Genomic DNA, 72,089 nt, shown 5'->3' on the forward strand with positions numbered 1-72,089 from the left:
CTCAGGACCAATGGAATAGAATTGAAAACCCAGAAATGAACCTACAGACCTATAGCCATCTAATCTTCGATAAGGGAGCTAAAACAGTAGAATGGAAGAAAGACAGCCTCTTCAGTAAATGGTGCTGGCAAAATTGGTTAACTACATGTAGAAAACTAAAGCTAGATCCTTATATATCACCCTGCTCAGAATCAACTCCAAATGGATCAAAGACCTTGAACTCAAAGCAGACACTCTGAAAACATTACAGGATGGAATAGGAGAAACCTAGGTCTCCTTGGCTCAGGCCGAAATTTTCTGAATAGAGACCCGGAAGCACAACAAATCAAAGAAAGGTTGGACAAAAGGGATTGCATAAGATTGCAGTGCTTCTGCAGGGCAAATGACATAGCTGGCAAGATCAATAGATAGCCCACCGATTGGGAGAAGATCTTTACTAGCCATACAACGGACAAGGGTCTCATATATAAAATATACTTGGAACTCAAAAAATTAAACCCCCCAACAACAAATCCTCAAAGAAACAACTGCCCAATAAATAAGTGGGCGAAAGACTTAAAGAGAAACTTCTCTGAAGAAGAAAGAAGGATGGCCAATAGACACATGAAGAAATGTTCAACATCCCTAGCCATAAAAGAAATGCAAATCAAAACAACATTGAGATATCACCTCACTCCAGTTAGAACAGCAAAAATCAAGAACTCTAACAACAACAGATGCTGGAGGGGATGTGGACAGAAAGGAACCTTACTTCATTGTTGGTGGGAATGTAAACTTGTTCAATCACTTTGGAAAGCACTATGGAGGTTCCTCAAAAGTCTTCACATAGAAATCCCTTATGACCCAGCAATCCCACTTTTGGGCCTTTACCCAAATGTTTACTAACAAGACCATACTAAAGCTATCAGCACAACTATGTTTATTGCAGCATTATTTACCATGGCTAAGATATGGAACCCACCCAGATGCCCCTCAGTAGATGAATGGATCAAGAAAATGTGGTATATATACACAATGGAACTCTATGCCTCCATCAGAAAAAATGACATTTCCCCATTTGTTAGGAAATGGAAAAAATTGGAAAAAATTATATTAAGTGTTCATCTATCTTTATATGAATTCTTAAGTTAAAAATCTGGGCTACAAGTTAAACTTTACACTCACAAAACTGTTTCAAGTTTAAAAGTTGATACTCCTGGAAAGATAAAACCTAAGAATGTAAAGGATTCTGGGAAATTCCATTTGCATCCAGCCTGGTGGAAAAAAAGTATTTGTGACAATTTCTATAATTAAACAGCCTAAACCTCCATTGTAAGAATGCTGAAGTGATGGAATACTAGGTATGAGCAAGACTGCTGAATAAGAGCTTGAGGTTTTGGCATACATACATGCAAGCATGCACATACACAGAGGCATTTATATGTGTAAACACACATATGAAACAACACTCAGAATGTGTAGAAAAAGTTAGAAAATAATAGAAAATATGTCCTAAGACTAGAAAAACTGATAATTTTTAATATTATACAGTCCTCAAGTGAACTTTCCCAAAAAAGCTTGAGAAAATTACAAATACCAGAGATATTAAGAAAGTCAAGAAATCATTATTAAAGTGATCAGATCCATGGACGAATGAATCAGAGAACCCTGCAGGTGCATCTGAAAATGTTCATATCCTGTAACAAATGTTAGAACGTCTTTGAAAATTGTACATAAACAGTCAGAGCAGTCAGTCTAGTGGATAAGATCATCGGAGAAGTTCAGAATTGCTAGCCTGTTTCTAGATTAAATAAACCAACAAACTATGGTAGGGCAATGTGATACAAGCCAGGAATTCTCGCACTCTGACTAAGATAGGAGATTAGATAGTAGAATTACATAGTGATACCTTCCCTGGACCAGGTAGTATAATTTTGTCTCAATAAAACAAGCCAAACAACAAGAAAGGAATACACAGGTGGAAGTTTGGGCTAATTTTATCACTATGTTTTGATAAGTCAAGTTTCTTATTGAAATGCACTCATATATAATCCTCACTTGTGTTTTACATGCTCTCTTCATTACAGAACATTGCTAGATACAAAATAGCTCATGATTCCCAATCAAAAATTTGAAAAAGTAAGCATCCTTCTGTTGGATTCCAAAGAAATGATGAAGGATTACAAAAGCTTAAGCCTGGAGAAATAGCAAAGTGCATCTTATGTAGGACTTTGGAGACCTGCCTAAATTAGAATTTAGATTTGAAATAAATGTTTTTTGTTTGTAATTTCATATTCTCTAGGATACTACAAAATTGTTTTCAACTAAAAGATATGATTTAGAAATTCACAAATGATTCTGGCATTCTATTTGCCTAGAATATTCTTTCAAGTGAGGTATAATTAGAAATTAGTTAAATGATCATTCCAACAGTTCATGTATTACATGATAATCTGAATAATATAGACAAAGTTGCCAAAAAATGGATGCTATTAATTTATAAATTTAGAAAAGGAGAATTTTTTGAGACTTTGGTGTAACATGGTATAAAGAAAGTAATTGTATGACATCTTTTTTCTTCTACCTATATATAGCACAGGAAGAAATTTCCTTATGTACCACTTAATTACTCATACAATGAGGAGGAAAAAAACCTAGTTTTAATATTTGTTTTTATTTTGTTTTTGTTGTTTAGTTTATGCTAGGGCTGGACCTCTGGGTTTGGGCACTGTCCCTGAGCCTGTTTTTGCTCAAGGCTACTGCTCTACAACCTGAACCTCAGTGCCACTTGTATCTGGTTATTCCTTATGAGTTTATTGGAAATAAGAATCTAAGGAACCTTGCTACCTGGGTGGGTTTGAACCATAATCTTCAAATCTCAGTATTCAGATCTCCTGAATATCTATGATAGATAAAAATAATATATAATAACATCAATATACAATAATAATATAAATACTATTTGCAAGTGTTCCTATCTCAAGAATACCACTGGAGGGAAAATGATGCAGAAAAGTTTAGTGTAGTGCTGTTTGCACAATTGGGAGGGCATCACAGCAGAAGTGTAGTATTTTTTTCACAATAGTGATAAGCTAGTCATGATGTGAATTCAGGCAATTTTCAGGTGCACCTTATAAGTTGCAAACTGTTGGGCTAGGATGACTATACAGCATAAAACCTTGGGAATGATGGTCATAGAAATAATAGCTTACTCTGATGAACAAAGGTTTACTCTTCAGGAATTATTATAGATAGGTCACAGTTTTATCTTCTACCAGAATGTGGGTATTTTTATTGACTTTTAAAAATGTAACATCTCAAAAAATGGCAAAACCTCCCATGCTCCTGGATTGGCAAGATTAACATCGTGAAAATGGCAATACTTCCCAAGGCTATCTACAAATTCAACGCGATACCTATCAAAATTTCACCCTCATTCTTCAAGGAAATAGAAGAGGCAATCCAAAAATTCATATGGAACAATAAAAGACCCCGAATAGCAAAAACGCTCCTCAACGGAAAGAACACTGCTGGAGGAATATCAATACCAAATTTCAAACTCTAGTATAAAGCCATAGTAATCAAAACAGCTTGGTATTGGCATAAGAACAGACCTCAGGACCAATGGAATAGAATTGAAAACCCAGAAATGAACCTACAGACCTATAGCCATCTAATCTTCGATAAGGAAGCTAAAACAATAGAATGGAAGAAAGACAGCCTCTTGAGTAAATGGTGCTGGCAAAATTGGTTAACTACATGTAGAAAACTAAAGCTAGATCCTTATATATCACCCTGCTCCAGAATCAACTCCAAATGGATCAAAGACCTTGAACTCAAAGCAGACACTCTGAAAACATTACAGGATGGAATAGGAGAAACCTAGGTCTCCTTGGCTCAGGCCGAAATTTTCTGAATAGAGACCCGGAAGCACAACAAATCAAAGAAAGGTTGGACAAAAGGGATTGCATAAGATTGCAGAGCTTCTGCAGGGCAAATGACATAGCTGGCAAGATCAATAGAAAGCCCACCGATTGGGAGAAGATCTTTACTAGCCATACAACGGACAAGGGTCTCATATATAAAATATACTTGGAACTCAAAAAATTAAACCCCCCAACAACAAATCCTCAAAGAAACAACTGCCCAATAAATAAGTGGGCGAAAGACTTAAAGAGAAACTTCTCTGAAGAAGAAAGAAGGATGGCCAATAGACACATGAAGAAATGTTCAACATCCCTAGCCATAAAAGAAATGCAAATCAAAACAACATTGAGATATCACCTCACTCCAGTTAGAACAGCAAAAATCAAGAACTCTAACAACAACAGATGCTGGAGGGGATGTGGACAGAAAGGAACCTTACTTCATTGTTGGTGGGAATGTAAACTTGTTCAACCACTTTGGAAAGCAGTATGGAGGTTCCTCAAAAGACTTCACATAGATCTCCCCTATGATCCAGCAATCCCACTTTTGGGCATTTACCCAAATGTTTACAAACAAGACCACACTAAAGCTACCAGCACAACTATGTTCATTGCAGCATTATTTACCATAGCTAAGATATGGAACCAACCCAGATGCCCCTCAGTAGATGAATGGATCAAGAAAATCTGGTATATATACACATTGGAATTCTATGCCTCCATCAGAAAGAATGACATTTCCCCATTTGTTAGGAAATGGAAAGGTTTGGAAAAAATTATATTAAGTGAAGTAAGCCAGGCCCAAAGAAGCATAGGTCCCATGGTTTCCCTTATTTTCAATATCTAGTATAGGTATGAGTCAAGCGGAAAAGGTCAGATAATGTGATGTTAGGAAAATGAACCCTTAAATATTTATTTTAATGTTTTCGTTTCTTTCATGCATGTGTTTCTAACGCATTTATAAGATTATTTCTTTGTTGCTTTGTATGTCCCTCCCCCACAGTGTAACCCCCGCTTTCACTATATTTGATGTCAGTATAACATGTGGAGGAGATGGGGACAAACAAGTCGTTTAAGGATTCAGGTGGACCTGTTGCAACAATGAGAAGTACAAAATGTCATGTCAAAACCAGCTTTACAATGTCGGTGTGGGGGGGAGGGGGGTATGATTGGGTGCGGTGAGGAGGGAGGCAGGGAAGGGAGGTGAAGGGTAAACAAAGGAGGAGGCTGCAATGCTTGGTAAGAAATGTATGCATTATCCTGCCCATGTAATTGTAGCCCCTCTGTACAGTATGTATTCAACTAAAATAAAATAAAATTTAAAAAAAAATATGTAACATAGCATTGGAAATTTCATCTATTGCAGAATTAATTAAAATGCAAACAGATACTGTTTTAAAGGTCTCTGATATGGTATGATCTAAAAATGATTAGTTAGTAGTCATCTGAATTTTGAAGAATACATAAATTCTGTCCTCTTAACAATTATTCAGTTTTAAAAGTTAGGAGTTTCCGTAGAATTGAACTGTTTTGTGTTTTCGTATGAGATAATGGGGTTTTTTCAACATAAAGGCAAGTATATTGTGAAGATATTGTATAGTTTGATAACATTCAATTTGATGACCGTCTGATAAACAAAGGGGGAATAGAATGGTATTTACTATATCAATACAGTGAAATTATATTTTATGTAAGTTATTTTTAATTGAATTTTATTGTCAAGGTGATATATAGAAGGGGTTGCCATAATTGTAAGATGGTGAATATATAACATGTCGAAATTTTTACCCAATACCTCACTTTTCTCACAGTTTTCCTTCACCCCAATATCTTTCACAAGTTGTAATGTAAATTTCCATCATGTTGTCTTGTGAACATTGCTATTACATTGGTTTGTCCTTTGTCCGTTGTCGCGCCATGTTGTTGCTCTTCTTCCCTTCCCTAATTAAGATAAATACATATACAATGACACATGATACTGAAATCAAATACAGCAGGGGACAAACCGTAGGGGAAAACACAAAAGAAAAAAGAATCACAGAGTACATTAAAAACAACAATCACAAAGTAAACCTTTGTTTCCATATGTAGGAGTTCATTTTGCTCATCGTCATCTTATACATAGCTACTGAGCCATTCTGCTCATCTGCTAGGAATATCCTAGATATTTCCTACTTGTTACAATTAGGGAAAACATGGAATCTCTTTGTTTGTGTCTTGTTTATTTTACTTAGTAGGATTTTTCCATTTCCGTATGAATTGAAAGCATAGAATTCCACAGTGGATATAAATATATATCACATTTTGTCACTTCATTCATCTACTGAGAGGCATGTTGATTTAAAACATGATTGCATGTATGATGCCACCTCTCCAGATATTATAAAATCATGATTTTTATGAAGATAGGATTTCATGGTGGTACAAGTGTTGAGATATCTGGTTAAGTCTAATGTATATCTTGCACTGAATTAAGCAGGAAGATATCAAATATCATGTGGGTTAAAATGGTAGTGACAAAATATTCCCTTGAGAAAGATATAGGAGGCTGCCAGAAGTAAAAAGTAGTTCAGATAATTTTGAAGGATTTAGAAATGCAAGGTCAAGAATGTCTCTTTAAATAAAAATTATGTATTTGGAAGGGCAAAAGATGGGGAGGAGGAAGAAAATGACTGACAGCAGATCATTGTCCCAAGTTAGAGTATAAAAAGACATAAACTACAACTTCCCAGTTAAAAGGAGAGTAATATACTATGTCCCACTTAATTTAGATACATGCAAAATATTTACTTGAGTTTTTCCTACTTTAACCCTCCAAAATAAGTGAAGTCATAAGAAAAATTATGTTATTTCCATTACTTCAACCTGAACACTAACTGTGATGAGCCCTCTTTTTCTCTTTGCACTTGGAAAATAGTCCCTAAGTTGATGATGATGTGGCTGATTAGTCAGAGTTAGTGGCTTCTACTTGTACAATTATCCCAGAAGAGTTTAAAGCAGTTTTCCCCAAGATATCCAACTACATTTTCTTAAGCTGTACTTTGATCACACTCTCACACCTGAGCACATAATTTGAAATTATACTTCAGCATTTCCTTGGCACATTCTACGTTGTGCCTTTCGCTTTTTTGCACATTCTTTCTGAGTTCATAGTTGCTCTATTTCCATTTCATCTATACAAACTGCTAAGAACATTGTTCAACTACTACTTCTTGTTTGCACAAGATCAGTCTATGTATGAAAGTACTTTGTCCATATTAAGCAATAAGGTAGTACTCACTCTTTGAGGAGAAAAGTTCCACAGTGTAACTCTATGCCCACATTAGAGGATGTAGAATTTAAAGCATTTTGAGACAAACTGATATTAGAATTGAAAGTACCCTTAGGTCAATTTACTTGGAGCTCTTTAGTTTTCCCATGAGAAATATAAATATCCACAAAATCTAGAGCTAATTAGTAAGTATCCGAATTAACACTAGATCCTAGATGTTGTGTTAGTACAAGTCACCATTGTATTATTTTTACATCAGAATCCTTCCCTACTTGCCAATGGGTATGAAAAAATGAAAGAAAGACATTAAAGCAAAATGTCTTATCTTTTTAGGCATTCCATAAAAGCTTGAAGTTTATAAAAGAATTCCCTACATATAAGAATTTGTTGCAGGTTGATTGACAGGGTTATTTCACCACGGAGATATCACTAACAAGAACTAGAGTTAAATAGAATATATGACAGTTATGATGTGTCAATCGCTATTGAGGCATTTTCTATTCTAAAGAAGAATCAATTCGAGGAGTCTTCAGTCACATCAGTAATGCTGTATGCTCAACCTAATACTTGATGTTACATGTCCTACATTTATAATGAACAGACAGGTAAGACATCCAAAGATATCTAAAGATATTTCAATAAAATCCCAAACTAATGTGGATGGATGGCCACACATTGGAAATGTAGGACAAATTAGGCTTGTCTGTGCTGTAGCTCAATTTATAAACTACTGAATAAACAAAGTCTTCAAAAATATTCACACAATACCTATGAGTAATGTTCATGACAGTTATATCTGTACAATTATTCTAAGGTCAGGATAAAAGCATTGGTTCCCAACATTTAAAATCAACAGGATCTGTTGAATTTATGGATTCAGAATTTTATGACTTCACACTCATAAACCAAAATTTTTCAATATGACTTTCACCAAAACAATGTTTTTATTGAACTTGTCTATGTCCTTTTACTTTTCAAATCCAAATAGCATATTTTTTTCAATATCTTCTTGCAAATTCCTTCCTTTACTACTGTCAATCTGTGTTTATTACTTTTTCCATTTCCTTATTTATCTCTTCCAATCTTGTTTATAGTGTTGCCCACATTGCTCACACCTGTGTCAGAACTTTCCTTTTCCTTTTCCCTTCAATAATGCCCCCAATTTTATTACTCTTTTTCATATTCATGGTAGTGGATATTTTGATGATGTTTAAACAGACCTATTTTGCATCTAAACTTTAGAACTATCAGAATTTTCCCCCTAAATCCATCATTTCCACCTGTGGTCCTCATAACTAAGATTAGCACTAACACAGTTGCCAGCCAAACGTGTGTAAGCACATTAGATTTCTTCTTACCCTTCTACTCGCTCCCATTAGATAAGATGAATGATCAAGATTTTCTCAGTTTTTTATCACTCAAATGATTTCTGATTTTTGGGTGATTCTGGTCGTGGGGCCTGAACTCTGGGCCTGGGCGTTGTCCCTCAGTTCTTCAGCTCAAGACTAGCACTCTACCACTTGAGCCACAGCACCACTTCCGGCTTCTTTTTCTCTGCTTATGTGGTGCTGAGAAATTGAACGTAGTGCCTCATGCATGCAAGGCAAGCGCTCTACCACTGAACCACCTTCCGAGCCTCCACTCAAATGATTTCTATATACTCCTTTTTTATGCCCCTGACACCAGCCTGTTTCATTTACTCAACACTGTCACCTCGTCCTAAAACAACCATTTCCAAATTATGCTTTTTCCCCATAGTCTTTTCATATTAGTCCTCTCCATCACCAAATTACTCTCTTTGTAAGCACACAGAGTGAAGAGTTAAGACACAAATTCTAGTATCATTATTTACTCACTACATTGACAGTTGGCCTTACATTTCTCATCTATAAACGGATGTAATCTACCAGAAATAATGAAGAATATATGTGTTGACTTCTAGAGCAAGAAAAAGAAAAAGTGAAGAGTCCTTACATTTTCCACCTTACCTTACAAATAAGGAAAGAGTCAAATTAAATTTATTGGTATAAATTTACAAATTGTTTCCTGGAGAAATAAAAATAAATTTCACCTCCTGGCTCTAAGATCTATGTCCTTTTAAGGTAACTACAGATATGTAAGTGGTACTATGTAAATAGTGTCATGTTTTTTCAGATGTATTGAAGAACATACTCTTAATATATCATTGGAAACACTGGTTATTGAATAGTATCTATATGATACTATATCTATATGAACTAGATCTATATGATACTATATCTATATGAACTAATCACACTAAGCTGAAAACTACATCTTAGTCCATCAAAATGTGAAAATAATTAAGTTTATTCATAAGAAAATAATACCAACAAGAAAAGTGTGTACACCTTAGAGAGACTGCAGGAATAACATTAAGGTTTTTACTGTCTCTCCCTGTTTATGTGATAGTATTTCTTGATATTGAAACTCTCCTCTTGTTATTCTTATTGTATGTAATCCAACGCTATTTATTACTATATATTCAATATGGGAAATATAGCTTCAAAAATGTGTAATGTTTTTTCCTTTTCAATCACAATATTGTCATTATCAGGGTACACTGTGGTCATCATCATCCTCATCAAAATTATTATTAGCATCATAAGTGCTAACTATTGAAACTCTGATATGTATCTCTGATTTTGTGAATATTTGTCTTTTGATTAATAATTTTAATGTTACCACTGTGCATGCATCCATATAAAAATTTTGAACAAAGAAAAAAAAACTAAACCATAACAGGTAGCTTGACTCTGTGCTTATAACAAATTATAGGATAGATTTTTGAAGTATTGCAATTTCCTAACCAGTATGACTTAACTTCCTCTCTCCCCACCACTACACACAAATATTTAAGAGTTTGAACTGAATTATTTCAAGTAATATACTATAAATATTACTAGAATATCATGTGTGTCTCTAAAATTCCCTTAAAAGTAATAAATGCTACATTCTATTGAAATATTAGTTATTTTATTCTAGGAAACTCTTGGAAAAATAGACTGTATATCTTTGAAACAAAAAGGTAAAAAACAGTAGCATAAAAAGTTTTAGAGAGAGTCTGTTTTCAGAAATATATTTGTATATATATTATGTGTAGAAAGACATACATTTTAGAGATTATTCATTATCAGAAATATATACATATCTCTAAATTTATGTGTAGAACGATGAACATTTTAGTGAAACAAAAATCTTGCAGTATAATTAAAATTAAAAAAAATACATTGAACCAAGTGCCAGTGACTCACACTTATAATTGCAGCTATTCTGGGTAATGAGGTCTTAGAATTGTATTTGAAACTAGCCCAGACAGAAAAGTACTTGTTTAGATTCTTATCTCCAATTAAACACTAAAAACAGGAATTAGCTCTATGTCTCAAGTTGTGGAGTGCTGGCTTTGAGCAAAAATGGCTTAGGGACAATGCCTAACCTTGCAAACAACATCAAGAACAACAACAAAATATATCACAATAATTTCACAGAAGCATCTTTCACCTCCTGTGAACATTTCTTAGACACATGAATACACGCCCATGGAAAATGTTAGGTTAAAAGTATAGAATATTTACGTCTATGTTAAAGACATGACTATTTAGATTGTTTAAGATATTTAGGTTATGATTCGAAATTAAGAATAATGATAATATATTGGGAATGGTCTTTTATTCTATTTTACGATAGTAATAAAATGATATTTGTAATTATTCTGAAAAATTGCTCTTGCTTGGTTTTTAAATTATAATAAGTGATAAACATTTTTAAATTATTTTCTTAGGAAAGGATAATTTTAATGGTATTAATTCTTTGGTAATTTCAAAACAATTAAGAAAATTATTCCAAGGCTGGTTTGCTCTAAGACTATATTTGTTTTCTTGTTCTAGTTTTCATATGTTCTTACAAATTAAAATTCAAAAAATTCAATGGATGTTGGCATTCAGGATCATCTTCATAGATACTAATAATGGAGTCGCTTAAGTGGAATTATTTTAATTCATTCGTTTTTGTCACAAATAAATCAAGAAGATTGTGTATTTTGTTTCTTTTCACGTTATTGGCTCTTATCCTGAGAATATTTTTTCTAGTAAAGTAGAGAAAAGCAATTGGATTGAGCAAGTAACATATGGGTATCATAAAATGCAGATGCATAGATTTGTGTTTTCTATCATTTGCTAAAAGTTTCTTTCAGAAAAGGTTATCAATTTCGTATAAGTGATGTGTAATTCCTAGATCTTCCAGTTATCACATTCATTTTTGATTGGGTTATCTCTGCATAAACTCAAAAAACAGACAAAAAAACTCAAAATGAACAGAAATCACATCTTTGTTTTAGAAGCTGTAGTTTACAAAGAACTTTTAGCCAACACCAAAAACATCTTTTTAGGTATTTTGCATTTTGTGTGAAGAATTTTTAACTATAGTTTTATTTTTTTGCTGACATGAAATTCACATGCAATATATTATCTCCTTTCATTGTATACATTTTAGTGCTTTGTAAGTGAATTGTACAATCATAGGTTTTCCAAGCCGAATTTTCACAAACTTGCATTTCTTCAAATAGAAATGCTATACATTTTATAACAGATATTAAAATAGATATAAAATTCAGTTACAGGAATTTGTCCTGCATACATCTTGTATAGGGTGTCTTTTCAAAATTTGTTTTGGGGAATTATTTCCACATTCTCACTCATACTGTCCAAGTGCACTGTCAGTGAACTACATTCCCGATCCATATAAGTTTTTTACTTCTCTTTAATAGTAAGTGGAAGTGTAATGGCTAGAACATATACAATTCTCTTTGCCCTTTTGGAAGACTTGAAAACTTGCTTGCTAAAATGACTGCAGTATTACACAAATCATTCTGCTATGCGGAGTATATAAATTTCTCCACAAATGCATTAATATTTTGTGTCATTTTTTATATTATGGTCATACTAGTGAACTTTCTTTTTCTTTTTTCTTACATACTAAAGAGGAGCTTAATTCATATACTCCTCCTATTGACTATTAATTTACATATGTTCTTTATAGAAATATCCTGTTCAGGAAAAATTTATACAGAATTAGAAGATATAAAACTACTTAAGATTCAGGATCATTGTAGCATTAATATTGTAGCATTAACAAATATGTGCCCTCTATCTGTTGGATATGTTTTCACTACTTTCATAGAATTAAGAAAGGTTTTCAGTTGATATTAGTTTATTCTTGCTTTTCTTTAGCCACTAATGCTTTCCATGTCAAATTTTTGGAAACCTTTACTGATCCATTGTCATGAATTTTTACATTTATGTTTTGTAAGTTTTTACAACTCACTTTATTTTTTTATTTTTTTTATTTTTAAATTTTTTTAATAATTTTATTTTAATTTTTGTATAAGGTTTGAAGTAGTAGCCTAAGATCATCCTTTATAACTAGAGAGGCAATAATGCCTCTAAAATTCTATTTTTATTTCATTAAGTCATGGAATCCTTTTCAAAATCGATTGACAATAAAACTAAGAATTTATTTTTGATAAATCTGTTATATTCTTCTATGTGTCAGTTTTTTCACTAATAAACATGATAATAAGATTCAAATCTAGTATGAGGGCTCAAGCTACACCATTTTACAAGATTGTTCTGACTGACCTGAATTCCTTGAATTTACATGTTTTATTGAGCATACATGTTTTATTGAGCATACATGTTTTATTGAGCAGGTGGACCAATATTCTACAGATATCTAGATGTTTGATAGTCACCCATATTTTGCACCTTGTGAAAACACAAGACTCCATATATAGGGAAAAATGTCTTTAGAGAATGCTTAAAATAACTAAAATTAATTTAGGAATAGTTAAGATTTAGATAACACTATAGCATTATAAAGTTGAATGATTACGACTTGAGCTGTACTACAGAGAAGAGTGAGAATATAGAATGATGTAACACCTAGGAGCTGTATGTCATTGTTATTGGGTTTCAAAAACAGAAAAACTTCAGACAAGAGAAGGAGGAAAATAATCAAAGTGTCCTTAATCAAGTTTCTTTTTAATCCACCTAAGAGTGTGGACTGAGAGTCAGAGAAGATGGGAAAAATAAAATAGAAAATAAAGCATTGTATAGACCTGTTACAATGTAAAGAAATTGTAATAGGAATATGATAATTAATTTCCAAAGAAATAAAGGAAACAATAGGTAAACTCTAAAGGCAAAAAGAATGAAGAGAGAAAAGAAGCAAAGTAAAACCTTTATCAATAACAAATACAAGAATTTGGAAGTGAAAAAGAAGTGGAAATATTCTAAATAACAATAAAATAACAATAAAAATTGCTAACATGGATAGAAAATGGATCACATTTTATCATATAATTTTGAAAAAACATACTAGGAATGAAAATTTAAAAGTCGTCATTTAAAACACTATTTACATTATAACTACACAGTATAGTTCAGTGGTAAAATCTTGTTATAGCATATGTGAAATAATGGTGTGATCTCCCAAGCATTACAAAGTACACACAAAGCACACACACACAAAAACCACATAAACACACACACACACTCACACACACACACACACATACACACACATACACACACATCACATACACATATTTAGAATATTGATATTATAATAGTAAATAGAGGAAATTATCACAAATAATAAAAATAGGTTAAGGTATGAAATCATAATATTGCTCATACTATTTAAACGTTTAGTAGAAATCAAATAGTCATGATATACTTGGATTCTTATAGATTAAGTAAATTGAAAATTAAGAAATAGAAGAGATGAGAAACTTTGCAAATAACTTTTAAATAATGAAAATTTTGAAACATGTATCTTTTTATTTTGACAAAAGTTTAATGTTACTGGTGCTTTAACCTCAACAATTAGAATATGATAACCAGGTGCTCTCTATCTCGCTATGGGTGGCTAGATCGCTAATCATTTCACTCTAGATATTTTTATGATAAGGTCTCAGAGTTTCTCAGGCTCTCCCGAATTACAAACCCTATTTGCAGTTCCTACCATAGGTAGAAAATGGAAGCCACAAATCACCATGCCCAGCTCAAATTTTTTTTTTTAATTCTAGTACAAATATTTACAAAAAAGTGACCAGGAAATGAAACCTTTCTTTATATAGTATGTGCTTCTTGAAAATACAGTAATTATTTGTTACCTGGAAAAATATGTTTAGAACTATAAGAAAATCAATTTATTTATATTCACTAACCATATAAAAATTAAGAAAATAATTTTAAATATTCACATGTTAAATATTTTAAAAGCAACATATATGTGTCTGAATAATTTACATGTGTAAAAATCATGCAAAATTAAATTAACTAATCCTACAACTCTGAAAAAAGAATTATCCTAAAGAAAAAAGAAAATAAGTAATTAAGATCAAAATTTGAAATATAGAAAATAAAATGAAGTGTACTCTTTAGTTGACTTAAGTAACTCTAAACCCTTTTTATATCAATTTTATAATAAAAATGCATGAACAAAGAAAGCAAAAGTACATTTGATCAATAGCAACAGCAAAAGCATCAGAAATTGAGTGTACAAAAAAAAAATCGATGGAGGGGATATCAATGTTCCTTCCGAAAGAAATGTACTCATTACCTTATTTATGTAACTGTAACCTCTCTGTACATTACCTTTACAATAAAATTATATTGAAATTAAAAATAAAACAAATAATATAGCAATTAAGAATTCTTAGAAGCCATTAGTTAAAAACTTTATAAAAAACTGCCCCAAGTACCCAAGGATTATACTTTGATGATACCATTTAAATACTTAAACTTCAGCAGAAAAGCAAAATGTTTAAAAACTGTTACAAATAAAGTAATAAATCAGAATATATTACTATAATAATCATTGGATGGATTTTTAGTGGCAGTCAAATATGTAAGAAATGAGGTAATATGCCATTCGTTTGCACTTAATAAGTGAGAAAGAATTTTCTAGGTCTTTTAAAATATATCATAAATTTAATGAAGAAACTATTCTGTCACACCATATAATAATCAGATAAAGATGATATTAGAGCAAAGAACAGATTGTACAAAGATTTGGGATGTTAATGTATGTACTTATTTTGGTTTTGGAAAATTGTGGGGATTTCAACTTGGGGTATTGTTATTACTAGGCTGGCATTATATCAGTGGTCAATTTTAGGATAGGGGTTCCCTTTCTACAAGAACATGCACCTAATCTGTCCTTTTGTCCTTCCCATCATCAATGGCATCAGAGTTGCACACCAACTTGTCTAGCTTCCTGGGTCCTGCAGTCCTTCCAATCTTAGTCTCTAGATAGTGCAGGATGGTGGAAATGATCCAATGCACCCAGCTATAAATTGCGAAGGAACTCCCCTAAAATTTGTCCTAGTTTCTGTTCTCAAGCCTCCTAAGTAGTTAAGAGTACAGATTGGAGCCCCTGGTGCCAAGCAGTAACAGTATTTTTAAAGCAATTAGACATATATAAATGACAGGCTTGTGATAACCTCAGGAAAAGAATAAAAAGAGCAGTGAAGCATAGAGGACAGATAAAATTTTAACTAGCTACTCAGAGGGTGAATCAGCTTAGCTAACTACTCAGGAGGCCGAGATCTGAAGACCACTGTTCAAAGCCAGTCCAATCGTGAAAAAAACATATGATTATCTCCAAATAACCAGAAGTGCAGCAGTGGCTCAAGTGGTAGACCACCATCCTTGGGCAAGATACTTAGAGCAGGAATGATGAATGCATGCATGAGCACATGAACATGCATGTGTGTGTACAGGCAGGTGTGCACACACACACAAATGAGTATTTCAATGCACAGTTCCTTATTTTTTAACTTGCTGTACTTTATTTCCCTGTATTAGTTCACAAATTAACAAAAATCAGCTAAGCACCTATTTACATACAACTCATCATGTTTATCTAAAGTCTAATCTCCTTTGGCAACCTGCTTTTATTTGACCCAAAAGTAAATTATTTAGTAGATCAATTCATCTCCCTAAACTCTGTAATGTTAGATGATTGTTTAAGTTCTTCCTAGAAATATAATTTTGTGAAATCCTTCATCAAGAAGCATATTTCTTTAATGAAAAGGGAAGCCTATGGGAAAAAAAATTAAACTATAGGTTTTACTCCTCCTGCCAAGCATCTGGAAATTTATTATCTTCATACAATCCATGAGATGTCTGTGTATGCCATAGATGGCTGTGAATATAAAAAGACCCTTCTAAGCACAAAGAATTCGTATACCATTAATAGGTATGAAGGATTTTTTTTTATTATCCTGAAAATACCATACAAAGGAGTTACAATTACATGGGCAAGATAATGAGTACATTTCTTATCAAGCATTGTTGCCTCCTCCTGTGTTTCCCCTTCCTATTCCCTTCCATCTCAACTCTCCTGCCCCCCCATTATACCCTGCCTTGCAAAAGTTTTAAAGTTCGTTTTTCGACATAACATCTTGTACATCTCATTGTTACAATGGATCCAACTCTCCCTTTTTAAACGATTTGTTTTTTTCCCTTCCCCTCCACAATTTATACCAACATAAAATAAGTGATAATAGGGGTTATATCGTGGGGGAGGAATAAGCAAAGCAACAAAAATTCATATTATAAATGTGTTAAAAACAATTGCATGAAAAAAATATTTGAATACTTATCTTGGGGTACATTTCACCTAACATGAATGAATCTTACCTTTTCTGCTTGTCTCAGACATATACAATTTATTACCAATAATGGAAACCATGGGGCATATGTGTATTTGGGCCTGGCTTACTTCACCTAATATAATTTTTTCCAAGACTTTCATTGTCCTAAAAATGGGGCAATGTCATTTTTTCTAATGGATACAAAAATTCCATCGTGTATATATATCACAATTTTTTGATCCATTCATCTACTGAGGGGCATCTGGGTTGGCTCCAAGCTGAGCTATGGTAAATAATGTTGCCATAAACATAGTTGTGCTGGGAGCTTTAATGTGGTCTTCTTTGTGATCATTTGGGTAAATGACCAAAAGTGGGATTACTGGGTATAGGGGAACTCTATGTGGAGGCTTTTGAGAAACCTCCATACCACTTTCCATAGTGGTTGAACAAGTTTACACTCACACCAACAATACAATAAGGTTACCCTATTCACATCTCCTCCTACACCTGTTGTTATTAGAGTTCTTGATTTTAGCCATTATAACTGGAGTGAGGTGTTATCTCAATGTCGTTTTGATTTGCATTTTCTATGGCTAGGGAGTTGGAGCATTTCTTCATGTGTCTATTAGCCATCTTTCTTTCCTCTTCAGAGATGTTTCTCTTTAAGTCTTTAGCCCACTTATTTATTGGGCAGTTGTTTCTTTGAGGATTTGTTGTTGGGGGGATTTAATTTTTTGGAGTTCCAGATATATTTTAGATATGAAACCCTTGTCCATTGTATGGCTAGCTAAGATCTTCTTCCAATTCATGGGCTTTCTATGGATCTTGCTAGCTATGTCCTTTGCCATGCAGAAGCTCTGCAATTTCATGCTATTCCATTTGTTCAACTTTTCTATGATTTGTTGTGTTTCTGGGTCTCTAGTAAGAAACTTTTGGCCTGTACCAAGGAGATCTAGGTTTTCTCCAATTACATCCTGTAATGTTTTCAGAGTGTCTTCATGACTCCGAGGTCTTTGATAATTTGGAGTTGATTCTGGTACAGGGTGATATACAGGGGGATATATAAGGATCTAGATTTAGTTTTCTACAACTAGTTAAACAATTTTGAGAGCACCATTTACTGAAGAGGCTGTCTTTCTTCCATTCTACTTTTTTTAGCTCCCTTATCAAAGATTAGATGGCTGTAGGCCTTTAGGTTCATTTCTGGGGTTTCAATTCTATTCCATTGGTCCTGAGATATGTTCTTGTGCCACTACCAAGGTGGTTTTATTAGTATGGCTTTGTAGGAGAGTTTTAAATTTGTTATTGATTTCCTCCAGCACTGTTCTTTCTGTTAAGGATCATTTTTGCTATGCGGGGTCTTTTATTGTTCCATATGAATTTTTGGATTGCCTCTTTTATTTCCTTGAAGAATGAGGTTGGAATATTGATAGGTATCACATTCAATTTGTAGATAGCGTTGGGAAGTATTGCCATTTTCATGATGTTGATCTTTCCAATCTAGGAACATGGAAGTTTTTGCCACTTTCTAAGTCTGTTTTGATTTCATTTTTTAGGTATGTAAAGTTTTCATCATAGAGTTCTTTCACTCCTTTGGTTATGTTAATTCCTAGATATTTTATTTTTTTGTGGAGCTATTACGAATGGAATTGCTTTCCTAATTTCAGCTACACTTTTCTCATTGTTGGCATACTGTAAAGCCATTGATTTTTGAGGGTTATTTTCACACCCTGCTATTTTGCCAACGTTTTGAGTCACCTTGAGTAAATTGGGAGCAGAGTCTTTAAATACAAGATCATGTGCTCTGCAAGGAGGGAGAGTTTTACTTCTTCTTTCCCTATTGGGATCCCCTTTATGTTTGCATCTTCTCCACTTGCTGTAGATAGGAATTCTAATACTAGATTGAAGTGCAGTAGAGAGAGTGGGCATCCTTATCTCGTTCCTGAGTTTAGAGTAAATAGCTTTAGTTTTTGTTATACACAGCCTTTATTTTATTGAGGAATGTTCCATGGATTCCTACTTTTTCCAGGACCTTCACCATAAAGGGTTCTTGGATCTTGTCAAAGGCTTTTTCTGCATCTATTGAGATAACCATGTGGTTCTTATCCTTGCTCTTGTTGATGTGATGAATTATGTTAATTGATTTGCATATATTTTTGCATATATTTGCATATAATTCATATATTGAAGCAGCTTTGCATCCCTGAAATGAATCCTGTTTGATTGTGGTGTATGATATTTTGGATGAATTGTTGAAGTCAATTAGGCAAAATTTTGTTGAGATGCTTTGCATCAATGTTCATCAAAGAAATGGGTCTACAGTGCTCTTTCTTTGATTAGGGTTTGGGATGAGGGTTATGATGGCTTCATAGAAAGCGTTCGGTAGTGAACTTTCTCTTTCAATTTCATTGAAGAGTTGGAGGAGTATTGGTGTGAGCTCTGCTTTGAAGGCCTTGTAGAATTCTGCTTTAAAACCATCTGGTCCTGGGCTTTTCTTAGATGGGAGGTCTCATTGCTGTTTCTATTTCAATGCTTGATATGGGCCAATTAAGATGGTTTAACTCATCTTGGTTTAGTTTCGGGATGTCAATATTTGCCAGGAAAAGGTCCATTTCTGCCAAGTTCTCAAACATATTAGCCTAAAGTTTTGAGCAGTATTCCTTTATAATGTTCTGAATCTTGGTTGTTTCTGTAGTGATGTTTCCATTCTCATCTCTGAGTTTATTTATTTGGGTGTGTACTCTTCTTTTTCGGATGAGATTTTTTAAGGGTCTGTCAATTTTGTTAATTTTTTTCGAAGAAACTTCTCATTTTGTTGATTCCTCCTATGGGTTTTTTGTATTCTAATTCATTTAATTCTGAGAGAATTTTAATTATTTTTTCCATCAACTGGATTGGGGTTTATCTTGATGCTCTTTTTCAAAGAGTGTCGAATCTCATTAAATTGTTGGTTTCAGATCTCTCCAATTTGTTGATGTAGGAACTCAGAGCTATAAACTTGCCTCTGAATCGTGCCTTTGCTTCGTCCCGAGGAGCAGATAATCTCTGTGCTAATTTTTGTTGAATATCATGAACATTTGAAATTCATTTCTAAGTTCTTCCATGACACACTGGTGTTTCAACAATGTGTTTTTCAGCCTTCAGGTGTTACTGGACTTTCTTTTGTGGCTTTTTGTGTTGAGTTCTAATTTTATTCCCTTTTGGTGTAAGAGAATGCAAGATATGAATTCAATGTTTCTGAATTTTGACAAGTTTGACTTGTGACCTAAAATGTGTTGTATTTTGGAAAATGTTCCATGTGCTTCTGAGTAAAAAGTGTAATCTGATGCTGCTGGATGAACATTCGCTAGATGCCTGCTAAATCATTTGTTGTATGCACTGGTTTAAATTGGCGTTTTCTGTTGAGTTTTTGCCGAGTTGATCTATTTAGTGAGGATAGTTGTGTGTTAAAGTCCCCAACAATTAATGTCTTTGGATCTATTTGAGATTTAAAGTAGTATTTCTTGGATAAATTTGGGTGCACTATTGTTTGGCAAATATTTAGAATTGTAATATCCTCTTGAAGGAGAAATCCCTTAATTAGTATGTAGTAACCTCCTATATCTCTTCTCAATAATTTTAATTTGAAGTCTATTTTATCTGATATTAGGATTGCAACTCCTGCCTGTTTATGGGGGCCGTTTGCTTGGTAGATTTTGTTCCAGCTTTTCATTTTCAAAATGTGTTTGTTTTTTTATGGGCAAGTTGTGATTCCCAAAGGTAGCAGATAGAAAAATCTTGCATTTTAAACCAACTAGACAGTCTACGTCTCTTAATTGGAGAGTTACATTCACTAATATTGAGAGATAGGACCTAGTGGTATTTGGGTGTTCCTTCCATTTTATCCACCTTCTTGGGTGCTACGCCTTCTGGGTTCTTCCTATGGTTCTTGGATTCTGTTTGAGTGTGGTTTCTTGGCCTTTATTATGGTCTTGTTGGTTTTCAATGTGTAGGACATCTTTAAGTATCTTTTGAAGAACTGATTTGGTGGAGATATATTGTTTGTTTGTCTTTGCTATGGAAGATTTTTATTTGACCTTCAGTTATGAAGGAGAGTTGAGCATACATATAGAAATATTTTAACATATTTTTGTATCTACAGTAGATTTATGAAATCATCCTTCATTATAAAATAACGTGGAAACAAGTTTAATGAGGATCAAAGCAAAGAGAATTGTCACGTTTCTTGTTTTTGAATGAAATATGAATTGTGAGAATCAGTTTGAGGAAAACATTTAACAAAATGGATAATGACTATTAATTTCAATCTCTTTATTTGCCCATATCGTGCATCCTCACACATGAGTGTCAAAGTCAAACCAAACTTTTTTGTCTTTGTATTTAAATCACCTTATAATTTAGCGGATAGGTGAAGTAATCAAATAAAGATTAAAATAATAGTAACTGAGACTATGAGTTAGAGCTGAACATTATTTTAAATATGATAATAGCTAATTAAATTCCATATCTCTTACTTTTATTCTATTGTCATATCCCTTATGCTCACATTAGGAAAGTACATAGAAGATTCTCACTAAATTATGTGTAAAATTATGAAAAAATTTATTAAAAGAATATGGGCACATTGGGGCTGGGAAAGTGGCTCAGTGGTAGAGCTTTTACCTTGCATGCATGAGGCCCTGGGTTTGATTCCTCAGCACCACATAAGCAAAAAGAAGAAAGCCGGAAGTGGAGCTGTGGCTCCAGTGGTAGATCGCTAGCCTTGAGCAGAAAAGCTGAGGGACAGCGCCGAGGCCCAGAGTTCAGGCTCCTCAAATGGACAGAAAAACAACAACAAAGAATATGGGCACAGTGTGATTTTAGGTGATTGAGACCTGTAGGGGGTAGTGTGTTTTTGAGGATTTGATAAATGTGATGGAGATGAAGGAAGGGATGTGCTTATTCTGGAAAATTGGCTAGAGGATTGCTCCCAGAAAAATAGGGTTAATTCTTCCAAAAGGTTACACTAAAATCACTCTCACAATCATGTTCACTACTGAACTATTTACTGTAGAGAACTTATGGAAACAGCCCAGACGACCTTTAGTGGAGGGATGGTTGGAGAAAGTGTTGCACAAATACAAAATCAGATCGCACCCATCCATTATAAAGACTGTTACAGCATTTGCAAAGAAATGGATAGATCTAAAATTATAAGTAAACGAAGTCAGAGCCAGACACACAAAGGATGCGCATTTGGAAGCCAGAATTTTATGGAAGTTAAACAACAGTATTAATCAAAGCATGCTATTTGCAGAGGAGTATTTATCTATCTATCTATCTATCTATTTATTTATTTATTTATTCATTTATTTATTTATTTTTGGGTCCGGTCATGGGGCCTGAACTCTGGGCCTGGGCACTGTCCCTCAGCTCTTCAGCTCAAGGCTAGAGCTCTACCACTTGAGCCACAGCGCCACTTCTGGCTTTTTTCTTTTTGCTTATGTGGTGCTGAGGAATTGAACCCAGGGCCTCAGGCATGCAAGACAAGCAATCTACCACTGAGCCACCTTCCCAGCCCTGCAGAGGAGTATTTAAAAGGTGTAATTTCTTATAAAATTGAACTTTTAATCCAACAAAATGAATACCAGGAAACTATCACTTGGAAAAAGTGAGGGGAAGTCAAAGGGAAGGAATAAAGAGAATTCTGGAAGTAGAGAGTGAAGCCATAATATTCAATGCAGATAGTATGAAACTTGAAAAAATGAAAGTGGGGTGAGGTTTGGAAGGATGTGAGAAAGTTATGTAAAGATCCATTGTACTTATAAACTGATTCGTTGAATGGAAAATCCTTTGTACAAATATTTTATAAAAATATAATTGAAAATGATGGAAACATCTGATCTTAAACCGTGAGTCAATATGATAATTTCCTTCTCAGAAATTTTCTTTGCAGGTATTTTCCTCATAATGATAGAAAAGTGAACAACACAATGAATATAAATACATCACTTTGCATATCCTAAATAGACACAATATAAAAATCACAATAAAAATATTAGAATATATCACATGATAAAATAACAGGTAGAAAGTATCAAACTCTGATTGTTTTTCCAAGTATTTTACCTTTGGTATCTAATTTAATCCTCACAATAATCCCATAAAGTGGAACTACTTCTATTTTTAATTCTAAGATTATGATATTTAAGCCTTCAGAGTTGGAATTACTAGTACAACATTGCACACACGGTAAGTGTTAGCCTGCATTCAATTCCCACCATATGAAATAACCTCATTCTATTTGATAACTAAATACTAGCACTCAGTCTACTAATTCTAGGAAAATTTCCCAAAATTATTGTGCACACTCTAATAATATTTCACTTTATCTTTCTTAGAATATAGGTAACTAAGCTGGATACCGGTGGCTCACTCCTACAATGCTAGCTACTCAAGAGGCTGAGATCTGAGGATTGTGGTTCAAAGCCAGCTCGGGCAGGACAGATTGTGAGACTCTTATCTCTAATAAACCACGAGTAAACTGGAAGTGGCACTGTGTTCCAAGTAGTAGAGCTCTCGCCTTGAGTAGAAGAGCACAGGGACAGTACCCAAGCCCAGAGTTCAAGCCCCATGACCAACAACAACAACAAAAAAAAAAGAAAATAAGTAACTGTAATATGAAAACTCCAAGTTTATTAACAATTTATACCTCCCTGGTGAAAGGAACTGATGAACTATAACATTCTTGATTTCTAGCTCAAAATAGTAGAAACCATATTTTATCCCTTCTCTCAACACTGCACTGCCTGGGGACCCCATCTCTGGCTAACACAGTCTTACTGAAAGAATGACCTGCCCAATTCCTCATGGAAACACTGCAAGTCTTTTGGAGCAATCGTTTCCACATTGTAGCTCACCTAAATTGTTTATCATTAGAAGTATTGTGATTGCTTTTTATACCCAACGTTTTGAGAGAAATGTACTACTTTAAAATGTTATTAAAGAAAGACTGATATAAAAATCACTTTTGACCCCAGATAAATATTTTACCTTTCATATACCCAAAAAGGCAGTCTGATATATCATTAATAGTAGGAACGAGAGTTTAAAAATCATAGACACCAAGACCTAAGTATGAATTAAACACTCTCCAACTTGTGAATACAATTGGTTTAAAAAGACATCAATACTACTGCATTTTTAATTCCCTATGATAATGAAATTGATTCCCTATGATAATGATAATGATAAACTATTAACACTTAAAAATAACTCATTTTCTTGGGAGTAGGACACAAAACACAAGGTTAATCCTACCACATTTAAAAAGACCTTTATTTATACTCAAAACTCACTCATAACTATAGATTCTAAAACTAACTGAAGTACAGAGACACAAAGGATATCATTTAATTGCATCATGTTCATTCAATGGACTGTTAATAGAAAACAAAGTTATACTAGTAATTAGCTTACCGAATTCACTTACATTTTTTATTCTATTCCATTTACTTTGATAAAAACTGGGTTTTCATAAAATGACCCATAAAAAAGACTATAAACCAACTTACATTTTCAGATCTTAACAATATTTATTTCAGAAATTTTAGCTCTACAGTCAATGAACTGAAATAATACTAAAATATTCAAAGGATTTTCAGAAATTGAAAGACTTGCTCTGGGCTGTTATGTATATTGGAAAAGATATTCAAAAAGCCTTATTTGTTAAAGTTGCCATAGTTACTCCCACAAAAGAGCCATTAGTTAAGATCCCTGTGCATGTACAAAACACCTTCAAATGCATCCACAATCTGTACATGCACATCCTTTTTGTTTATTCGTTTTTGAAAGGAATATCTAACAAGCATATCCACAATACTTATTTTCAGTCAATAAGATGGGATCTTCAAACGTAATATGGGTTTGATTATCTCTTAGTGAGAATAGATATGATCTTGTAAAGAAAGTTATTTTCAACAGAAATCCGGAAAGGGTTTATCCAACTTGTGTTTCACAGGAATAACCAGAGAGTAATACCTGTTTGGTCAAGTCGGTCCAAATCGCTCCATGAATGTATCTTAAAAGTATAACCAATTTAAGAAGTCAAATACGTATTGTGTACTGACAATCATCTTACAGCAAAATAACTTACGACCTAATTATGTCTGTATCTTCTTACACAACATACAATAAGAGCTGAAAGCGATCTCTTTATCTAACTTAATGTTATAAATGTTTGATTATGATGACGTTATTATTAGACAAGTAATATGTACAGAAGGGTGGTTCCACTGAAATGACATGACAGAACACTGGTATATAAAAACATTCCAACACAGTTAGCTCTTTTCAGCCTCACCGTGTCCACATTGGCAAGCAACATTGCAACAGCACATGCACACATATACACATGCACACATGTTTGCACATGTACACACACATATACATGCATGCTAAATTCATGGTTTATTGTACAAAAAAGTTCAAATAAAATGTTAGTGATTAGGACAAATGATAATATGCCTTATTAAAAAATAATTCATAAACCATCACCACACGTTACATTTTACCTGCCTCTCCACATGTGACCACTTAATTTATTTTTAATTAATTAATTACGTTAATGATTCATTTGTTTGGTGCTAATACTAGGGCTTGAACTCAGGCCCTGGCTTTGTCCCAGAATTTACTTTTTGTTTCAGTTTTCTCAAGGCTAGCATTTTACTGCTTGTACCACAGCTCCATTTTTAGCTTTTGCTGGTTATTTTCAAATCAGATTCTAATGGACTTTTTTTTCTTGGTCTGCTTTCAAAACACAATCCTCAGATTTCATCTCTCTGATTAACTACTACTAAAGACATAAGCTATCAGTGTGGCTTCTACTTTTTCCTCTATAGTTATCTATTGCACTTACTTAGATAGTAATTTAAAACTTAGAGAATAGAAGCAAGATGAACAGTGATGATACTGTCCTGTCAGAAATTCAAGTTAGTAATATAAATTTATTCTTAAGAGCATACACAAACAATACCATGATATAGTGTAAGAGAACTCATTATTGAACATATGACCTTGAAGAGCTTTCTGATAGATCCATTATTTGTTAGTACCCAACATTAGAAAAATGTCTGAGGCATTGGTAAAATAGAAGTCCTTTGCATGACTACATACATTCCTTGTTTTTTAAAGACACTTGCTTTCATCTAAAAAGGAGGCTTGTCTATTGTCCTCATGTGATTTTGATGACTTAACATGCTTAGTGAGAAGGTCAAAATGTATTAGTAGTCCTTAACTATCAATTCACATTTTTCTTCTTGTAGAATATAATGATCAAATCAATAGTTCAGAATCAGCAAGCAATAGTTCAGAATCATGCTTCCAGTGCAAGTGGATCACCAGTAAGAAATCCTCAATACCAATTTCCACAAAGTTTTTTCACAGGTACAATCTCCCTGCCTTCTCTGCTGCTATACTACCTTCCTATTCCTTCATTGTACAGGAAAAGTGTGATTTAACTGATTTCAGTCAGTTCTGTTACTAGAATTATCAAGGACTTAGTTTATTGTCTGTAATTTGGTCAAAGTTATATCTCGTTATGTAGGCTACTAAAAATGTGTTTACTAATTTCAAGTAAATACATAAATTCTATTTCCATCTTTTTTAAAAACTAAATTTTGTTTGCTCTATAAATTGATCAGAGGCATGGATTTTGTGGCTAGATAGGTCATTGCACATCGGTCTCTTTCTCCCTTTCTTCATTCTCATAGATAATATGATTGCTCCATAATTATTCTAATTTATTTTGCTTTTATTTATTTGCTTGCCTCATTTCAGTTTTTGCTCTGCCATTTCCCAAATCATTTATATAGAAGGCATTATTTCCTATTTTCTCATTCCTAGAATAAGCTTCACATGAAGACATCATTGATCCTCATTTTCAGTGTGTACAATTGAATATGGAGGAACATCTTTCCTCTACTCTCCATCAATTCCCTACTCTCCAGCTAGAATAATTTCGAATAGTAAAATTGGAAAAAAAGAAATTAAATCATGGTGAATAAACAGATGCAGAAAATTCACAGGATATTTCTGACCAGTTCAACCAATGTGAACTATTAGGGAAATACATGGCCATCTCATTCCCACTGGCACTCAAAATCTCTGGTTAGGCAATTCTAAGGAATATGAGGAACAAGACGAAAAAGTAAGGAATGTTATCAATTAGAGAAAAAAATGGAGAAAGATCCAAGCAAATTTCTTCATTGGGCTGCCAAAAATATTTGGCTTACTACAGTGCAGAGACTTCTTTCCCAAAAAGGCCACTCATGTGAATAGTAGGGATGACGATTAGTATACCCCTCTTCATTGAGAGCCTACAGTGGACAGTTAGACATTGTCAGTGAGTTTGTGTCTCTATTGGCACATGCAATAACTGTGGCTGACTGGACACCCCTGCACAGTGCATATTTGTGGAATAATACCAGAGTGGCTTCTTTCTTACTTCATCATGATACAGATACCAATGCCCAAACTAAAGGCCTCTTGACCCCCTTACATCTTGCTGCTGAGAATTGAGATAGCAAAGATATGCTGGGTCTCCTTTTGTTGAACCATTATATAAAACCAAGCCTGAAGAACAACATAGAAGAAACTGCATTTGAAATTGCCAAAAGGATAAGCATGTATCCCTTCCTCTATGAAATTGTGGAAGGCTGTACAAATTGTTCACCTAAGTCCTAATGGTCGGGTTAAGTTTCTTAAATTTCAAAAATGCAAGTCCATGTTTTGTGTCCCTACAAAATATTTTCACAATACAAACAAGGGCAATATCCCCTTTTTTTAATGGTCGATCATGGGGTTTGAACTCTGGGCCTGGGAGCTATCTCTGTGCTCTTCAGCTCAAGGTGAGTGCTCTACCACTTGAGCCATAGCTCCACTTCCAGTTTTCTAGTGGTTTATTGGAGATAAGAGTACCGTACCACAGACTTCCTTTCCCAGGCTGGCTTTGAACCATGAGCCACCAGTGCCCAGCAACACCAATATTTTACTGTAAATATGGATTCCGTGGAATTCTTCCAAGTGAATTGCCTGCATTGGATGTCAAAATGTATTCAATAGTTTTTGTATACATGTATAATGATTTCTTCAGAGTTTGTGATTTTTTAAATCAGAAATAATTTTAAATTACCTGTTGAAATGAGTAGTACAGAAACTAAAATATTTCTAGTGCTTGTCTGAAAAAGTATATTTTAAAATATTCTATATTCTATGTTTGCATAATGTTCATAATTTATTTTATTTTCTCCTATATATACTTTGAAATCTACATTACTTTATAATACATAAGTTCATTAATGTGTCCTTTCCAATTACGTTCCATATAGAAACAGTTTGATTCCTTTTTTTCTAGGTCTTAATATTATCTTTCTTTGGGATAAAATAACAATGTCTAATTTGAAGTTTTGTGAAGTTTATGCTATGTAAACGCCTTTCTGAGGTGAAGATTTAATACATTGATGTCAAACGAAATTTAATTATATGAATTACGTGTTTTGTTACACTTGTAATTTTGTAATCAACTTTTTAATAACTGTTTTTCATTTCTTGCATCTGAAGAATGAAAAATATGGAATGCTTCTCAAACTTTCATATTACCCTTGTGCAAGTGCCATGTTAATCTCTGTATTGTAATTTGAGTATAAGTGCTGCTGAATCATGTAGTATCTTCTAAATTTAAGTAGTTAATGATGCAATCTTTATACAGGCTTATATCTATGGGTGCCTACTTGAAAACAAGGAAACCTTCTTGTTCCTAACAATGCTATCAATCTTATTTCCATAAAATTCTGTGAATAGTGGAAAAATTGCTCACATTTGCAATTTTTTTTTGTCATTGACTATCTTAAGTCTTTTTATTTGGAATTTGATTGTACTCTCAATTATTCATAGATAGGTCCAAAGGTGATGGCTTTTTCAAGTACTATGAATCCAACTTAATTAGCTTTGTGGACCTAATGGATTCAAAGTAAGCATTGCTTAAGAGCTACTTCTAATCTTCTTTAGCTGACATTTTCCCAAATGAGGTGTTACTGGCACAAACGTCTACCTGAGCCTTTACCCTTCTTCCATGTGGGAACAGACCAATCAGAATATGTTACCCTGACAGCATCGATTGTCTTACTGGAACAAAACTAATCATGGTTACAAGGGATCATAGAGAGACAAACAGTTCAAACAGAACTGTTCAGACTAGAAGGTATTTTATAAGAATATAGTTGTTTATTATACCTTCCATTTCAAAAGTAACTAAAGCCAAGAAGGTGAAAAAATTGTTCATATGCATGATTACTTAATGTCCTGGCTTGTCTACCATACAACCAGGCAGGAACTTACACTACTGCCTTTGTATCACCAAATATTTTCATAGTTGCAGGAGAAGTCCATATGTTTCTTCTCGTTATTAGGCATTAAATTGATAATGTTTTAATCACAGTGTTTCCTCTTGCTTCCATGCAAATGGTAAAGCTTTAGGTCTAACTCTATCAAACACTGAGGTAGAGATAATGGAATAATACTTTAAAACAGAGTTGCCTTTGATACAGTAACTACAACAGAACAATGCAAAACGTGTGCCTTTTAATTATATTATATATAGTTATATATTTTATATTTATATGTGCTGATTTTATATTTCACACAGTGAAACTTACTAGAATTAGTTGATAATTTGACAAATAAATTGATATTTATTCAAATAAATAGAATTGGAATATAAATAATTAGTTTTAAAATATATATTAGAATATAAAAAAGTATCAATAAAATGTCTTTAATATAAACTTGTGATACATTCTAACTGTTCTTTGTCTTATGAATCCACATGGTAAAAAAACAATGTTTTCCTCTAATCTATAATGAATTTTACTCTGCTGCTCTGTTTATTGTTTTAACTCGCTGGTCCCAAACTGTTTTTCTCCATATTTCTGAAGAATTCCTACTGATTATGCCAAAATTTATCTAAGATGTCTAAAACATATTATTCTTCTGCATTACCCATGGGTTTTAGGATCCCAGGTCCCAGTTACCTGCATCATCAGATAACAGGGACAAGACTTCTCACCAAGACCCATGCAACATGTCAACATAAAGTAATTGAAGACCCATCTCAATCTGTCATTTCCTATATTTCAGGGCCCCAATTCCTTGAGATGCAGGAATTAGCAGTAAGCAATTGTGAAATGCAAGGCAACTTAGCAATTATTTATTAGAGTAAGCTATTATTTCTATGACTATTAATCCCAAGATTTATGTCATAAAGTCATCCTACCCCAACAGTTTCCAACTTGTAAGGGGCAGTTTAAAATTACTTAATTCACATCATGAATACCTTATCTCTATTTTGAAAAAATACTACACCTCTGCTAATGTGACACCCTCTTTGTTCTGAAAAGAACACCACAATAAACTGAGCTGCATCATTTTTCCTCCACTGGTATTCTTGAGATCAGAACACGTGCAAATATTATTTATATTTATATTTTTTGGCTATCATAGATATTCAGGATGCTAAGATAGGAAAATTATGGTTCAAAGCCCACTCAGGCAAGAAGGCTTCTTAGAATCTTATCTCCAAAAAACTTCTCCACAAAAGTCAGACTCAAGTGGCACTGAGGTTGAAGTGGTAGGGCACAAGCCTTGAGCATAAACAGACTCAGAGACACTATCCAGGCCAAGAGTTCAAGCTCTAGGATGAACCAATAAAACAAAAACAAAATTGAAAACCAACCCCAAACCTAGCATTTTTCTCCATGTATACAGAGGCATGTAAATAAGAAATGGCTTCCTGTGTTACATATAGGTAGAAGAAAGAAGTCAGGCAATTAATCTTTTCATACCATATTAAACCAAACTCTTAAAAATTGTTTTTCTAAATATATAAATTAATGTCATCCATTTGTTGGCAACTCTGTCTAGATTATTCACATTAGCATGGTACACATGAACTATGGGAATTATCTATTATCTATGTTCTAATTATAACTCTCTTGAAAGAATATCTAGGCAAATAGAATGCCAGAATCATTTGTGAAATTTTCAATTAATCCCTTTACTTAAAAAGAATTTTGTAGTATCCTATAGAATATGAAATTATAAACAAAACAAAAAAATATATTTTAAATCTAAATTCTAATTTAGCAATTCTACAAAGTCCTACATTAGACGAACTTTGCTATTTCTCCAGACTTAAGCTTTTGTAATCCTTCAACATTTATTTGGAATCCAACAGAATGAGGCTTATTTAGTTTTGCAAATTTTTGGATGGGAATCATGAGCTATTTTGCATCTAGGAATGTTCTGTAATGATGAGAGCATTTAAAACACAAGTGAGGATATATATGAGTTGCATTCAATAGGAATCTTGACTTCTCAAAACATAATGACAAAATTAGCCCAAACTCCCAAATGTGTATTCCTTTCTTGTTGTTTGGTTTGTTTCACTGAGACAAAATTATTCTACCTGGTCCAGGGAAGGTATCGTTATGTAATTCCATTCTCTAATCTCCTGTCTGAGTGCTAGAATTCCAGGCTTGTATCACATTGCCCTGCCATAGTTTGTTTATTTAATCTAGAAACAAACTAGCAATTCTGAACTTCTCCTATGATCTTTACCACTAGACTGACTGCTCTGTGTGTATATGTATGTTTGTATGTATGTATGCAAAAAACTAAAACTGTTATTCAGCAATCTTGCTCGTGACTGGAATTCCAGCTTTTGGCTGGTTAATTATAGGTAGTGTCTCAAAGACTATACTGTCCAAGCTGGATGCAAATTGAACTTCTCAGACTCCTTTATATCTTAGGTTTTATTTTTCCAGGAGTAACAACTTTCAAACTTCAAACACTTTTGTGAGTGTAAAGTCTAACCTGTAGCCCAGATTTTTAACTCAAGAATTCACATAAAGATAGATGAAAATATACATTACATATCCTGAGTGTACACTGTTAGAAATGTGATCATAAACTAAGTTGTTGTGAGATCTGAGGATTGGAGTTTAAAGCCAGCATGGGTAGGAAAGTCCTGGAGACTCTTTTCTCCAATAATTGCCAGAAAACTGGAAGTGGCACTGTGGCTCAAGTGGAAGAGCTCTAGCCTTGACATGCGTTTCAGAGGGATAATCCCACGAACAACAACAACAACAACAACAACAAAAGAATATAAGAAAAGGAATGAAACAGAAATGTGATCTTAGCCACCAGGTTCATTCCTAGTATACCTGTTCTCACAAGATGGACTCTTTTTTTCCAGTTAAGTCTATTCTCCCATATCTGACTTGTATTGGAAACACAATCATTCTTCCATTTTCCTTTTTGCACATTTACGTGATTAGCAAGCGTGATTTAGAAAGGGAGTGGCCTCATGCTTCATGTTCCACTTAGGAGTAATGCTTTCTCTATTTCACTCCCATAAATCTACATACTAGACTTGGCTTTATTGTTTCAATGTTTTCTTATTTGGAGAGTCTTCTATATTGTATTGAACACTTATACATAAACACAGAACTTCTTTTTCTCCTATAATTGCTATTGTTTCTCTTACTGTTAACTTATGTACACTTGGGAAATTAATGCACAGCACATAGACTCACGAAAAATGATATGAGAAATTTCTTCCCATTTAAAGTTCACCTTAATTTACAGAACACACATAAGAAGTTTGAACAAAATGTTCTCATGGATAATGTATATATAAGCAATTTAAATTTCATTTCTCTTTACTAAGTTGTCTCTGAAACACGTGTTACCTCATGTCCAAAAGTGTCCTTGTGCTATTTCAATGAAGCCAGAAAACATTCATTATTTTTCTGGAGCAGCACTATAGATTGTTACTGGAAGTAACTGTTACTGGATGTGGATACTGATCCCAGGAGAGGAATTGAACATAGAGAAATGACAAAGTTCAAGTTAAGTATTGCTTTCCTTTTTACTATACAAGAAAAGAATCCAAGGCTGGAAGGAAACTCTGTCCTTGACTTTTTTGAGTGTCTCCTTTACTCATATAAAACTTGTCTGTAAACTTCTGTTTGAGAGTATTACAATATGCCATTTGAAGGCCATCATAGAACAAAAGGAAGTAATTTTGTTTTAAAAGTGTTCTACTGCAAAGAAGCAAAGATATGGAGGTTTTAAAGTGTCTTTTGGATGGATGTTTCACTCCTGAGATGATTACCTTGTTGCAGGAATCAGTTATCAATTCCTTTAGTCTGGTCCTGAGTTTTCCATAGCAATAAGGATTCCAAAAAACCAAGATCCAGTGAGTATGATCAGCAAAGGCAGCCTCTTCTCAGACCACCACTATTTTAAGAAGAGTCCCAAAGAAATACTCAGGGTTTGTTTTGTTTGCTTGTTTGTTTAGTTTGTGATGGTTCTGGGGCTTGAACTTAGAGAGTTGGCCATGTCCTTGAACAGTTGTCTTTCTTTCCCACCTGGCCCAAAGCTAGTACTCCACTACTTGAGCCAAAACTCCACTTCTGTCTTTTTTGGTGTTTAATTACAGATAAGAGTTTAACAGACTCTCTTGCCTGGGTTGGCTTTGAACTAACACAGTGAGAAAGTGAAGTGACATCAACTGTATGGACTTCACTTTTGAACCAAGAAATATTAGATGAAGTTTATTATAAACTTCATAATATTATTATTATTTGACAATTTTTAAAGAAGAGAATATGTTTAGCAAAGAAGCCATAATAACTCAGCAAAAGTAGGAGCACTACTAAATCATTTGGGAAGATTATTATTGACTTCATTCCTTTGGGGGAAACTTAAAGCCATATTTGTACTTTTTTGTTGGTTGTGGGGATTGAACATTGATCCTGAGCATGGTCTCTCAGCAATTCAGCACAACTTGAGCACTCTACCACTTTAGCTACAGCACCACTTCCGGGTTTCTGGGGTTAATTGAAGATAAGTGATTCATGGACTTTCCTGACCAGGCTGGATTTGAACCACAATCCTCTGGTTTCAACCTACTGAGTAGCTAGGATTACAGGCATGAGCCACCACCTCCTGGCTCATATTTGCATTTTTATGAGAAAGAATGGAAATCTGAACCAAATTATGTGACATGACAGCTTTTCAGAAGAATTGAGGTAGCAATAAATATGTCCTCCTTTTCCATTTTGTTACATTAATGACTCATGAGCTATGGGACTCTTAAATTAGCATCCTCTTTCATCTTTGTAGGTGTATTTAGTATCAGGAAATGTTCATAGAAAAATATAGAAAGACAGATTTTTAGAAAGCAAAGGAGATCAGGTATGAAAGAACAGCATAGAAGGAGATACATTTATCACACAGAGATTTAGAACTAGCCTAGGAGATTTTGAATGATAAAGGCAATGAGGAATAAGCCTAGTTGATAACTAGTTCTTCAATAACCGAAAATGGTTCCCTAGAATGGTTTCTGCTATACCTTAGTTACTAACATTTTTTCATTCCATCTGGAGTTATTCCTTCTCTTCTATCACAACTGTTAATTAGCCTCTGCCTTTTTGGTGTGATGACTGGCCAAAATAGTTTCCAAATCTCACTTACTACCCTTCTCATTGTGATTAGTAGTGACCCCACTGAAAAGCCTGGAATCTTTGAATTTCCAGAATTAATCTTCACCTGACATCTAAGCACATTCCTGGCATTAATTGCCGTGACCTAATGAGCAAAACATTTTTTCAACACAGTATCCTATCATAGGTAAAGTATATGAATTAGGGACTATTTTCAGGTATCAGTATGGAAAGAGCAATTATATATTCCAAGTATGGGTTCTTTATTTTACTAACTAACTAAATGTTCATTGTTGTTGTTGCTGTTGTTGTTTTGGAAGTCCTGGGGCTGAAACTCAGTGCTTGGGAATTATTCCTCAGCTTTTTTTTTTTTTCCTCAACGCTAACCCTCCACCACTTGAGGCACAGGACCACTTCCAGTGTTTCCTTTTCAATTTTATGGTACTGAGGAATTGAACCCAAGGTTTCATGCATGCTAGGCAATCACCATACTATGAAGCCACATTCCCAGAACCCTAAATGACTTTCTTAAGCTGGCATTACATTTTCATTCTGTAACTATGTATCATAATTTTAGCCAGAAATTTTTTCTAGAAAAGAGCATTAAACACAGTACTGAGTCCAGTAAGGCTAGATGAACAATGGATAACTGTCACAGTGTAGCCAGGGCACAGAGGGACTTACCTCATGGAGCTAGTACAGCAGACTGAGTGAGACAGTTCCTTACCCACAGCCTACCTCCAGAATGAGAGGGCCACCTTGGTTCCAACCACATGGGGAAGCTGGGCCACCTCCTCTAGCATGCATTGAATCAGTTCCTGAGAGAGAAAGAGAAAGAAAGACGGTCAGAATTTTACTTAAGCCAGGTGCCGGTGGCTCAGGCCTATAATCATAAGTACAATGGAGGCTGAGATATGAAGATGATGGTTTATAGCCAGCCCGGGCAGGAACACCTGTGAGACTTTTATCTCCAAAGAATCACCAGAAAACTGGAAGTGGTGCTGTGACTCAAGTTGTAGAGTGCTAGCTTTGAGCTGAGGAGCTTGAGGAGATGCCCAGGCCCAAATTTCAAGCCCCATGACTGAAAAGAAGTGGACTTCCCACCACAAGAAGTGGACTGAATAGCACCCATTGTCCTAGGGAGCATGGCAGAGAAGTCAGGCTGAGCTTTCTGTCAGCTGGGAGTCATTAGTAGGTCACCCGGCTTCTCTGTGCCTCAGTTTCCCCAGCTTCAAAACTGAACAAGGTGAAGAATCCCGTTACTCATGGGGATAGGGTAATAAAGAAAGAGAGCCATGTTTTGTTTCATAATCCCATACCTGTTACACCATTAATAACACACACCATCTGAGATCTTTCCGGGTATCTTCTTATTATATGCTCACAGAATTGCCAAGAACAGTATCAGATGGCCCCTCCCTCTGTGCTTGTCCCTGCTCCAGAGATCCCTCTGTATTAATCCCTTGTTTCCTTACAACTGTCCCATGAGGAGATTGAAGTACAATGGTTGAGGCCCAACCCAGAGCTTCACCTCTGGTCAAGAATCGGCTGCCGTGGACTGAGTTTGGGACAATCCATCTAAACCAATGACTGAGCGTGGCGCTACATGTCTGCCATCCCAACTACAGAAGACCGGGCCTGGTGGCTCATGCCTGTCACAGAGAGGAGGACCATGATCCAGACCAGGCTGAGTATATATTAATTCTCCATCTCAGAAATGCCCAAGACAAAAAAGCTTGACTTGCATGGTAGAAGTCCTGACTGGCAAGCCTAAGGACTTGAGGTCAAAGCTTAATATACCAAAAAGAACCAGAGTTCCAGTGCCAGAGGCTCATGTCTATAATCCTGGGTACTCAGGAGGCTGAGATCTGAAGATCACAGCTCAAGATTGGTTGGTGTCGCCCATCAGACATCATGATGAGAAGACCCAGAGTCTGACCTATGCTATTGTGCTCCATACTAGCAGAACTCATATCCTTACTAAGTGTTGGCCATGCTCTCTGTCCCCCTGGGAAGCCATCCCCTGCAGGCCACACTCCCAGGTCCTCCCCAGCTCCCACTGCCACCAACCAGGCCCAAGGGAGTACACAGCTCCATTGCACACAGATCCCTTGTTCTTGTAATTTAACAGTTCTATGTCCCCTTCAAGCTTCTCACCAGGCCCCCAGACCTCAGCTGTGAAGCCCATACATGCCCCAAAGATAGCCGGTAGAAGTTACCAAAGCATTCATCCTCCTTGTGACAAACCACTTCTACACACACACACACACACACACACACACACACACACACACACACACACACACACACACACACACACACACACACACATCCAGACTGGTGACAGAAGACTCATCCATGCAGCACCTGCAAATTGCCAACTGATCATTCACCTGAGCACAGTCAGGCTGTACACGGAAAAAGATGATCTCTCTCTCTCTGTCTCTCTCTCACTCTATTTGTCTGGCTCTCTGTCTTTAGGTGAAAGATTGACCGATCACAGAAGACAATGGCTCACACAGCAAGGGTTTCTATCTTCTGCATCCAACACCTCCCATCCCCAGAAAAAAAGAAAAAGACAACAGAAGGCAGGTGTAGACATGCTGTTCCCTACCTCTGACTAAAGCCACCGGGTTCCCAGCGGGGAGAGGAAGGGGGCAGATGTGTGGCTGTGTGGCTACCACTGCTCCAGGCCAGGAGATCTGTGGCGCCCACTCCTCACCCAACCCTTTATCTCCCCATTTCCTGGGACACTAGCCGCTAGGGATGGGGGTGTGATCCTCGGGTCAACACTCACCACCACCCTGGGGCACATTTGTGTTAGGGCATGGGCCAGAGTGTGGGGCACAGGGGAGGCATGGGTCCGGGTCAGAGGGGAGGGGATATGGAGTCACAAGGTGCGGGGCTGTGTGGCAGCCACTCACATGTGTTGCTGGCAGAAGCTGTTGGCAGCTGTTCCAGGTGGGGCAAGCAACAATGGCAGAGGCATGACAGACACTCAGGCCCTGAGCAGAGGATAGGGATGCCAGGACCAGGTCAGGGCCACAAGCTGGCTCCTGGCACACCATTGTACCATTGCCTGAGGAAACCATGGGTCTGAGCCTGCAGCACCAGGTATGAAATGCTGCTCCATGAGAAAGGGGGAGGGGGCCAGGGCTCAGGCAGGCTAATGGAGGGCCTGAGGAAGGCCTATCCTTCTAAGGCCTCGAGTCTCTTACTCACCACTCAGCCACCTCTACCTTCCTCAACTGCTGGTAATGGTGTCAACAAACAGAGGGAATCAAGGTGCTACTGGGCAGCATGGAATGTGGGCGTGGCCACTATTCTTGTATCCCATTGGTCAGAAAAAACCATGAAACAATGGAGGTGTGGCTGGAATCCTCTGATGCAGGCAGAATGGGCGGAGTCAGCTCTGTCCAATCCAGTTGGGGACAAGAGGGTGACCTGCTTTAGCTGGATGGCTGCACAGATTGTTGTGTATGTTTGTTTGTTCCCAGACCTTGAGCTCAGGATCTGGGGACAATCTGTGAATTGCTTTTGATCAAAGCTAGCTCTCTACCACTGGAGCCACACGGCTTTACTTCTGGCTTTGTTGGCACAAGTTGGACAAGACTTTCCTGCCTAGGGTGACTTTGATTGTGATCCTCCTTTCACAGCCTTGTAAGTTTTAAGGAGGACTGCTGAGAGTCACCATTGCCTGGCTAATCATTGGTTTTGCTGATGTTCCTGGACAGACCTGTGAGTTCCCTATCCTCAGGTTTAAGTGGTAGGAGCTGGAGCTCACAGTTTGAATCCTGGTCCTGCCACCAACAAATGGCAGGAGATCCTATGAAACTCATTCCTATTCATATGATTACCAAAGGAATGTGATGTATGTCATGATGAAATGGGCAATATTTGAATGATTTGAGGATAAAATTATACACAATTACATTATAGGACACTGGTTGATTTTAATTAATACTTTATGAAGCATTTAAACAATCACATTCATTAAATGGAGGCCAAATGAAATACCTACGAATTGGGCATCACATAGCATGGAGATGCCATTTTTTTTTCTGCCAGGACTGGGATTTGAACTCATGGTGTAGGAAACCCTGCTGTTGCACTGTGTGGGAAGGGGAAGCTTGCCTCCTTGAATTCAAGAAATTCAAGTCTGTTCCTTAGGCCTAAAATCGATGCCCACCATTAGAAAACATCCTATTTGTGCACATTTTAAATATATGATTTATATTTATATACATATGTTGATTCCATATTGCATTCAGTGTAGTCATTTATTTTATTTTTTGTTTTATTCATGTATTGACTACTCATTTGATTGACTATTATGACACATAGAACAGTGATTACATTGATTACATAGGATATAGGTTTGCATATATATTGCACATCTTTCCTGAAACCCAGGACTTTCACAGAAAAGGAAAACATGTGTCACCATCAGCTTCTTACTACATGATTCATTTTTTGGGAGTGCTGGCATCTGAACTCACAGCCATCAAGGCCCAATTCATGAATGGGTGAGTGTCAGCCTGCCATCCTGTGGCAAATTGAGCTGACAGGCAGTTCTGAGTACCTGAGATCGAGACCCAGCGTTTGACAAAATAAGAACAGATTGACGTGCAGATGGTAGTACACTAATAAGTATATATCTTTATAGAGTGCTAAAGATGTCTATACATTATTCAGTTATATAGACTACATTCCTACCAATTCTTGGGTATTTATAATGCCTCCATGTAATTAACGTTATTGTTTGCATTCTTAACAAACTATTAAGGAAATCAATCAATATTCTGAAATTATTGCATTCTGTAAGTAACAGTATTCTTTTAATGCTTCATAAATATTAAATAAAATCAGTCTCTTGAAATGATCCTGTCTAATTTTATAGGAGCATCATTCACCATCAATTCATTCAACTGTGGCATTGATAATATTACCTTGTATTCCCATGGATGGGAACGAGTCTCTTAGTATCTCCTGCCATTAATTGGTGTCAAGACGGGGATTGGAAATCAGGGCCTACATTGCCATGTGGACCTATGACTTCCTCAATAGTCTGACAACCTTCAGCAATGCAAGGTTGAGTACCCTTTGCAACAGTGTCATTCAGACCCAGGAAGGTCACCGGGCAAAAGAAGAAAACATAAAAAGGCCATCTCGCTGCATTTTTTTCTGTACATTATTGCCACACAAGGCCTGGGGGTCTAGGATCCCAGGATCTACTGTGGGTCCAGTGGCCACACCCCAGCATAGGGTGATCGAAGCTGAGGCAGAGTTACCACAACCTGAGCTCAAGCCCCCTGCTGAGCAAAATATAATTAAAAGAGATTGGCTCCCTTGCTTGCAATTCACCCCCTTTTTTTTCTGCCAGGCTTTGGATTTGAACTCAGAGTCTGGATAAATCTGCAGCACTGTGGAAGAAGGGGAAGCTCACCGTACTTGAAGATAAGAAAGTCAGGCCTGTACTCTAAGCCAAAATTCAAGTCCCAGCCTTGGAAAACATACTATTTATATACATTGTAATACAGGATTTGTACTTATCTATGGATGTTCAGTCCATACATGTTTGTTGTGGTTGTTCCTTGTACTTTTTGTTTTGTTCATTTATATACCACTGATTTTACTATGATGACACCCATTCCATTTATTACATTGATGACATCCTATCACATGTAATCTGAATTTGTACACGTGTTCTCCATCATGCCTGACACCCAGGACTCTCAGAGAAAAGGACAAAAGTTTCACACTTGGCTTCTTACTGCATGATCCAATTGTTGGTAGTGCTGGAATCTGAACTCAGGGCCTAGCAGGACCAATTGGTGAATAGTTCAAGGTGATCACAGCAGCCAATGAGCAACAACGGAGTTAGGTCATTCCCAGGATCTGACATTAATCCCCAGGGAGGGCCACCATAGTCATAAATTAATAATTTAAACATAGAATCTATATTTACATATATGTATGAACAGGATCTTGCCTTTGGAGTACTTTTTCTCCTTATTTTCTGTCTTATGTAAGTATTGTGTATTTTACTGAATAATGTAACAGATATAACAGAACTTACATGGAAGACAACATATTGCCCTGGCTATAGCGTTTCCTATGCATTCTCCATCCAAGCTGAGACCGAGGACTTTCACAGGACAGGAAAACAGCTGAATCGATAGGCTTCTCACATCAGGACTCATCTTTTGGCAGTGTTGGGATTTGAACTCAGAGCCTATCAGGCCAAATTGGGGAAAGGGTCAAGGTTACGACATCAGCCTGTGAGCAATGAAGGAGATAGGCCATTCCCAGGACCTGACATTGAGTCCCAGGGAGGCCCAGATAGTCATAAATTCATAATTTAAACATAGGGTCTATATTTACATACATGTGTGGACATCTTCTTGCATTAGGTGCACTTCTCCTTAATTTGTGTCTAATTCATGGAGTTATTGTGTATTTCACTGAGTATGGTGACAGGTATAACTGAGCTGACATGGATGACAACCTGTTCCTATAGGTATATGGTTGCCTATGCATTCTACTTTCTAGTGGAAGACCGGGACTTACACAGGAGAGGAAAACAGGTTCAACGACTGGCTTCTGACAACAGAATGAATCTTTGTCAGTGCTAGGATTTGAACCGAGGTCTGGATAGGTCTGTTGCACTTTGGGAGAAGGGAAATCTCACCATCCTTGAAGACTAGGATGTCAGGCCTGGTCCAGGGCCTGATTTGAAGCCCCAGCACTGGACAAAATAACAAGCCTGCCTTTTTTAAACATAGGATCTCTCTTTACCTACAAATGTGGTATGCATCTTGCATTCAGTGTAGTTATTCTTTTTATTTTGTGTCTTATTCATGGATGTATTGTGTATTTTATTGAGTATAGTGATAGATATAACTATGCTGACTTGGATAACAATGTATTCGATGGCTATAGAATTGTCTATATAGAAGTCTCCATCCTCGCTGAGACCCAGGACTTTCACAAGACAGGAAAACAGGTGGATTGATTGGCTTCTCAAATCAAGATGAATCTTTTGGCAGTGTTGGGATTTGAACTCATGGTCTAGCAGGCCCAGTTGTGAATGGGCCATGGTGAACACACCAGCCTGTGAGGCACTAAGGAGATAAAGCTTTCCCAGGACCTGAGATGAAGCCCTGGTGTGGGCCAATACAGTCATAAATTCATCATTTAAACAGAGGTTCTATATTTCCATACATGGATGGGCAGCATCTTGCATTCTGTGTAGTCATTCTCTTTATTTTTTGTCTTATTCATTGATGTATTTTGTATTTTCTTCAGTATAGGATGACATATAACTGTGGTGACCTGGATGACAACCTATTCCTATGAGTATAGAGTTGCCTATGCATTTTCCATCCTAGCTGAGACCCAGGATTTGCACAGCACAGGAAAACTGGAGCAATGACTGGCTTCTCACATCAGGGTGAATTTTGGCAGTGCTGGGATTTGAACTTTGGGCCTAGAAGGCCCAACTGCCCAATGGGTCCACGTAATCACACCGGACTGTGAGCCACTAAGGAGCTGTTGGGTTCCCAGGAACAGAGATCAGACACCAGGGAGGCCACAATTGTCCTGAATGCATCATTTAAATATGGGATATATATTCAAATCCGTGTGTGGACTGCATTATGCATTTAGTGTAGTTATTCTATTTTGTATGCTATTCATGGACGTATTGTATTTTCTTCAGTATATGATTACAGGTATAACTGGGCTCACATGGTAACAACCTATTCCCATGGCCACAGGGTGGCCAATGTATTCTTCATTCTATCTGAGACCCAGGACTTGCACAGAAAAGGAACACAGGTGCAACAATTGACTTCTGACATCAGGATGAATCTTTTGGCACTGCTGGGATATTAACTCGGGGACCAGCAGATCCCATTAACGAATGGGTCCATGTGAACACACCAGCCTGTGAGCCACTAAGGAGTAAGGCTGTTCCCAGGACCTGAGATGGACCCCTAGGTGGGGGTGTGGGGGGAGGGCACACAGCAGTCATTCATTCATAAGTTGAAGGTAGTACGCAAATAAGTACACATTTGTATAGAGTAGGAGATATGATAACCTGTGATGGAATCCAATCTACCGTGTGTCTACTGTTTCTTGGATCTTTCCAGATGCATTCATTTCATGACAGTGATGATTATTGTCACGCTTAATCAACACTGCTTTACAAATAAGTGATGCCCCATGAGTCTTGCCTATCATTTCCTAGTCACATCATGCATGAAATACTCATTCGACGACATCAATCATATTCCATGACTTTTCCTGCTCCAGAAACCAGTATATCAGGATTTCCTGCCATTGCTTTCTCATTGGGCAGGGCTGAATTCAAGCCTCAGGCATGAAAAACATACTCCTTATATACATTTTAAAGATAAGATATATACCTCCATACAGATGTTCATTAGGTACCCTGTTTGGTGGGGTAGGATTTATACATCCATACAGATGTTCAGTCCATATCATGTTTAGTGTGGTTATTCATTTTATTTCTTTTTTATTCATTTATTTACGATTTATTTTATTGACTTTGATGACACCTATACCATTTATTACATTGTTTACATCATATCACATACCATCTATATTTGTAGATGTGTTCTCCATCATGCCTGAGAGCCTGGACTCTCCCAGAAAAGGAAAACATGTGTCACACTCGGCTTCTTACTCAAAGATTAAATTTTTGGCAGTGCTGGGATCTAAACTCAGGTCCTAGCAGGCCCAATTCATGATTGAGTGAGTGTGAGCACAGAAACCTCTAGCCAATGAAGCTGTGAAGTGGTTCCCAGGCACTGAGATCAAGCCTGAAGTTTGGCCAAAACAGCAAAACATGGATAGGCAGAGGGTGGTATACAAATAAATATATATTGTTAGAGTTCCAGAGCTGTCTATCTATGACTGAATGACATATACTACATTCCTACCAACTCTTAGGTATTTATTATATCTCCATTGAAACAATATTATTCTTTTCATGCTTAATAAACTATTAATTAAGATCAATCAGCATCCTAGGATTATTGCATCCAATTTTAGACTAGACAAATGCATGAACTACTCTTTCAATCTGTATTCTTATGCATAGGAACGAGTCTCTTGTGCTCTCCTGCCATTGCTAAGTGTAAGGATTAGGAATTAAACCCAGGGCCTAGGTTGATATGTTGGTCTCATTGCCTGCCAGCCATCAGCAATGGCAGGCCAGGTCCACTTTGAAACCATGTCATTCAGACCTAGGATAGTCACCATGCAAAGAAAAAATTGTAAAACCCTGAGCCCTCTACAGCTCCCCAGTTTTTGTGCTGTTCTCCTTATTTTTAATTCCTGCAAGCACTCTGGGCCTAGCTTCCCAGGATCTGCTTTGGGTCCCGAGGCTGCACCCCAGCCTAGGAAGAGTGAAGCTGAGTTGCCATGACCTGAGTTCAAGCCCCATGGCTGGCAAAATTAATTAACTAATTAATTCATTAATTAACTAACTAACTAAATTGAAATAATAAAGCTCCTTGGTTTGGAATTTCTGCCAGTTTTCTTCCCTAGCCTGGGATTTGAACTCAGAGTCTTGATGAATCCATAGCAATGTGATGTAAGGTGCAGAGTTGCCATTACTTGAGTTACAACCCCATGCCAAGCCAAAAATAATTAAGCCACTGACCTCAGCAGGGAAGTTAGTTGTGAAGATGGGAGGGAAGGGATGGTAGGGGAAAAACAAACCTGGAGATAACAATGTTCAATAGGAAAGTGCTCATGTAACTGTGACTCCTCTGTACAACATTTTTACAGTAAAAAACGTACAAAAATTATGTAGTGCTCAAGAAGCACTTTGGGGGTAAGGGATGGATGATGTCTGAATAGCTGCACAAAATTCTACACTGATTTTTTCAGTGTTTAGTATTGAACTGAATAAACATAACTGTTTCTGTTACAAATATTAGGTCACAGTCTTGGAAATGGGGCCAGTATTTCTGCCATTACTGGGATTTGAGCTCACTGTTCAAGTAACTCTTTTGCACCTTGGGTGAAGGCTAAGCTGCCTGTCCTTGAGGAAAAGATTTTCAAGCTAGAGTTCCCAGGGCCTGAATTAAGGCCCTGCAATAGAGAAAATATTTGTATATATGTGTAATATAATATATAGGTACATATGTATGTTTATTTCATATTATGATTATTATAATTGATTTTGTATTTAATTTTTATTTCATTCATTTTAATGTTTATTGTATTTAGTATTATTATACACATAATATTTATTATGTTGTGTACATATATTATAAAATTATACACAATAATTCAGTACATTGACTCATTTTCATTAATACTTTATTAAGTGTTGAAACATGATACATAATTAAATGGAGGCATTTGTCAAGTAATCACATGGTTAGAGTCTGTCCCCAATATGAACTTTGTCTTATTTATCTTTGGACAACTTCCTATAGGGATTTGTTTAGATGATTTATACTCAGAAGCCTTTTCTTGTGTATAGGCAAGTTGAGGGATACAATCGTAAGGTTGGGGCTGGGAATGTGGCTGAGTGGTAGAGAGCTTGCTCAGCATGCATGAATGCCAGGGTTTGAATCCTCAGTGCCACATACTAGAAAACGCCAGAAGCTCTGGTTGACTCAAGTGTAGAGTGATACCCTTGAGAAAAAGAAGCTCAACAACAGTACCCAGTCCCTAATTTCACGCCCCAGGTCTGGCAAAAACAATACACCAGATTCCAGTGGCTCTGGAGACCTAGTTTCTCAGGAGGCTTAGATCTGAAGATCGCAGTTTGAGGACAGCCTAAGGACGGAAAGCCTGTTAGACTGTTACCTCCAATAAACCATCAAAAAAAATCATGTGGCACTGTGGGTCAAGTGGTAGAGTGTTTGCCTTGAGTTGAGGGGTTAAAAGGACAGCGCCCAGGCTTCAGTTTGAGACACACAACTGGAAAAAGATTGAGGGATAATCAAAGTAATTTTCCTATTTACTATTTATGAGAATATTTTTTGGAAATGAATGCTGATATACACCAGAATTGGAGTCAGACTTCAAGGTTCAAGTGTAGCACACCCATAAGCCCAGCCTCTCAGATTCTAGCATTATAAACTTATGTCCTACAGGGTTCTGAAAGGCCCATTGTTGAAAGGCTTAATATGCTCTCTAAGCCCTTTGTGATAAGCAGTTGACTTGTATTGTCAATGTCATTACAGTTCTGACCCTAGCAGAGAACCAGTAGCTCATGACCATCACCCTAACTCAGGAGGCTGAGGTCTCTATCACAGAGTGAACCCAGCCAAGGCAGGAAAGTCTAGGACATTCTGACTTCCTGTTCTGAAACATCACATGCTCAAGAAATTCCTATGTTTCCCTTGGTGATGAGAAGTTACTTGCACTCTAAACATTCTTGGAGTTCTTGAGCTACAGAAAAAGGAAAGAAATATTATTGACCCATCTGGGGTTCAAAAGAGGTTCTCAGGATCCAAGCCCTATCTCTGTTAGCAGGAAGAAATCCAGTGTAACACTGTATTTGAAGGACAGAAAACAGTTTCAAAAGCCAGGCAAGGTGCAGAGAACTAGGCCTGCAGGATTAGGAGGCAGAATGTACACACTCAACAGAGAAGTGAGCTGCAAAACCACTTCATTCATTCCAGGCACAGCCAGCAATGGGGGAAACCTGAAACATTTGTTATAGTTACAGCAGGGTCAGGCTTTTCTCAGTCTCTTCAAACGATGACTAATTAACCTTCCTCCCTCAGGTGAAGGGAGCCTCAAGCTATCTTTAGGTTACCAATAGAGAGCCAGTTTAGTGGGGGAAAGGGTAGGAACAGAGTAGCAAAACCCTGCTCTCTGGTCTTAGGGAGTGGGTTTTTGAGACTCCATTTGTCAGGTTTGAAGGCCCTTCTATCTCTGCCAGTCCATTCTCCTTACTTCATTCTTCACATCATTAATGCAAATCCCCAATCCAGGGAGGGGCAGGGCCATTTCTTTTCTGTCTCCAAGCACCTGAGTTAGAACCTGGCTCTGCTCTCTTGACTCTGGGGCTCTTGGCTGCCTGAGAAGTGGGACGGAGACAGTCATCCTGCTCTATGTTTGTGTGAAGGCGATGCTGGTGTCCTGGCACACTGCAAAAAGCCTCATGACTGGGAAGTGTTCCCTTCTTTCCTTCTGATGTCAAAAACAGATTCATCTATCAACTTTCTTTCTTTCTTTCTTTCTTTCTTTCTTTCTTTCTTTCTTTCTTTCTTTCTTTCTTTCTTTCTTTCTTTCTTTCTTTCTTCTCTCTCTCTCTCTCTCTCTCTCTCTCTCTCTCTCTCTCTCTCTCTCTCTCTCTCTCTCTCTCTCTCTCTCTCTCTCTCTCTTTCTCTTTCTTTCTATCTATCTACTTACCCTCCTACCTAGGTAGCTATCTCTTTGTCCGTTGTTGGGTTGAACTCAAGGCCTGGGCACTGTCTCTACTTGAGACACTCTGCTACTTGAGCCACAGCACATATTCTGGCTTTGTCTGTGTACGGGTCCCTAAGGGATAGAACCAAGGGCTTCTTGCATGCTAGGCAAGCACTCTCTCATTAATCCATATTCCCAGCCCCTTCATTTTCTTCTTAATGGTAGTTTTTACATAAGTATACTACCATTTTATGTTTTGAAATTTAATTTTCTGAATACCAGTTACCTCTAAGAAAGCTGATCTTCTCTTCCCCTGCGTGATTTGTGAGTGTTACTGCATTGCCCTCATAATAAAATGTAAATAAAGGCTGATGAGAGCTTCAGTGTGCATCATATAAAGACACAGGCCTAGAACCCTGGAACAGAAAATCAATGGGCCTGAAATGAAGAGAATGATGCAGTATGTACAACTAGCATATCTGAAAAACAAACCAGAAAATAAAAGCAGAGTTTGCACTATGAGAGGTAATATAGATACACACGTAAGTAGGTAGGGCACTGATACATAAACTTGGCCTTCTCTTTTTGAATTTTTTGTGGCCATCCCAGGGCTTAAACTCAGGGTCCGATGTGTTCCTGAGCTGCTTTGCTCAAGGCTGAGGCTCTACCACCACCACAGCTCCACTTCCCGCCAGCTGGTAGTTATTTGGACATAAGCAATTCCCAGGCTTTTCTGCCTCATCGGGATTGTATTTCCTGCTCAGTTTTCTCTCTCAAAGCTGGAGCTCTACCCTCTGGGCGACTGCTCCACTTCTGGTTCTCTGGTGGTTTATTGGAGAAAATAGTCTCAGAGACTCCACTTCTGGTTCTCTGGTGGTTTATTGGAGAAAATAGTCTGAGAGACTCTCCTGCTTGGCTGGCTTGAATGGCGTTCTCCTGAGGAGGCTTCAAGTGGTTTCCTCAGGGATTCACTGAGGAGCCCCGCCACACAAACCCTTAGTCTAAATCTCAAGGAGTACTAGAGAAAAATGGAAACATTGTTATACCCCAGTCGCAGGAACCCCACCAAAAAGACCATTGAGACTCAGACTTTACAGTTGTTTTAAGGTTTTATTTAAACAGGCTGCAGCACGGGCCTTGTCCTACACTCCGACACAGCAGCACCTAGGAGGAGAGCCCCAAGGTAAAGATTTGCAGGGTCTTTAAAGGCACACAACCAACCAGGTGTTTGGATTACCACCACATGTTGCTCTGCTAGAAATAAGCAACAAGTGGTCAGTGCCTCAAAACTTTAACCCTTCATTCCCCCCCTTGACTTATGGTCCGGAGACACAATCCTTTGGCTCAAGCCTTAAACTAAACTCCAACAGCTCTTGATCTTGAATGGGTATGGTCCCTAACTGACCTTAGCCATACTATTAAACAACAATACCAGTAACAGTCAGTTCATTTTTATTTTCTTGAGGTGTATGCAGAGTTGTTGGGTAGGATGCTTGGAGACTTCCCATGTTTCCCTATGGTTGTCTAGGGCAAAGGGGTAAGCTAGTCTGGCGTGTGATCAGTGGATCCAAGCAGCAATGCCATCCACCTTAAGAGCAATAGGTGTAGCCAGTAGCACCATGTAAAGTCCCTTCCACCGTGGTTCCAGAGATCTCAAGTTGTGCCTTTGAACAAACACCCAGTCCCTTGGTGTAAACAAATGGGGGGGTAGGAATAGAAGCAGAATCATATAATACTCTAAGCTGGGGCCACATCCTCTTATGCACCAGCTGTAAATAGTCAAGCTTACACAGAAATTCAATATCATCCAAATCAGCAAGCAATTCAGTCTGAAGGCTAGGGATAATGGGTGGAGGGTGTCCATACATTATTTCAAAAGGAGTAAAGCCAACCTGATAGGGTGAATTTCTTACTCTAAACAGGGAAAAAGGAAGCAGCGATACCCAGTCTGGGCCAGTCTCCAAGGCCAATTTACTTAAGGTCTCTTTTAGAGTCTGATTCATTCTTTCAACCTGCCCTGAACTCTGGAGTCTATAAACACAGTGCAATTTCCAATCCATTCCCAGTGCCACGGCTATTCCATGACTTACTTTTGAGACGAATGCCGGTCCATTGTCCTACCAAATGGTGGATGGGAAGCCATATCTAGGTAGGATTTCTTCCAGGACCTTCTTAGATATGAGGTTCGTGGTCTCATGCTTTGTTGGGTAGGCTGCAACCAATCCTGAAAAGGTGTCTACAAAAACTAGCAAATATTTATATCCAAATTTTCCAGTTTTAATTTCTGTGAAGTCTATTTCCCAATAAACCCCTGGCCTGTCTGCATGGAGGCGAGCTTCTTTTGTAACCAGTTGATTAGGGGCATTGTTGAGCTGACAGGCTTTAAAATCTTTAACAATGTCCTCAATGAGTTGATTTCCTTGCCTGATTTTTACTTCAGAGTGTAGGAGGAAGTCCTCCATTCTTTGGGTACCCATGTGAGAGACCCGATGGATTCTCATAAGAATCCTCTTGCCCAGTCTTTGTGGCAAGGTAAGTTTCCCCTCACCAGTTTTCCACCAGTCTTTATTTCTTTCTCTGTTTGTGGGTCTATAGGCCATGGAAATTTTCTTTATCCACTCCAAGTCTTCTTGGAAGTTCTGAGGCTCAGGAGGCAAAGCTTGTGGCCCTGGGTCTACTTCTGCTCTGGGCTGGAGATCCACCTCCTTAGCTGCCTGATCGGCCAAGTTATTGAATCACTTACCTATTGATGGCCAGGACAGTGCATAACGGCAATATTTGCTGGTTCCCATAAGGCCCAGATGAGGCTTAAAATTTCTTGTTCATTTTTAATAGCCTTTCTCTCAGCTGGCAACAGCCCCCTCTCTTGGTAAATGGCTCCATGGACATGCACAGTGGCAAAAGCATACCGACTGCCCGTGTAAATGTTTAGTCTCTTTCCTTTTCCCATCTGTAGGGCTTTTGTTAGTGCCACTAATTCTTCTCTTTGTGCAGACGTTCCCTGGGGGAGTGCTACTGCCCACACTATCTCAGTGCCCATGGTGACTGCTGCATCAGAGTACCTTTTTCCATCTCAAATGAAACTGCTTCTGTCTATGAACCAGGTATGCTTGGCATGCGATAGTAGCGAGTCCAACTACTCTGGCCTCTTTTCATTGGCCTGGTTGCTCTTTTCACACTCAATTTCACATTCTCTGTCCTTCCTTTCCTGTCTTTGCAACTCTGTTTCTCTCTTATTCTGCCGCAGCTACTAGATCACTAACAGACTTTTCACCAAGTCTGTCTAGAGCCTGCAACTTTCGCTTTATGTCTGCTGCAGCTTGATTTATATAGGCAAACATAATCATCTGAGCTGACTCTGGGGTCTCAAGATCATATGGGTATATTGACTAAAATCTTCCATAAGCCGCTCAAGATATGCTGCCAGATTTTCACTTTCTCCCTGTCTAACATCATAAACTTTAGCCATATTAATAGGTTGGTAACCTGCTGCCTTGAGACCTGCCAACAGCCTGGTGATAGACAAGGAGTCTATCCATACTTTCAAATGTATTGCAGTCCCATGTTGGTCAGATCTCAGGAAAATAGGCAGTGATCAGGGCAGGATCGGTGATAGGTGCTCCTGTGGGGCCAGGGATATGTTTCTGGGCTGCCTCTTAGATACAGTCTCTCTCTTCGGTGGTAAAAAGGACCTGTAAAAACTGACTAACATCATCCCAAGTGGGCTGATGAGTAAAGAGAATAATTTGAAGCAAATGAAGTAAATCCTGGGGTTTCTCAGAAAAGGGGGCATTTTGGGTGGGCCAATTGTATAGATCACTTTTAGAAAATGGCCAATATTGGAGTTGCTGTTGACCATCTGCATCCAGAGGACCTATGACGCGTAAGGGAAAAACAGCTGCATTAGAAGCGGGGTTGATCACATGGCATCGTCGAGTGACTGGCCCCTCAGAAACTTTAGGGGCAGGTGCCAAGTGTTCTATAGCTTCCTCCTCCTCTTGATCATTCTCAGGTTCTGCAAAAGGAACCTAGAAAGAAGAGTATGGGGGAGGAAACATTTCTTCTTCCAATTAATCTCCCTGAAAAACCGGGGAGGGGGTACCTTTTCTTTCCCTCTGTCTCAGTTTCTTTTTGTAAGTCTAGGGGGCTAGATGGAGTGGTGCCTATGGTTTCCAGTACCATCAGACCTACAGTCCAAAAAAACGATAAACAGTACAAACAAAACACACGCAGGCCTGACAGTTCCCAAAAAAAAAAAAAACTTACAAAGTGGAGATCTCCCCAATTGGTCCACTGACTACAGTCACGGTGGGGTTCACACCAACACCACATAGCAGAAGGAGCAGAGCTACAGTGGGGGAGTTGGGCCTTTGTTAGGAGGCCCTCTTAGTCAGTTCCAGCCCAACACTGAACTGACCCCCGCCCCACAATTCACACGGCAGTTTTCCAAGGACCGCCTCCTCCCCCCCTGCCCCACACAGCGGGGTTCCAAGGACCCCCACCCCATAAGAGGTTCTTGGACGTCTCCCAGTTCCTCCAGGGTTGTGGTGCAAGCGCATCTGCTTCAACAAGCCTTTACGAATCGGAGTGGCCATCCTCACAAAGGAAAATAAAAGTAAAACAGACAAATGACAGGACAAGACAAATTAACAAAGACAGCTCTGTTTTACCTTTGGAGTCTGAGATCTCGGGGTCTTTGGAGGGATCCCGGTTGAGCCCCCAATAATATGTTACATCCAGGTCGCAGGATCCCCACCAAGAAGACCATTGAGAGTCAGACTTTACAGCTGTTTTAAGGTTTTATTTAAACGGGCTGCAGCTTGGGTCTCATCCTACACTCCACCACAGCGGAGCCTAGGAGGAGAACCACAAGCTACAGATTTGCAGGGTTTATAAAGGCATACAACCAACCAGGTGTTCGGATTACCACCACGTGTTGCTCTGCTAGAAACAAGCAACAAGCGGTCACTGCCTCAAAACTTTAACTCTTCACATGAAGATGCTACTAGTGTGTTCCAGACACTTACCGTTGGAGACACAAAACACTCATAATTATTAGATCATTTTATAGGCAAAAGGAGCAATGCAGACTGTATGAGGATCGCTCAAGCTTTCGGTCCTCATATCCTAAGAGAGTAAATTCACAGCAGCTCAATGCTAAGTGACAGAACTGGCATGTACTGTGGATATTTACTCCCAAATCTTGTGACACTCATTTCTTACTTTTGGCCTCAAACCTGTGACCAGAGGGCAAGATGAAGAAAGAAAATCCTTCTCAGGGAAAGCAGCTATAAAGAACATTGGGTAGTTTACTTATAATTTAAAACCTTGGGGATGACCCTGTTAAGAAGTCAGACTGTCCAGATTAAAAAATGAAGAAGAGAAGAAATAAGGTGCCAGTGGCTGCTGCCTGTAATCCCAGATCCTCAGGACGCTGAGATGTACAGAAACTTACTTTGAATCCAGCCAGTGTACGAAAGTCCATGACACAGTTATTTCTAAGAGATCACAGAAATACCCAGAAGTGGGGCTGTGACTCAAGCAAAAGGAGCTCAGGGACCATGCATAGGCTCATATTTCTACCCCAGGACCAGCCCCCACAAAAAGAGCCTGTACTTCCATGTCTTTGTCTATGTGAAATTCCCGAGTGGCTATGATGAATGGCACCAAACTAGGAAATTTGTATTCAGTACAATGAGTTCATAACAGAGAGACTTCTTTCAAGATAGTGCATATTCCGGGACTCCCCTAACTGTTCACAGTGTAACCTGAGGGTTTTTCTCCATCACAGGCCTGCTGGAAGAAGTCTCTCTCATTGTCTGGATAGGCACACAAAAGCCCTCACTCCTGTACAACTGGGTAACAAACTACTCCATCTGGGCCAGTTAGTGAGGATGAGTGTGGGTGGGCTCTGAAGGTCAGGAGAAAAAGGCTTCTTTGTACCCTTAGCTATCTCTCACCCCAGTGCTCTGTTTTAACAGGAGACCTTCATTTGTGCCACCTCCCATGGCAGGCCAAGTTTGTGCACTTATCCTGCCTTTGTGTGACTATATTCTGGTGTTCAGTTACAGTGCTCAATATAATTCAGGAGCCTTTCAGGCAGACAACTAGGGCACTGAACATAATGAAACGATTCATTGCAGGCAATGTTGGGCCTATGATGCCTCTCCTATGTTTCCAGAAGATTGGGAAATCCAAGCACATGTTGGATATCACAAAGCTTCCTGTCATCTAGGACTGGTGAAGCTCATCAGGTTTTGAAACCTTTGACTTCTCCTAGTTGGGCCCTAGGTGCCTAGGTTTTGGGGTTGAAAACAGGGCCTGGGTGCTGACCATGAACTCAGTGCAGAATCCCAGTGCTTTACCATTTTGTGTAACAATATCACTTCTGGTCTGTGAGTGTATTTGTGTGTGTGTATGTGTGCACACCACGGTGTGTGTGTGCACGGGTGTGTGTGTGCGTGCACACATATACATGAGTCCTGAAGCTTGACCTCAGGACCTGAGCACTGTACATAGTTTCTCTTGTAGAATGATATCCTTCTCCCACTTGAGCCACTTCAGGCTTTGTCTTAGTGACGTGGTCCTGAGAAATGAAGCCCACAATTTCATATATGCAAAGCATTCTACCATTAAGGCACATCTCCAGCCCTCTACTTCAGCTTTGTTAATTTCTGTCTTTTTTTATTGTGGTTGTTGTGGATTGAAGGAGTTGAAGTCTTGGCATGTGTGCTGTCCCTGACCTCTTCAGCTCAAGTCTTGTGCTCTACCACTTGAGCCACAGAGCTACTTCAGGTTTTCTGGTGGTTCATGGAGCTAAGTTTCTCAAGGACTTTCCTGCCTAGGCTAGCTTTGAACCATGATCCTCAGATCTCATCCTCCTGAGTAGGTAGGATAACCGACATGAGCTCAAGCACCCAGCTTCCCCTTCAGGTTCTTAGTGAGTTGAAGATAATAGTGTCATGGTACCTTTTGTGTCTGGGATAGTTTGGAACCCAGATCTTTAGAACTCAGCTTCTCGAGAAGGCAGGATGACAGACTTCAGGTACTGACCCCTTGGCGATGGCCTCTGCTGCAAGGGAGTCCATGGCTCCACGTGGTGGAGTGCTAGCCATGAGCCCAAGAGGTAAGGGTCAGTGCCTCAGCCCCGAGTTTAAGGTTCATGACCCATAAAAATCCAAACCAAACCATTGTCTGCTGTAGACAACTCATGAGTCTTCAGTAATACATAATTTTGTCCCTGACATGGGGCCCTATTTGAGCCTCAATATTCTTGTCTGTATAATCATCTAAGTTGTGGAGCTCTTACATACACAAGATGTAAGCGTGAACCCAATTAAGGACATAGCACATGGCACTCTTCGCACCACTCAGCACACAACATCCTGTGAAAGACTCAGCACCAAGCACCCAATGCAGGACTCAGCACACTGCATCCTGTGAAAGACTTAGCACATAGCACTCAGAACGTAGCACCCTATGGAGGACTCAGCACATAGCTCCATTCCACAAGCTGTCCCTAGAATTAGGGTGCTTTCATCAGTATCACCATTCTTTGAGGAAAAATTTTCAAACCATACCAGTTCACATCTGATGGTTTAATGAGGTGTTTTTCTGGGCAGGGTTTGTTAGCCATGGGGCTTGAACTCAAAGCTCTACCACTTGGAGCCACGTTTTGAAGTGTCTCTCAGACTTCCTGCCAGGACTGGTTTTAATGCCCCTGAGCAGCTAGGATAATGGGCATAAGCCAGGATGACATGGGTAACATGTGGAGCTGGGTTGCAGCGGTTTACATGTGGCTAAGTCAGGTTAGGTGACAGTTGTCAGCACTATACTCCTAAGTTGCTCTGTAATGAAGTTTTTGAAGTTCTGTCCTTCTATAATTACAGTTAGAATATCCTACCTTTTTTTGGCATCAGACCTGGGGCTTGAATAAGAGCTTAGACACTGTCCCTAAACGTTTGTGCTCAAGGCTAGCACTCAATTGATTGAAAGACAGCAGAACTTCTGAGTTTTCTGTTTTGTGGCACTGAGGAATCGAACCCAGGGCTCCGTGCTTACTATGAGAGCACTGAACCACCGAGCCTCAGGAGTGAACGAGGTATAAATAGATAGACATTGCTGTATATAAATATTATATACACAAAAAGAGATTTCTGCATATTATTAAATTATAGATAATATTGCTACCATTTCTTAGGTATTAAATTATGTCTCCATTTAATGATGTGTCCCAGTTGACAATTAATAAAGCATTAATTAATAATTACTCAATATCCTATAATTGTTTATCATATATGTACATATATCCATACATATAATTAGATATTTCATAGAATGAGACCAATGTCTAAATATTATTAAATTATGCATCATGTGTTACTCCCAATTATTAGTTATTTAATTAGGACTCCATGTAATTTTTATTCTGTTAATGCTTAATAAAATATTAATTAAACAGTGCACATCCTACACTTATTGCATCTAATTTTATCCTAGAATGATTCACTACTAATTCAATCTGTTTATCACTTACTGTAGTGGTAATTCTTCAACCTATGATGTTTTTTACCTTTATTACATCATATTACATAGCTTATACATTTGCATCCAAATTATGCATCCTACCTGACACCGAGCACTTTCACAGAAAAGGAAAAGATGTCATGCTCGGCTTCTCACTCCAAGATTACATTTTTGGGAGTGCTGGGATCTAAACTTAGGGCAAAGAAGGCTCCCTTCATGAATGTGTGACTGACAGCACAGCAAGCACTAGCCAATTCAGCTGCCAGGCAATGCCCAGGCCCTGAGATTGAGCCCCGTATATTGACTCTAAATTGTGCAGTGTAGTTATTCATTTTATTTTTTATTCATTTACTATTTATTTTATTGACTGCTATAACACATGGAATATTTACTACATTTATCACATAGGATGTAGCATTGCCTATGTATGAAACTTCACACCTGACAACCAGGATTTCACATAAAAAGAAAACATGTGTCTCCCTGTGTCTTACTGCATGATTCAATTTTTGTGAGTGCTGGCATCTGAACTCACAGCCTACAAGGCCCAATTAACGAATGGATGAGAGTCAGCATGCCAGCTTGGGGCATATTGAGCCGACAAGCAGTTCCCAGCACTTGAGATTGTGCCCTAGGGGTTGACAAAACAAGAACAGATGGACATGCAGATGGTTGTACACAAATAAATATAGATGTTTATAGAGTGCCAGAGATGTCTGTACATTATTTAGTTATATAGGCTACATTCCTACCAATTCTTGGGAATTTATTATGCCTTCATGTAATTAATATTACTGTTTTCATCCTTAATGAATTATTGATTATATCAACCACTGTCCTGAAACTATTGTGTCCATGTAATTAATAGTATTCTTTTAATGTGTCAAAAAATATTCATTAAAATCCATCGGCCTCCTAAAATCACTCTCTAATTTTATGCTAGTATCATTTAGGAACAAGTAATTCAACCTTGACATTCATAATTTTCCATCGGTATTCCATTGAATAGGAATAAGACTCTTAGGATCTCCTTCCATTGGTAAGGGTCAGGACCCGGCTTGAACACAGGGCCTATGTTGTCGGGTTGGCCCATGGCTTCTCTGGAAGCCCGACAGCCTTCAGCAATGCCAAGTTGCCAACACTTTTCAGCCCTGTCATTTAGACCCAGGATGGTCACCTTGAAAAGAAAATAAATGTAAAACCGGCAGCCATCTGGGTTTTTTTCTGTGTCATTTTATTTATTTATTTTTCTTGTTAGCCTTTGAGGCCCAGGAACCTAGGTTCGGCTGTGGGTCCAGTGACTGCAACAAACCTAGAGTGATCAAAGCTGAGGTAGAGTTGCCATGCCCTGAGTTCAAGCCCTGTGGTTGACAAAATAAAAATACGAAATACATACATGCGTAAGTACATATATACATTAAAAATATTTAAACAATTATTAGGCTACTTGGCATTGTATTCACGCCATTTTTTTCTGCCGGGCCTGGGATTTGAACTGAGGGTCTGGGTAAATCTGCAGTACTGTTGGGGAAGGGAAAGCTCACAGTGCTGGAAGAGAAGAAAGACTGGCTTGTTCCTAGCACTTGCAAAAATAATATTCGTATACATTTTAAATACATGATTTATACTTACACACACAAGTTTACTACATATTGCAGTTAGTGTAGTTATACATTTTATTTTGTTATTTATTTATTTATTATATATTTTAGAGAGTATGATTACATGTATAACATTTTTTACATCCTATTACACAGAACATAGATTTGGCTATTTATTATACATCATTTCTGAGACCCAGGACTTTCACTGGTAAGGCAAATAAGTGGGACAATTTCCTTCTTCCACCAGGATCAAGTTTTTGGCAGTTCTGTGATTTGAACTCTGGGCCTTGAAGGCCCACTTCATGAATGGGTCAATTTTAGCCCACCAGTCTGACACAGGTGAAGTTTTCAGGCAAATTTGAGGACCTGAGATGAAGCCCTAGGACTGGCCAATATATAAACAGATGGATGGGTAGATTGCAGTGTGTGTGTGTGTGTGTGTGTGTGTGTGTGTGTGTATTTACATATGTATATGAATCTATAAATAAAGTTATAGAGACAGATAGACATTTATGTAGATTCTAGTGTATAACTCTATATAAAGAATGATGACCTATATCTTATGTTTATATATTCTATTACTATGAATTATTTGGTCTAAAATTATGCCTCCATTAATTAGTCACAGTAGGAGACTTAATAAAGTATTAATTAAATTAATCAATGTCCTATATTTATTGCAAACAATCTTAAACTACAATGACTAGATAATTAGTAGTTCAATTGGTACATTACAAAGATTCTATTATTGTTCCTATAAATAGGAACGAGTAAGTCAAATCCCATGATCAAACTCTAGGCCTAGGTGTCTTGGTTGGGCTCAGGTTTCACTGACAGCCCGCCAGCATTCAACCATACAAGGTCATGTACAATTTTCAAGCCGAGTCATTGAGAACCAGGATGGTCACAGTGCAAAGGAAACAAAGGTAAAACTCTTGTCTAAAACTTCCTGGTTTTTCCTCCTCCATCTTGGTTGGTTTATTTTTTTGCCAGAGCTGGGAGTTGAACACGGGTCGTAGGATCCCTGGATGTTGGTGGGTGTAAAAGATGAACCCCAGCCTAGGGTAATCAAGGCTGAGGCAGAGTTGTGGCAACCTGAGTTCAAGCCCCGTGCCTGCTTGCCCAAAAAAGTTAAGGTCCTGGGTAGGAGTTTTTGCCATTTTTTCTGCCATACCTGGAATTTGAACTCAGGGACTGGGTAACACTATTGTGCTCTGGGTGAAGTGAAAGCTAACCTCCTAGAAGAAAAACAATCCGGAGCATTTCCCAGTTGTGAATTCCAGCCCTAGAACTGGCAAAAATTATATATATATATATATATACTTATATATATGATAATATATATCATATACATGTATTTGTATACATATTACTTATTGTACCTAGGGCAAAATATTTCAACAGAAGGGAAATCAGGTCAACATTGGCTTCTTACTCCACCTATTGACTTCAGCACTCCTGAAATTTGAACTCAGGTCCTGGAATGTGTAATTCATCAAGGGGTCAGTTTAAACACAGCAGCCTCAAACAAATTCAATGCCAGGCACTTCCCAGGACCTGAGTTCTAGCTCCAGGAGTGGACAATATATAAATAGATAGATGTGTAAATTGCTGCAAATATGTGTATATAAATATATACAGAGAGTAAAAGAGAGAGATGTATATATATATTCCACTGTACATTTAAAAATAAATATATTTATAGAATGTGAGATGTCTATATATTATTAAATTTCATGTAATATATTACTAATAATTATTAGGTATTAAATTATAACTCCATTTAATGAAGTATCATGGATTAAGGCACAATAAAGTGTTTCCTTGCGTAAATGGAGCTCAGAGACAATTTCTAGGCTCATAGTTCAAGTTTCAGGATCTGCACTAAAATAAAAGCCAGTTACTGCATGTGTCTGTGTATATATGCATGTATTTCTATCAGTGAACATCCATAGTCGTTAGGAAGAATAGCAACCAGCTAACAAATTTGCTTTGAATAGAATGATGTCATACCAAAGAGAGTGCTTTCAAGACAGTGCATGTTTCTGGTCAAAAAAAATTTAAGATCCTGGCTTGGAATTTGCACCATTTTTCTGACAGGCCTGGGAATTCAACTCAGGGTCTGATTAACTCTGGCACTGTGGGGGAGTGGAAACCCACCATCGTTGAAGATAAGAATTTCAGACCAGTTTCCAAGGCCTGAATTCAAGCCCCAGTACTGGAAAAAATAATATTCATACATGAGATCTATTTACATACATGTGCTACTCCATATGACATTCATTACCCTTATTTACTTTTTATTTATTTTATTTAGTATTATTACATATATAACATTTATTTCATTTATTACATCTTATGACATGGATTTATTTGCATATAGATTATACATCATACAGAGACCCAGGGCTTTCACAGAGAAGGAAAAAATGGGTCAAAATGGTTTCTGACTCCACATATAAACTTTTGGCCATGCTGAGATTTGAACTCAGCCCACAATGCACAAATCATGAAGGGTCAGTTGTAAAACAAAAGCCTTTGAAAAACTGAACTGCCAGCCATTTCTGAGGACCTGTGATCAAGCAATAGTAGTGGCGGATAGATAGATAGATAGATAGATAGAGAGATAGATAGATAGATAGATAGATAGATAGATAGATAGATAGATAGATAGATAGATAGATAGATAGATAGATAGATAGATAGATAGATGTGTAGTTTGCTATGTATATGCGAGAGAGAATATGAGGATATTAAATTAATATATATAATTTAATATATATGTATGTATATATTATGAATTATTTGTTATTAAATTATTTCTACTTTCAATGAAATGAAGTATCATGGTTGAATACTTATTAAAGCATTAATGTAAAAGTAGTCAGTATTCCTTAATTGGGAGAATCATACCATGGTGCTAGAATGGAAGACATTATCCAATATATCTTATGTGGCAGTCTATAAGAGAATCATGAACTAACTGCAAATTTAATTATTTTTTTTTATTTTTATTTTATTTTATTTGAGAACATACTGTACAGAGGGGGTACAATTACATGGGCAGGATAATGCATACATTTCTTACCAAGCATTGCAGCCTCCTCCTTTGTTTACCCTTCACCTCCCTTCCCAGCCTCCCCCCTCCCCCCACCCAATCATACCCTCCTCCTCCCCCACACCGACATTGTAAAGCTGGTTTTGACATGACATTTTGTACTTCTCATTGTTGCAACAGGTCCACCTGAATCCTTAAACGACTTGTTTGTCCCCGTCTCCTCCACATGTTATATTGACATCAAATATAGTGAAAGTGGGGGTTACACTGTCGGGGAGGGACATACAGAGCAACAAAGAAATAATCTTATAAATGCATTAGAAACACATGCATGAAAGAAACGAAAACATTAAAATAAATATTTAAGGGTTCATTTTCCTAACATCACATTATCTGACCTTTTCCGCTTGACTCATACCTATACTAGATATTGCAAATAAGGGAAACCATGGGACCTATGCTTCTTTGGGCCTGGCTTACTTCACTTAAGATAATTTTTTACAAACCTTTCCATTTCCTAACAAATGGGGAAATGTCATTCTTTCTGATGGTGGCATAGAATTCCATTGTGTATATATACCACATTTTCTTGATCCATTCATCTACTGAGGGGCATCTGGGTTGGTTCCATATCTTAGCTATGGTAAATAATGCTGCAATAAACATAGTTGTGCTGGTAGCTTTAGTGTGGTCTTGTTTGTAAACATTTGGGTAAATGCCCAAAAGTGGGATTGCTGGATCATAGGGGAGATCTATGTGAAGTCTTTTGAGGAACCTCCATACTGCTTTCCAAAGTGGTTGAACAAGTTTACATTCCCACCAACAATGAAGTAAGGTTCCTTTCTGTCCACATCCCCTCCAGCATCTGTTGTTGTTAGAGTTCTTGATTTTTGCTGTTCTAACTGGAGTGAGGTGATATCTCAATGTTGTTTTGATTTGCATTTCTTTTATGGCTAGGGATGTTGAACATTTCTTCATGTGTCTATTGGCCATCCTTCTTTCTTCTTCAGAGAAGCTTCTCTTTAAGTCTTTCGTCCACTTCTTTATTGGGCAGTTGTTTCTTTGAGGATTTGTTGTTGGGTGGTTTAATTTTTTGAGTTCCGAGTATATTTTATATATGAGACCCTTGTCCGTTGTATGGCTAGTAAAGATCTTCTCCCAATCGGTGGGCTATCTATTGATCTTGCTAGCTATGTCATTTGTCCTGCAGAAGCTCTGCATCTTTATGCAATCCCATTTGCCAAACCTTTCTTTGATTTGTTGTGCTTCCGGGGCTCTATTCAGAAAATTTCGGCCTGAGCCAAGGAGACCTAGGGTTTCTCCTATTCCATCCTGCAATGTTTTCAGAGTGTCTGCTTTGAGTTCAAGGTCTTTAATCCATTTGGAGTTGATTCTGGAGCAGGGTGATATATAAGGATCTAGGTTTAGTTTTCTATATGTAGTTAACCAATTTTGCCAGCACCATTTACTGAAGAGGCTGTCTTACTTCCATTCTATTGTTTTAGCTTCCTTATCGAAGATTAGATGGGTATAGGTCTGTAGGTTAATTTCTGGGTTTTCAACTCTATTCCATTGGTCCTGAGGTCTGTTCTTATGCCAATACCAAGCTATTTTGATTACTATGGCCTTATAGTAGAGTTTGAAATTTGGTATTGATATTCCTCCAGCAGTGTTCTTTCTGTTGAGAAGCGTTTTTGCTATTCGGGGTTTTTTATTGTTCCATATGAATTTTTGGATTGCCTCTTCTATTTCCTTGAAGAACGAGGGTGGAATTTTGATAGGTATCACGTTGAATTTGTAGATAGCCTTGGGAAGTATTGCCATTTTCACGATGTTAATCTTGCCAATCCAGGAGCATGGGAGGTTTTGCCATTTTTCTTTTCTTTTCTTTTATTTTATTTTATTTTATTTCAGAACATACTGTACAGAGGGGGTACAATTACATGGGCAGGATAATGCATACATTTCTTACCAAGCATTGCAGCCTCCTCCTTTGTTTACACTTCACCTCCCTTCCCAGCCTCCCCCCTCCCCCACACCCAATCATACCCCCCTCACCCCCCCCACACCGACATTGTAAAGCTGGTTTTAACATGACATTTTGTACTTCTCATTGTTGCAACAGGTCCACCTGAATCCTTAAACGACTTGTTTGTCCCCATCTCCTCAAGTTCTGTGTTGGTTTCCTTTTTCAAGATTTTAAAGTTTTCATCATAGAGGTCTTTCACTTCTTTAGTTAAGTTAACTCCTAGGTACTTTATTTTTTGTGGGGCTATTACAAATGGAGTTGCTTTCCTAATTTCAGCCACACTTTTCTCATTGTTGGCATACAGAAAAGCCATTGATTTTGGGGGGTTAATTTTATAACCTGCTACTTTGCCAAAGTTTTGAATCAGCTTGAGTAATTTGGGAGTGGAGTCTATGGGATTCTTTAAATACAAGATCATGTCATCTGCAAAGAGGGAGAGTTTTATTTCTTCTTTCCCTATTTGGATCCCCTTTATGTCTGCATCTTGTCTTATTGCTGTAGCTAGGCATTCTAATCCTAGATTGAAGAGAAGTTGAGAGAGTGGGCATCCTTGTCTTGTTCCTGAGTTAAGAGGAAATGGCTTTAGTTTTTCACCATTGAGTATAATGCTCGCTGTAGGTTTGTCATATACAGCCTTTTAATTTTTACTTTTATAACAATCCATTAGGCATTCCCATGGATAGGAATGATTTTCTCAAGATCTCCCTCAATTTATAGGTGTCAGTCCAGGCACTTCAACTCCAGGCCTTGGTATTTTACTTCAAAATGCAAACCATTGGAATGACACTGTGAAGATTTCATATTGTCAGGATGAAAGAAAAGAATGAGAAGAAAAGAAAGCCAATTGTCAGTAGATCCTACCTGTAATCCTAGCTCTTCAGGAGGCTGAGAAGTAGAGAATGCCAGTTTGAATTCAGCCAGGACAGGAAATTCCACCACACTCTTATTTATGAGGGATTACAGGAATAAAAAATTCCCATGAATGGGGCTATGACTCAAGGGCAGAGCGCTACCCTTGAGCAAAAGGAGCTCAGGAACACTGCCTAGGCTCATAGTAAAACCCCCGCACCTGCCAATAAAAAAAAGCCAGTAACAACATGTCTCCCCCTGTATGTATGCATGTATTTCTATTGGTGAAGGTCTAGAGATCCTATGATGAAAGGTATCCAGCTAGGAAATTTGCTTTGAATAGAATTATTTCATAGAACAGAGAGAGTTTTCAAGACAAGTGCATCTTCCGGGGCTCCTCTCACTGTTCCCATTGTAGCTTTAGGTTTTCTCCACATCAGGGACTGCTTTAAGAAGTCTTCCTCATTGTTGGAACAGGCCTCACTCCTGTACAGCTGAGTGATAAAAAAAACTCCTTCTAGGCCAATTAGTGAGAAGTGTGGGTGGGCTCTGCAGGCCAGGAGGAAAAGGCCTCTATATACCACAAGCTATCACTTTGCCGAGAGCTCTGATGTGACAGGTAGACTTCATTTGTGCACCTCCCGTGTCCAAGTTCCCTGCACATATTCTGTCTTTGTTAAACTATGTTCCAGTGTTGAAATAACCTGCTACAATTAATTCAAGGGTCCTTCGGGCAGACAACTAGGGAGCTCAACCTAATGAAATAATTCATTATTGGTAATGATGCCTCCCTGTGTTCAAAGAAGCTTGCTAAATCAAACCACATGTGTAATATCACTGTGCTTCCTGTCATCTATGGCTGGTGAAACTCATCAGATTTTGAAACTTTGACCTCTCCTAGTTGGGTCCTAGGTGGCTGTGTTTCAGGGTTGAACACAGGACCTGGGTACTGACCATGAGCTCAGACAGCTCAGTTCTTTATCATTTAGTGTCACAGCTTCACTTCTGGTATTTGTGTGTGTATGTGTGTGTACATACATGTGTGTTCATATACATGTCCTGGAGCTTCAACTCAGGACCTGAACACTGTACCTGAGTTTCTCCTGTACAAGGATAGCACTCTACCACTTGAGGCACACAGCCACTTCAGGCTTTTTTCTAGTGATGTAGTACTAAGGAATCAATCCCAGGGATTCATACATGCAAAGCACTCTTCTCTTAAGACACATTCCCAGCATTCTACTTCAGGTTTCTTTCTTTCTTTTGTTGGAAGTTGGAGGAATTTAGGTCTAGGCCTGGTTGCTATCCTTGAGTTTTTTAGCTAAAGCCGATCGCTCTACCACTTGAGCAACAGTACCCCTTGAGGTTTTTGGAGGGTCACTGGAGAGAAGCATCTCAAAGTATTTCCTGCCCAGGCTGGTTTTGGACCCTGATCCTCAGCTCTCAGAGTCCTGAGTACCTATGATGACAGGCACGAGTCAGCAGTGACTGGCTTCCACTTCAAATTTCTAAGTGGTAAATAGGAGATAATAGTCTCATGGGACCTTTTGTGTCTGGGATAGTTTTGAACCCAGATCATCAGATCTCAGCTTCGTAAGTAGGCAGGGTGACAGACCTCAGCTACTACATTCCTAGACTGTAACACTCTATTGCAAGTGGGTCCTTGGCTCCATGTGGTAGGGTGCTATCCATGATCTCCACTGATAAGTGTCAGTGGCTAGGCCCTGAGTTCAAGGTTCCTGATCAAGAAACATAAGCCAAAACAATTGTCTGCAGGAGACAACTCACTAGTTAGGTACATACGTAATTTTGGCCCTGACATGAGGACATATCTGAGCCACAAGTTTCTCATTTGCACAATCATCTTACTTGTGGAGCTCTTATAATAACCAGATGAAAAAATGAAAAAATGCACCCCATAAAGGACTCAGCACACAACAAATCATGAAAGACTCATCACATAGCTGTAACCCACATAATGTCATTAGAATTAGGGTACTTTCATCAGTATCACCATTCTTTCAGAAACACACCACAAACAATCCAAATTTAGATTTCAGAGGGATGAGATTTTTGTGGGGGGAAGTCAGCCACAGGGATTGCACTGAAATTTTGGGGGTACTGTCCTTATATCTTTTGATCATACTGGACATCTACCACTTTAAGCCACAGCTCAGAGTTTCGCAGAATTCCTACCAGGGCTGGGTTTTACATCCACCAGTGTCATATGTCAGCCCCCGAGTATCTTGGATGACAGGGTGAGCAAGCCAGCAGCATCTAGTCCATGGAACTGGGTTGCAGCGGTTTACCTCTGGCTAATTCAGGCTAGATGGCAAATGTCAGCACTAGACTCTTTTCCTTTTTGTTTGTTTTGGTGCCAGTCCTGGGTCTTGAGTAAGGGTCTAGACACAGTCCCTAAGCCTTTGTGCTCAAAGCTAGTGCGCCAGTGTTTGAGCTACAGCACAACTTCTGGATTTTTCTATGCACATGGTAGTGAGGACTTGAATCAAGGGCTTCGTACTTACTAGGCGAGCACTCTACCACTGAGCCCCAGTAGTGACAAGTGTATAAACAGATAAATGTGTAGATTGATAGAGAGATAGATAGAGAGATAGAGAGATGTAGATATATTTAATGAGAGATGTCTGTAAATTATGAAATTGCATATATGATATTTCTACCAAATATTGCCAATTAAATTATTCCTTCCTTTTATAACTATCATGATTGAATACATAATAAAGTATTCATTAAAAATTAGTCAATGTAGTATAATTGTTGTATATAATTTTATAATATAATCGTACACTAACTACTAATGTAATTGTTATTTTTACAACATTCTATTTGTACGGATATCTATTGGAAAGCATTTCTTTTTTATTTTAATTTTTTTAATTTGTTTTTTTGGGGTCGGTTCGTGGGGTCTGAACTCTTTGCCTGGTCACTTTCTCTCAGCTCTTCAACTCAAGGCTATAGCTCTACCATTTGACCCACAGCGCCACTTCTGGCTTTTTTCTTTTTGCTTATGTGGTGCTGAGGAATCGAACCCAGGGCCTCTAGCATGCAAGGCAATCACTCTACCACTCAGCCACCTTCCCAGCCTAGAAAGCGTTTCTTAGAATCTCCCGCCAGCCATTCATTAATGCGAGTCCCGGGATTCAAACTTCAGGCCTAAGTTGCTGATTTTGGCTTGGCTTACCTAATAGCCCGCCAAACATCAGCAATATAATGTCATGTACATTGTCTGGGCATTGTATTTAGACCCAGGATGGTACAATACAAAGGAAAAAAAAAACCACCTGATTGAACTTCTCAGTTTTATGCTTTTCCTTTTTACTTTTTTTTTGCCAGCCCTCAGATTTGAATTCAGGACCTAGGATCCCAGGATCGGCTATGGCAGAGATGCCAAGACTTGAGTTCAAGCCCAGTGGTTGGCCTAATACCAAATAATAATAATAATGATAACAATAACAATAACAATAATAAGGACCTGGCTTGGAATTTGCACCATTTTACTGGCATTTAAACTCGGGGTCTGGGTAACTCTGTGGTACTCTGGTTGAAGGGGTAGATCACTGTTCTTGAACACAAGAAGTTCAGAAAGTTCCAAGGGCCTGAATTGAAGTCCCAGTACTGGAAATAATAATCCTCATATATGAGATCTATTTACACACATGGGTTTTTCCCATATGGAATTTATTACCCTTATTTATTTAGTATTATTACACATAAAAATTTATTTTATTACATCATATCACATATACTGAGACCTAGGACATTAACAGAGAAGGAAAAAAAATGTGTCAAAATTGGCTTCTTACTCCATGAATACATTATTGACCATGCTGGGATTTCAACTCACAGCCTACAATGCCCAATCCATAAATGGGGTCACAGACTTAGCCCAACAGCCTCCAGAAAACTGAGCTGCCAGGAAGTTCTGAGGACCTGTGATCAAGCCACAGTAGTGCGATATATATATACATACATACATATATATATATATATATATATATATATATATATGCATACATATATATACTGACAGAGGGAATGTGAGGATATTATTAAATTATATATTTTTACAAATTATTAGTTGTTAAATTATGCTTCCATTTAATGAAGTATCATCATCTAATACTTATAAAATCATTACTAAAATATCAATGAATTGCCAAAAAGGTGCTAGAATGGAAGATATAAATTCAATAATTTTTGTGTGGCATTCTAAAATAAAGTCATTAATTAACTGCAAATTTAATTATTACTTTTATAACATTCCATTAGCATTCACATGTATAGGAATGAGTTAGTCAGGATCTCCCTCCATTTGTGGGTGGCCATCCTAGCATTTGAATTCCAGGCCTGGGATTTTACTTCGAATGTAAACCATTGGAATGACACCGTGAAGATTTCAGATTGTTGCAAAAAAAAAAAAAAAAAGAACAACAAGAAGAAAAGGAAGCCAGGTGTAATGGCTCTTGCCTGTAATCCTAGCTCCTCAGGAGGCTGAGATGCCAATTTGAATTCAGCCTGGGTAGGAAAGACCGCAACATTCATATTTCTTAAGAGATCACAGGAAATCAAAAAAAATAATAACAAAAAAATCCTGAGTGGCCCCGTGGCTCCAGTTTCAGAGCACTACCCTTGAGCAAAAGAGCTCAGGGAAAGGGCCTGGATGATGGGCATTCAGCAAGTTGCCCATGCCCAGCCCCTCAACCTGGGCAAGCTGGAACAAGCCCTCAGAGAGTATTAAGTCTGAGCAGGTAGCTTGAACAAGCATCCTTCACTACAGTTTAAGAACTGAAGCCAGGAAGGCTTTGCCTGGGCTGGTGTGTGCAACTGGAGTGTGCAACGGGTGAATTATGTCCTGGCAATTATCAAGGGAAACCACAATTCTTAGGCTGCAGGAGTTGTCGAAGGTTGTGGCTCCATATCCTCTATCCCTCTGTAGAATGTGAGCCTAGGTTTCTGGGGCCTGGTGGCCATCACTCATTAATCATTCCTCATTGCCGAGTCTCAGGCTGGTCCCAAATCCTGGGAAAGATAGAAAATAGCCAGAAATTTCTGTGCCAAAAGGAGTAATCCAATAAATCCCACTGTCATAACTCCCGTTTGAAGTAAGCCTTGGGCTTCAAATGTGGCTTACTGGTAGAGTGCTTACTTAGCACACATGAAGCCCTGAGTTCGATTCCTCCCTACCACAGAAACAGAAAAAGCCAAAATTGGCACTGTGGCTTAAGCAATAAAAGTGCTAACCTTGAGCAAAAGAAGCTCAGGCACATGCCCAGACCCAGAGTTCAAACCCCAAGACTGGCCAAAAAAAAAGGTGAGCATGGTGAGACATTATCTACTGGGACTTAGAAGAGGGCTGAGGTTATGGGTAACAGGTAGAGGGCAGGTGCTGTTGGCTCACCTCTGTAACCTTAGCTACTCAGGAGGCTGAAATCTGAGGATCCCAAATGCAAGCAGGAAAGTGTATATGAGACTCTTTTCTCCAATTAAACTCCCCAAAATCCAGAAGTAGAGCTGTGGTTGAAGTAGTAGAGTGCTAGTCTGAGCACCAAAGATCAGGGATAGCGTCCAGGCCCTGAATTCAAACCCCAGGCCTGGCACATGCAAACACGCACATGTAACACACACACACACACACAAACACACACCAAGATAGAGAATTTGACAGTCAGCCTGCACAAATTCCACCTCTAGAAACATTCGTTAAAAAAAAGAGGGAGCAGGGAAGGAGAGACTTGCTCCAGGAAGTGATATAATCAGTGCCAAAATTCCACAGGATTTCTAAGTTGTGGAAAAGAACAGAGAGCCTCAGGCACAAGGTAGAGCATGGGCAAAGGTCCTGAGGTGTGGTGTAAAGCAGGTGGTGTGGATGGAATGAAGGTTCTGTGGCTTCAGACAAGTCTGGCCAAACACTGAAGGCTGGGTCAAGTTTTGTACTTGAGTCACAGGTAGGGCAGAAAGTGGAGTCCCAGAATGAGACCCAGGGAAAGATTAGCTTGATTTTTCTCCAAAGACCCCAGCCAATTTCTGTGGCTGGAAGCCTATTTTTCACAGCTCCTGACCCTCAGGCCCTCTTTGCATGGAGGAGTCAGGGCAAATGCAAGGAAGAACTCTTGCTTAAGAAAAGCTTCTAGCTCAACCTGGTTGGGCTGCATCTGAATGTCAGTCCTCTGATCTCAGCCTGCTGAGGGAGCTAGGAATATGAGCCATTAGCATCTGGGCACACTTTCCTTCTTGGATAAAACAGAATACCTATTTCCTAGCCAAGCATCCATCTACAGCTATCCCTCCCTCCCCTTCCCCTTCTCCTCCAGGCTTCAGAGGAAACATACTCTCCCCTGAGGACAAAGAAATAGGATGCTCTGACAGGTTTGAGCATTATTTTCTCCACACAGTCAAGGGCTGCTGGGAGCTGATGTAGAGGTCAGAGATCTAGGCCAGGGCAAGTAGACAGCTGTTAGAACAGAAAGTATGAAAAGACATCTGTGCAGCTGCCTGCCAGTTGCTCATGCCTATAATCCTAGCTACTCAAGTCTGACACTGAAGGATCAATCAAGATTCAAAGCTAGCCTGGGCATACTCTTATCTCCAAAGAATCACCAAAAAGCTGGGAAGAACAAATACTATAATTCAAATGTTCGAGCACCAAACCTGTGCAAACATCCTAAAGGTTACCACCTAGGATCTTCAAGCCTTGGTAAACACACACACACACACACACACACACACACACACACACACACACACACAACACACACACACACACACACACACACACACACACACACACACACAACCCATATGCATGCAAAATCAGAGATTTCTACACTGTAACCTTTGGGTATTAGCTACCATTTTCCCCACTAAGACTAGTGGTGGTTGGCCTAGGAGTTTGATGCATCCAACACCACCTGACATCTATAATTTTGGGGAAAAGAATGTCTATAACCTCAGCCTTCCCCAAACCCAGCTCTTTGATTGGGTCATGGTCTATCCAGACCCTGTGGAGTTCCTTTGACAGACTCGCCAAGATCATTTAAAAAGTCATCACATGCTTGGCACTGGTGGCTCATGCCTGTCATCCTAGCTACTCAGGAAGGTGAGATCTGGCATCCAAGCCAGCTTGGGCAGGAAAGTGTGTGAGACTCTTATCCTCGAAGAACCATCAGAAAACAAGAAGTGTCCCTGTGGCTCAAGTGGAAGAGTGCAAGCCTTGAGAAAAAATAGCTCAGGGACAATGCTCATGGACAACAACAACAAGAAGAGGCATTGCATGTTGGCTTTGGGATTGGCATGGGCCAAATATTGGAAATTTCAAGTGCACCAAGATAAAGCAGTACCTCCCTTGCTCCTCTATCTTGTCCATCCCCTGGACTTGGCTGTGCTTCAGATCAGGATGGCTCTGGATTGACAGGAAGGCTCTAAGGATCCCAGACCAATTGTTCCGGCTTCTTCCTCCCTACTCACACTGCTGCTTCTGCTCTTTGCCATAGACCTTCTTCCTGAAATCCATCCATGAGATCATTGACATCAACACAGTGGTGAGTGGTGGGTCCAGTCTAACTCAGGGAAGTCAGAGGTGGAAGTCAGCCTGGGACTAGGAGCTTCTATTCTGGGTGTGGGCTGAGGCCACGACTGACATTTATTTCATTCTGAGCCTTGCATGGTTAGGGAGACAGTGTAGACACAATATTGAGTCAGTTAAGACGGGAATCTGTAGGACCACTTGTGTGGGGGAGGCTGTGGGACTCAGGGGGCCACTGTTCTTGGTATTCCTCTCTCAGACGTCCCTCTCCCTCTCTCATCCCTCAATAGTAAAAGAGAAACTTTAAATAAGGGTGTCGAAGAGAGGACAGGGAAGTATTTCCGTGTGAACCAGACTTGTGCTTCATATTCATCCTAGCCCCTTATTTCTATTTATCTGAGGATTGGCCATATGGGTTTGGGAGTGGGGGATCATCCTAGCTGAGAATGTGGCTCAGTGATAGAGTGGTCGCCTAGCAAGCCTGAAACCCTGGGTTCGATTCCACAAAGCAAAGGCTGGAAGGGGAGGTGGAACTCAACTTGTAGACCACCAGTCTTGATCAAATAGAGCTCAAGGACAGTGGCCAGGCCCTGAGTTCAAGCCCCATAACTCGAAGGCAAATCTTTGTGGAGGCTTTATTTTCCCATTGGAAACAATTTATTCTTTGTGATAAGCATAACATGGGCTTCTTCCCTGGCCACCAATGGGCCATTAGATGTCCCTGGAGTTTGGAGCTTCTCCCAGCGGCCTCTGCTCTTACAGGCCTGCAGTTTACCCTTCCTATCACCAGGCAGATGGAGACCTAGAGAAGCCCACCTGGCCACCTACTTCTGGTGGCTGCTGAGGATTTTGGGACTCAGTATGTCACATAGGGAGTCATCATCCCCATCAGTCTACAGAAAAAAGGGACAGAGCACTGCAAGCCTGAGCGCACCAGCTGTGGGCAGTTCTGGATGTGAGAATCTGCATCAGGACATGCGCTGTGGGGGAGACCTGTAGAGGGCAGGGAACCCTAACCTCTCCTCTTGCAGTTTCCACACTATCCTGAAGTTGCAATTCTTCAAAACCTCTCTGCTTCTCCCTCATTTTGACCACCCAGGAGCCTGAGGCCTCTGAAGTAGCTGTACTGGTGGGGAGCTCAGCCTGTGTCCGCATCTGGAGCCCCGTGTAGGAGCGACAGCAGTTCCTGCAGCTATCTACTCTTCATCTTCTCCTGGGACTGCTGGCACATGCACTCTGATTTCTCCTGACACAGCTGATCCAGAATGAACATCTGTCCTTTACATGCCAGGAGGGATTCCTGGATGGTACGGATATGTGCCGACAGGTGGTTGCATCAATGGTGGAGCTCATCTGCAGGACTCTGGAAGTCCACCTCATCAGGCAGGTTGTGGATGAAGCAGATTTTCTCCTCGGATGCCCACATGTCCCACTTCCCATTCTCTCACATGTTGTGGTGGCAGCTCACAGGGCGGGGGACCTGTGGCTCTGGCTCTATCTGGCACTGAGCTGTCCTGGGGAGGGGGAGAGCCTGCAGCAGTCGCAGGAGTTTCCTCCTGTGGATCTCAGCATCTGAGAGAGGTAACAGTGCCAAGTCCCTCTGTGTTTGGGGAACATCTCCATCCTCTGCCATGGGCACATCGAGGAGAGTCGTTTCCTCAGCTTCTGCTTCTCCAG

The 72,089-nt window shown here is 38.3% G+C and overlaps 1 long non-coding RNA gene and 1 pseudogene across 1 annotated transcript; both read right to left on the reverse strand.

The window, feature by feature from the left end:
- Positions 1 to 5,653: 5,653 nt before the first annotated feature.
- LOC138823571 (uncharacterized) lies at positions 5,654 to 37,688 on the reverse strand. The gene is made up of 3 exons (XR_011370856.1): positions 37,621 to 37,688; positions 35,083 to 35,216; positions 5,654 to 5,846 (listed from the first exon to the last, which is right to left on the reverse strand). It is a non-coding gene; the product is annotated as an uncharacterized lncRNA (long non-coding RNA).
- On the reverse strand, positions 28,458 to 28,554 carry LOC138823573 (U6 spliceosomal RNA; annotated as a pseudogene).
- Positions 37,689 to 72,089: the final 34,401 nt, after the last annotated feature.

Source organism: Dipodomys merriami, unplaced genomic scaffold (assembly GCF_024711535.1).
Source record: "Dipodomys merriami isolate MVZ:Mamm:240054 unplaced genomic scaffold, mDipMer1.0.p SCAF_1204, whole genome shotgun sequence".
NCBI lineage: Eukaryota > Metazoa > Chordata > Mammalia > Rodentia > Heteromyidae > Dipodomys > Dipodomys merriami.